Source organism: Pagrus major, chromosome 22 (assembly GCF_040436345.1).
Source record: "Pagrus major chromosome 22, Pma_NU_1.0".
NCBI classification, from domain to species: domain Eukaryota; kingdom Metazoa; phylum Chordata; class Actinopteri; order Spariformes; family Sparidae; genus Pagrus; species Pagrus major.
Window position 1 is genome coordinate 16579041 of NC_133236.1, and position 60948 is coordinate 16639988.

General features: G+C 39.2%; 2 protein-coding genes across 3 annotated transcripts; both read right to left on the reverse strand.

Moving 5' to 3' along the window:
* Positions 1 to 1842: 1842 nt before the first annotated feature.
* ppp2r5a (protein phosphatase 2, regulatory subunit B', alpha isoform) lies at positions 1843 to 50629 on the reverse strand. 2 transcript variants are annotated; one of them, XM_073492395.1, is made up of 13 exons: positions 49572 to 50629; positions 28004 to 28200; positions 17736 to 17837; positions 17522 to 17614; positions 11685 to 11815; positions 10880 to 10939; positions 10035 to 10143; positions 9616 to 9669; positions 9363 to 9413; positions 9153 to 9272; positions 8543 to 8670; positions 7303 to 7404; positions 1843 to 5454 (listed from the first exon to the last, which is right to left on the reverse strand). In XM_073492395.1, the coding sequence occupies exons 1-13, from the start codon at positions 49717 to 49719 to the stop codon at positions 5199 to 5201; spliced, it is 1551 nt and encodes a 516-aa protein (XP_073348496.1). In that variant the 5' UTR covers positions 49720 to 50629; the 3' UTR covers positions 1843 to 5198. The 2 variants fall into 2 exon arrangements, with proteins under 2 accessions (XP_073348496.1, XP_073348497.1); XM_073492396.1 differs by having other exon boundaries at positions 9616 to 9665; positions 10034 to 10143; positions 49572 to 50610.
* A 2305-nt stretch (positions 50630 to 52934) lies between these two features.
* On the reverse strand, positions 52935 to 60697 carry dtl (denticleless E3 ubiquitin protein ligase homolog (Drosophila)). Its single transcript, XM_073493109.1, has 15 exons — positions 60509 to 60697; positions 59306 to 59443; positions 59105 to 59197; positions 58968 to 59029; positions 58631 to 58751; positions 58290 to 58355; positions 58040 to 58155; positions 57570 to 57643; positions 57356 to 57462; positions 57163 to 57267; positions 56585 to 56697; positions 56378 to 56467; positions 56055 to 56178; positions 54653 to 55299; positions 52935 to 53804 (listed from the first exon to the last, which is right to left on the reverse strand). Exons 1-15 carry the CDS (start codon positions 60558 to 60560, stop codon positions 53739 to 53741), a joined length of 1974 nt encoding a protein of 657 aa, XP_073349210.1. The 5' UTR covers positions 60561 to 60697; the 3' UTR covers positions 52935 to 53738.
* Positions 60698 to 60948: the final 251 nt, after the last annotated feature.

Below are 60948 nucleotides of genomic sequence, written 5' to 3' on the forward strand. Positions count from 1 at the left end.
CCATGAGCAATGGTTCTGACACTGCCTCCAGGATATGGAAGCTGAAGACAATTTACGTTTCTTTACTCTTTATTGTTTCAAATAGACCTGTTCCCCACATGCTGACTCCTCATGGACTTGTCATGGAGAAGCACAGGGGGAGCAAATAATATTTACAATTGCTGTGTTCCAGCTTTTACTGCAAGGCAATAATACAAATTATTGAATCATTTCTAATCAACAGTTTTAATGATTGTCTAAAATGACATGTCGTGCCTGTTGAAATGTGCCTGTGACAATCCCATTTAAATTACATATCCTCTGACACAATTAATCAGTGGACACCAGTGCTGCACTCATTAGAAACTGTGGGCTTTATTGACTGCCTTACATGAACTGTAATTATGTTTCTGAATCAGTCAATAATTAAATATGATTGAATGACAAATAATTAATCATTCAGCCATAAATAGTGTGTCTGTTCTGTTTCAATAACAACTCTTGGCTGATTTTTCTCAAGAGAACTGATTACTGTTATTAATGATCATGTTGTGATCATTATTAAGTCACGCCATCCACTACCATACAAAGTTTTTCGGAAATAGGGTCCCAGGAGGGAAACCGGAAGGGACTTTGGCTCTCTCTTGCCAAAATTCTGCATTATCAGAAAATATTTAGCAGGGATCAGAGTATCCATATGCATTTTTTGATTTTTATGTTGTGAAATTTAACACAAACCTCTTGTGACCTCTTGTCCAGGTGTCAATGAGACTTTTTACATGTTTAAAGGGGCACTCTGTAGTTTTGGAGAAGAAACTCAAACTCAGAATTTTAATATTAAAAATCTGAATGAGGTAACAATACAAACTCAGAAATGTTTACTTTTTTCCATAACTGAATAACAAGCTGTTCTCAGAGGAAGAAGAAAGGTGGCAGTGTCCGCCACATATAAAGAAAGTAAAACAGTATGAAACTGTGTTGTCCTTTAAGGTCAGTTTGTTTATTCAGTTTATTCAGTCATGGAAACAAAGGGAGTTTGTTTATTTAGTTTGTTTAGGCATAAAAAAAACAAACAGTCAATGAAGATCTTTCTCTTCTCATTAAAGTTTCCTCCCCAAAACAACATAGTGCACCTTTAATATCAAAGGTAAAAGTAGGTTAAAGCAGGTCAGGCACATAAAACCTGTGTCCTGTTTTAATGTGGGAATGTTATATATTATACATTGGACACCAAACAACAAAATGCTGCTTACATATCGATAAACACATATAATACTAATGCATCAGTCTCCTGCGCCATTTTACCGCAGAGGTAGTGTTTTTTCTTTTGTTAACATTTAGATGATAATACTTAATAATAGCTCTTTCAGTAAGGATTTTAAAGGCAGGGCTTCTTCTTGTAATGGAGCATGTTAACATTATTATATAGGTACTTTTATTTAAGTAAACAATAAAAGTACCTCATCCACCACTGACTTGGTCAACAAAGGTCTCGTCCGGTTTTTGCTGATCAAAAAAAGCTTATTGATACGTTATGAAATTAGTATAAATATATTAGTGTAAGTATTCAAAGAAATGTAGTTGCTACATGAAGTGACCAACAATAATAACTATTCTTTGCTGAGGCCCAGGAGCTCCCCACTGATGACAGACAAGAGAAAAAAAAAACAACTTGCACCACCTGTTGACTTCCGTGATGAACTACAACTCAAGACACTCCAGAGAAGAAAGACGCGGATGTTTATGCGTTGAGTAGAAAGATAAAGTCGACTTTATTTGATGGTGAAACCTAAATAAGATCTGCGATTACAAAACAGGTTCCCCACACAGTTTTTTTTTTTCTTTGTTTTTTTTAACGTCACAGAGGTTGGAATGCAGTACTGACAGAAAGGCATCAGAAGAGACTGGACCTAAGAAATAGGAACTCAAACGTCAGAGGAAACACCATTCAATGTCTAAGAAGTTGTTTCTATGATCTGTGGCAGTCAGATTTAGTTTATGAAAACGTGTTTCAACTCCCAACGTCACAAACCAAACATGAGGCCATAATAACGTCTGGAGATGAAGGGAGTGGACAGGCATTGATGGTAAAGATTTCTTGTAAAAACAGTCTTCTGCTGTTAATTTTCTTAATATCATTACTTCACGATGAGCCGAATTTGGATATTAAAACTCACAATACGCAAAATCAGCCTCTTGTGCATAGTAGAACACCAGATAAGAAACCCATAATGCTCCTAAAGACTTCTCCTCCCTAGACCACAGAAACAATGTGCTGTACAGAACATCTTAAATTTGAGTGGCATTTCCCTTTAAGTAGCCTCCAAACTAACATATACACATACAGATACTCAACAAATATACACTCAAGCGCATCCTGCATCCCATCATAATCCATCTGCAAAATGAAACATTCAAAAATATTTGCCTTCTCAATACTGTGGAAAAATATAGAACTGTAGGTCTTAAATGTTTTCTTCTCTTAAATCTATGACTTTTAAAGGAATGGCTCAGCATTTTGGGAATCACTCTTATTGGCTTTCTTGTTGAGGGTTAGATGAGAAGTTAGATTCCACTCATGTCTGGACGGCGAATACGAAGCTACACCCCGCAGTCAGTTAGCTTAGCCCAGCGTAACGACTGGAAACAGAGAGGTGCAGCTAGCCTGGCTCTGTCCAAAGAAGGGATGCAATTCCTTCGTTGATGATTAATCTGTTGATTCTTGTTTTTCGATTTAGAGATTAGTTGTTTGGTCTAGAAAATGTTAGAAAAAAGTCAAATAACGTTGATCAGTGTTTCCCAAAGCACAAAATGGCATCCTCAAATGTCTTGTTTTGTAGAGGGAGATGATATATTCAGTTTACTGTCATAGAGGAGCAAAAAAAACCAGAAAATATTCACATTTAAGAAGCAGGAATCAGAGAACTTGGTCTTTTCATTTCCTTGAAGAATTACTAACATGATTTATCAATATCATTAATCGAGTTGGTGATTAATTTCATAGTTGTAGCAGCTCTAGTTCAAAGGTAAGAAAATCTAGCTACAAGCACCTCTTACGCTTACGTATTAACAGCCAAGTTTACAAAACACCAAGGAAGAAACAGTCCTGTACGTAATCTCCCCAAAAATTATGATTCAGACTGATGTTAAAGCAAAGCAGGGGGCTGCATTCACGAGGGTGTGTTGTTTAAGGTAAAATAGTTTTATCTTTGGTCATGATAAAGGCGAGGTAAACAGAAGAAATACAGTGTCCACATGACTCAGGATGGGAGGATAAAAGATTTTATGATGGGACGCGATGAAAATACTTAAAATAAGAATAAGTTGAATACGTTGATCCAGGTGAATTTCCATTATCGGGATAATTGTGAATCGGTACAGTCATACAGTAAATATCCTCATGAGTGACTTGAAACTGCTGTCTGGCTCGATAACATACAGTCATAAACTACATCGATTTCCTAATTTATTTTGAATTGCAACGAGTTGAATCGCGACAAGCATCCTTCTAGTCATTTCATCTGTGCAGGGTGACTGTATGATTTATGATTAGCATTTTAAAGATTGTTTGTTTTTCACTAAAAAGGATTTTTCTGTGATGAAATAAAAATATTGGTTTGTTAAGAGTTTAAAGGAACAGTTCACCCAAAAAAAGTAACATAAAATGATTCCCTACAGGTCGTGACATAATCCAAGTCTCCAGAAGACCAGAGATCCCAAATTTGATTCGAAAAGTTACGTACAGCCTCACTGCCAGGTTTGTGAAGCAAAGGGTGTGAATAACATCTTTTCAAATCAGTACGGGTTCAGCCGATTGAGCTGTATGGAGGCATTTATGTTTTTCAGTTGTTTTTTTAACATTTCCCCGTCTACTTCAGCTGTTTAGAATGCTGCAACGCCGTTTTGCTGTGAAGCTCCAGAAATGTTTCATGGACTACAAAACTTCACCCGACTTTTTGTCAGCATGAGGGTGAGCAGATTATGACTGATTTAAAATTTGGGGTGAAGTTATCCCCTGTAACCATATTTTGATGATCAGAGGGACAGAGGCGAATTACAATTATTTTTGCCAGAAAAATGTAACATGAAACTTTCATTCAGTTCCTTTTTATATGACCGGTTGTGTTGCTGTAAAGTTAAGCCCAGTTCAACATACATATAAATAAGAGAGATTAGGTTTTATAGACAGTTTTAGACCGAGCCAGGCGAGCCGTTTCCCCGTTTCCTGTCGTTAGGATAAGCTAAGATCACCATCTGCTAGCTGTAGCTTCATATTTACTGCACAGACAGGAAAGTGGAATCAAACTTCTCATCCAACTGTGAGCAAGAAAGCTGATGAACTTTTTCCAAAATGTCAAATTATTCCTTTATCTTGAATCAGGCTGAAAAACATTTAATTCTCTGAAAGCCCTGTTCTCAATACTTTAGTGTAAATAATCTTATAAATTCAGGTGTTGTGTTACAAGTATTAGCTTCACCCAGATAAAAATAATATTTGCCAACACCTGAAACACAAAAATAATCTCACAAATTTGACGGTGAAAAAGTTTTGACTTCATACTCCGACTTGGAGAGATATCACTCCATATCTGGGGTTATTTTTCTTCAGGATTGAACTTTTTTTTGGCCATGCAGCTCCCATCCTCTACCTCTACCTGTCCTCTAGCCCCTGATAACAGCCCCTTATTCTATACATTAAAGGACACTAAACGTCTAATTTTGGATCTGGTCCCATCTGCCCATAATACTCCCAAAGTTCCCTTCTTCCTTAAGGTTTGCACCCCTGTGTTGGCAGCAACAAGGAAAAGCACATTAAAAAATAGACATCTTTAAATAGCTATTCAGCTTGTCTAAGTGCAGCACAATCGGAAACATTAAATTCAAGTCATTATTATTTTCTCCCCTCCCGTGTATCATACAATGAATATAACAAAAAAAAAAGAATCATTTTCAGTTAAGAAACTAAATGTGAAAGGATACATCTTTGATCAGACAAATAAACAAGATACTGCAGCCACACTGTAACATCCAAAAATAGTCTTAAGTTGAAATATATATATTTGTTTTCTGCCAAAGAAATGCTGGCGTTCTAAGTCACTCTAAGTAGCTTTAATATACTGCTGAGGTGTAATTTGTGTTTTTCTGTCTCCGTTAATCGTCTCCTGACAGTCCTGAACACCACGTCAAACCGTCACGGAATAAAAAACTGACGTCCGCTGTCATTTGGCACATGTGGTGCTCTCGCTGGCCGTCTCACTGACGTCAGGATCGTTGTTGTCTGAGGTGACGGCAGCAGCATCAACACTCTTGTCCTGGGTGTCATTATTACTATTGTTGTTGTTGTTGTTGTTGTTGTTGTTGTTGTGGACACCCAGGAGGCCGTGGCTGTTGTTCTGGACCAGAGTGGTGTTGTTGAGCCTCAACTCTTCCAGATTCTTCCACAGCTCGTCCCTCTCCTGCTCCTTCTTCTTCTCCCTGTGAAAACAACATTTAAAGACTTCTAACCATCAATAAATATAAACAAGAAATTATGCAAAATATGTCCCAATTAAAAGGTGCACATGGCAGCTCCTGCTGAGTGAGTCTAAAATGTGGGACCAGATCCGAAATGAACCCCTGGAAACCGTCTCCAAACATGACGTGCAGGAATGAGTTCTATTATTTATTCAGAATCACATAATAGCAGCAGTTCACACAGTCATCCTTGGTTACAAACCTTTACTGAGTGATCCATCTTTTCAGCTTTTTACAGAATTAATTTAGAACAAAAAAACAGAACATTGGCCATTTTTCATTTGAGATAGATGAAAAAAAAAAAGAGGCATAAATCAATTTTTTTACGAAGGATGATCTAAAAGGGACCCCATCACATTCAGACCCGATGCACCAACTGGCAAGGAGGAAAAGATCTAGGGGTCAACCGATACGGCTTTTTTCGGTGCCAACACGATACCAAATATTAGTAATCAAGGAGACCAATAACCTGACAACTGAAACTGATATACATTTGCAGGAAAAAATTTAAATCTTAGTGTCAAGGTTGAAAACAACAAGTGATGGAATGTAACTAACACATTTTATCGACAATCACACACAAAGACACCTGACACCGATATTTAACAAAAAGCGCTGAATAATATATAATTGGTCAGGCCGATAATCAGTCTACACCTAAAAACTATATTCAGGATATTCCTTCAACAAAACTCAACTCATTTGCCTCAATAATGTTTAACAAAAAGCTAAATTAGTTTACAGGTGCAGGTGTAAATTTAGATCAACTGCTGAATCCCTCTAATCAACCACCTGTCTGCTGCTCTCATTTACAGAAACAACATCTGGTTTCTTGGCTTTAATGCTTAAAACCACAAGTATTCTCTCATAGTTAGAGCGTCTTATAGAAAGCACAACCTGTGAGTGTTTGCACATTCACAGATGATGATAACCACTTGATCTTCACTACATTTAACAGTACATAAAGTGATTTGTATACAGAGCCTCCATTCATAATATGTGCGTGTGTGTGATGTAAGCAGTGCATGACCCTTTTACAAAACTATAACTAGACTTCATTTTGATCTCAACTCCACACCTGTAAAGTTTCATGACTGCATCTTGCACAGTTGTGATGCTGTCAAGGGGACAAAATCTGCCCACAGACGTAGAAACAACTTGCACAAGACTCAAAACTGCTTATGTGGTAGTTCACACACACACACAATGACTCACAAAGTGAAAACAATACGGGCCTGCTGTCGTGGCTAGTAAAGAAAGGTCGAACCATCCTGCGGGATTAAACTGGATCTAGCTGCCACTTTATTCTAAATATCACAAGGATACAATTTATTATTACTGATTGCAGCTTTCTCTGGCCAGAGGTGTTCAGGAAACTGCTTGTAATGTCAGGTCCCTTTGGATGTTTTATTATTGTTCGTGTCTTATTCTGACTGTCAAAGAACCTTTTCTCTGTAATCTTCAGTAGCTTCAGGAAGTATTCTCTTCTCACACACTTTATTGTGTTATTGATTTAATACAAAATTGACTCAAATATATTTTGATGGCAATTAAATCCTCACATAATCGCCTATTATTGAACCACCATGTAGAAAACCTGCAGTACTTTGTATTCTGAGCAGCAGGGCAGAGAGACACTGCACTGATTCATTCTTTCAGGGAGAACTTAATATTTATTGATGGAGTGAACATGAATATCAGGGGCAATAACTGAAATTGGCCCAGTCGTTGACAAACACAGTGACATAAAAGAGTGTTTGATGTAATTTACAGTCCATGTTTCAGATTCTGGAAGCGTCTGTTACTCACCGTTGCCTGTCTGCTTTATAGGAGGAAGTCAGCTCATCGAACAGCGTGCTGTTCATCTCCATCAGCGTCTTCAGCACGTTGTAGACCAGAGCGACGATTGTCCTGCAACACAGCAGAGACACGCCGGCATCAGTAACTCAGCTAGGAAACATTCATGTGTTCAGAACAGTGGACATTTAAAGGGTCAGTTCACCTAATTTATCCCTGAATCAAAATCCATAAATCTATAATTTATAAAAGATATTTTCTAATTGAACCCACTGTCAACAGTTTTCATGGAGAATAATTCTAATCAGCATTCTGAGGGATATCCAGAGTAAAAAGATAATTGCGCTGATTTTATTTAATATATGCAGAGACGCAGTAGAAGGAGCTACACAAACTTTTGACTGAACTCAGGCTGTGGTGCTTATATTTTGTTTCTGCTTTAGTGTTATTGTTGTAAATGTATACTATATAACCGTACTGTGTCACTCTACCTTCTTTTATTAGTTTACTCATGTTTCTTGTTTGTAAAGCACTCAACAATGTTGAATGGTGCTATATAAATAAAAGTTGAGTTGAACTGAATTATTGTCAGTATTATATTTTTCACTCTTGTTTACTTTATTTATCCCAAGGTTTAAGGTTGAATTCCCTGGCAAACTGTAACATTACATGTTTTATTGCTGTGCTTGTGCGCCTCTCTTCTGATTGAAAAATACTTCTATACATACCGTGACTATTCACGCAAACTGTTGCTAATTAAGCTGAGAGATGCAGCACTGATCTTCAAATAACATATTAATTAATATTTACCCATGTATATAAAAATTATATACTAAAAAAACAGTGAGTGAGTAATGAAAAAAAACGTGTGTGCACAGCAATAAATGACTTGTGAGACTCATCATGGTGGCGTCTGTATGTCTGTCATTAATGTTTGCATGTAAACACAATCTATAGAAAAGCACATGACAGCAGCTTTAAACAGACGCAGCAGGTTTTCTGTGCATGGATGTTAATTCTTGAGGTTTGGGAACAATAAATACAATCCACACTCAACAGGTCCACTTGTGAATGAATCACAAATGTGGCTGAAAGTGTGAGTCATTAAGTGGACCTTTGAGCTCAGATTCTCTTCATACCATGACAGGTTTTCTGTGTAAATCACAGTTCTTAGCCGAGCACGTGTTTCTGTGTGTGAATGATTATTAAGTTAGTTGGACTGAAACAGCCCTCTCTCGACTGGAGTACTCACGGATTCCAGTGCTCTTTGGAGATTCTGTACAGGCTACCGAACATGATCGGGAGGATCTTGTCGATGTTCTCCTCAATGAGGCTGAGAATGTACTCGTTGTTCCAGAAGTAAAGCGCTCGCTCTGCTACCTGTGAAGACAGAGACGGCAAATACTGCAGTCAGAAACTCTTCATAAGGGCTGACTGAAAGGCGACTGCTTTGATTTTATACTGAGAAGTACTATACGGCTCTGTACTCAAGTAAACATATTTTCTATCACTGTCATTTTTTGTTTTTATGTCAGACTTTATAGTCTATGCAGCAGAATCCTCTACCTGATAAGAAAATGTATTTAAGGATTCACTGTGAGAAGCTGGGTCATTGTCATTCATTAAGGGTTCAAAACAAAACACATTTTCAAATGAATCTCTAATGCAGCTTGTTACCGAACAGAAAACAGCCTTCGTCCTTCACACTTATAACGTGCTAAATATCAAGTGAACACGTGGCTCTTTCCTTAAATGCCATGTCTAAATAAAGCTGTAATGAACATTTACTGAATAGTTACTTCAACAGTTTGCAGTCAAAATTCATGTCTGAACAGAGTTCTGTATATTTGTGTCACGTGTACCTGAAAGTGTGGATTGGCCACACATTTAGAGATCTGTTTGAACAATGGCTCCTGGATTTTCTTGAACTGCGTTGGCTCAATGACGTCCAGAATTTCCTCGACCTCACCCAGAAACATCACCTAATTAGAGAGGAGACACAGAGCAGGATGCAACATCAAGATCTGGTTGACCACAGTGATGAGTGTCAAGTGTATCTATAGATAGAATACCTCTTTCTGGCTGCAGGTTTTAGGCCAAAACTTCAGCAGCCCACGGATAACCTGCAAAAACAACAGAGAAGTTCATGAGAATTTCTCTTGAATGTCACAAGGAAAGAACAAAAATAACACAGCAACAGTCTGTTTGAGTGGGTGGCTGTTGGCACCCACTACAGATTTCTCTGCAGACTAAATTAGTGCTTGAGGCTTTGTGCTTCGAGTGGGAGGAATGACATAAAAAAAAAAAAAAAATTAAAAAATGTACCGGTTCAGTGAGTGTAGGATCCTTCTCCAGGAACTGGACCACACAGTACGCCAGCTGAGGGACACAAAAGAAGAACAGGAAATGCACCCAAAGATCGCATCGAACAGAACATTATCTGAAAAGATATCTATTTTTAAATTTGTGGTGAAAATCAATGATCAGTGTAATTACTCTTGGATTCCTGCAGTGGAAAATGAGAAATTTAAGATAAATCACAGTAATAATCATTGAATAGGTGCATTTCCAAGTCCACACCACCGGGAGGTGCAATATGAAAAGATTACATTATGACAGTGCTTAATCCTGGAGAGACAATCCTTAACAACAGCTTTTAATGATAGAAATCAAGCATATGCTGCCAAAATTGATCAAGTTATAACAAAATAATATTATTAGTAGTAAAGTCAGTTTCCCCCTACCTGTGCATGGAAAAGAGACAACGCTTTAGCTGTGTGTAACGGGATGAGCACCTTCATGAGGAACTGCTTGTGCTCTGACTTCAGAGGCAACGCAAACCCATTGATGATACTGTAAACAGAAAAACAACAGGAGACAGATTACTGTACGGAAATACAAAACAGCAGCACAAACTGAATACTACAACAAAATGAGAGCAGGGCACGGTTGTTAAGAGAAAGGCAGTGCAATGTCAGAACCAAGATGACGGAAGAGAAGAAGCCTGAGGGGTCTTTTAGTTCAGGACTGCAAGAGAGCACAAGTCCTCCACGTCATCGAACACACGCTAACATTCTCTACAAGCCTGTTCACAACCTGGACTATCAGCACTTAAGATACGACAAACCAGAGAGTTCTCTCAGAGAGCTCCTAACTTAGCCTCCAAACTTTTGGCAAGGAGTCTGAGCTTAGGAGTGATTTAGGAAACTTGATGAAGCAACTCTGAGGAAGAAAAGGACAGAAACTTCTATCTTAGTGAGCAGGCAGAGCTGACCCAGTTGCTAGGTGTGACACATTCTTTTAAGAGCTGTGATTGATATACTTACTTGCTTCCATGTATTAATCATGCTGGTAATTTTAGTAATTTTGTCCCCTGTGGACAAATTGGTAGTGTTTCCGCTGTCAAAACCACAAAATATAATGACAAAAATAAAACTATCTAAAGAAAAATCTCCCCCTGCTTCTTTTTCACTGACTAATGTCCTACTCACTGTAACTTTGCCTCGGAAAATGTAAACAAAGGCTCTTCTGGTCAACAGTGGATATTAACAGTGACTTTTGTGTCACATGACCAAATGTTATTACTCACCTTCCCAGGATTTCTAGCAGCTCAGCAACTCCGTTGAAGTGCTCAGTTTCATAGATGAACCTGCAACAGAAATAATGAAACACAGGAGTCCAAAAACCGTCAAAGATCTAAGAGCAGAGCTGATTCAAGCTGCTCCTAATAATGTGTTCCTTTCAAATATCATTGCTTCGTTTTTGGCATCCCATGATTGTCACACATGCCGACTACAAAACTTGAAGATTTCAGCCTTTATATGAAGTCTTTGTGCCCAAACAAGCCGTCAGTCTTTCAGAGTTTGGGCAGGAAACAGGGATCTTTATTCTTTATTTATTAAGAAGTCTAATTTAGATAGCAAAATAATAACAACTTGGAAAAATAAACGCATCTATCTGGAGACCATAAATCGACTGCTCTTATGTAACTTAATGATCCACATATCATTCATCTCCTCTGTTTGGTAACCCATCTAGCCGTGCAGCCTTGGTATGTACAGACAGATCCTGACAACTGTGGCACTATTTTTATTCTCAGTGACAGATGGTCAAAGTGGGTGCACCCGCTTTACCACCTTGCCGGTTGGAAACGACATCAAGTGCCCCCTGTTTCAATCATCTGCAGCCCATTGTCACGCAGCAACAGGAGGCAGAGAGAGTCAACACACTGCTGCTGAGAATATCTGATGCCTCCATCTGAACGTTTTTCTACTGCCTCTCAGTTTTGAGGGACTAGGAGGAATCTGTTTGTACAAACTTGCAGTAATGTAAGGATATGTAGAGATAACTATGTCTTAGATGGCTAAAACATCAAACGAGATGGAGTCACTCACCGCAAGAAAATGTTGTTAATCTGCTTCCTGATGAAGGCCCGCAACCCCAGGAACTTTCCATAAATCCGGTGCAGGATGGTCTTGAGGAAGTCCCTCTCCCTCGGGTCCTCGCTGTCAAACAGCTCCAGCAGCTGAAGGGACAGACAAAGGACGAGATGAACACACTGACTCAGTTGTCAATGAATCAATAACACAATACTATATTCTCCATACTGTAGGGCTACTTGTTTTGGCGTGACTAGATTCTCTTACACTGGACCTATAGTGTGATATGTGATGATGAGTTTTTTTGACCACTAAAGCATCTGGCTGAATGGTAAATCTTTGTAACATTGGAAGTACTTTTAATCAAATAAATACTTATCATTACATATACAAGGTTTTGGTGGCAACTGCTGGTTGGAGGTAGTGACTGATTAAGCTGTTAGTCTCTAGTTTTCCCTAAATAGATTACTGCGAAATGAATGGATGATGACTCGATCAATCAATCACCTGCTGGGCTGAAGACAGATTCTGCGTCTGTCCTCATTACTACTGTAGATGACTCATTCAATATGTAGCCTTTGTCATGCAATGTCCTGGACAATTTTCCCTGAGGCTTAATGAGCCTTCGCTATAAAACAGCACAGGTTACCCTGATTACGTGCTGTGATTTTATATCGTAAAATTAGTTTTCTCCAATAATCGCCCACCTCTAGTCTAACAAACTAGGGACAAATTTATTGTGCTCACTGTAAGGCTGTATTTTGTGCAAATAGGTATAAATATTCAAATCATATCATACCAGCTACAAGCATCTTATATAACAAATATACAGTATGTGCTGCTGAATGCTCAGTATTGTAAATAGATTTGAAATCTCTGGTGTTTAAAAGCTATTTAAAGCAACATATGATGAGTCATTGTTCAAATACTGCTGAGGGCAGCCGAGCCGATGCTTGAGTTCAAAAGAAGTGTTTTCAGGCTCAAATCATCTTCAAGAGTTTTATCTCTCACTAGAGCACCAACAGCACCTCTGTGACAGGTGACTATATTTAAACCTCGTGATCCAGGAAACGGTTGTATCATGGACACGTTCTCCTTCAGCGCCGCGCTGATACACATTCATTCAGCCACACATATTAAACACCGGTGCAACCGATCTCACTTTGTTGTAACTGAGCAGCACTAATGTGGCAAGTGGAGGTTTGCTCAAGGCATCACATGGATAGTTTAAGATGTTTCAAATATTGAATATATATCGAACCTGAAGTTGTTGCCTTCAATTTAGCCCTAACTACTTATCAGTACAACGTCCATACTGTACCAAGCAGTTAGTTGTATCTAGAAATGCCAAAGGTATACTTTGAAACAGTGTCATCATTCTGTAGTTAGTCCACCAGAGAGTAATGACACATTCATTTTTCAACTGTTGAATGGAATTGTATCGAAATTGTCTATTTATGTAATGGGTTGTGTAAAGAAAATAAGCACTTCAGTAATTAACACTGTAATATCAATCTAGGTATCAGCCTCAAAATTCATCAAAATCAGTTGGACAATAGTTATATCTTTTTCAGAGTGAGACTTCTCCTTGAGTAAGACAATTGTGTTTCTGGTTACAAAAAGGATTTTACTATTTAAGGAAAACGTCCATCTCCACAGGAATCATTTTCGTAATGTCGCAGACATTTAGAATAACAAACTGAGCCTGTGATTGGCAAAAACAACACTTTTAGTGGACGTAACTTAAACAGTCTGGACTGATTCCAAATCTTTGAAGTATGAATCATTTACACACCAAAACATGTAAATACTGGACCCAGGTTTAAAGATACAGATTTTCCCTTTAAGAAATGTCTTGATTTATATTTGATTCTGCCAACGTTTCACTCAGTGTTTTGGTAAAATCCTTACCAATCACACAGAAGAGATGGAACCTCGCTGAGGTTGATCAATGAAGGTGAAATGGGACATAGACATTTGATTCATTATGAAACAAAAGCTGCCAGAGTACAATTCAGATCTCCTGTGTGTGCCTGAGGAAATGTCAATATTCAATCACAACAGGCCACACTAGGATTTTCTCAGGAGCCTGAACATGACACATCCCAGAATAACCGAGGTAGCCCCTATATGATTTTCACCTTAAATCCTAAAAAAAAAATCAATTACCAGCCTACTTGTTATATCCATCTGTAGTTCGACACAAGGTACGATCATAGAGATGAATCGCTCACACAGATATTCATTCATTAATCAAGTCTGTCTTTTGTTCATGTCATAGTCGTGATAACAAGGTGATTCACTACGAAATCATATTAGTAAGCTAAACCTGTCTGTCCACCAAATATATCTGAGATTACATCAATGTGCAATGCCTGACTGCTCTGAAAAACTGCCTCATCAGCTCTGTAGTATGGATAGAGCAGGACGAAGCTACCACACACAGTTATTAGCAGAAGCAGGTAGCTGTCCTACTGCCTCTCACTACATAAAGTAAACACTGTGAGCAAAAACAGCAGAGTAGTTTAGTTACATCTAGACTGAGCCAGCAAACCAGCGTTCTGCATGCTAGGTTGGGAGTTTCCACAATGTTTCTGCTTTTTAGTTACTGTTCACACAAACATCAAACCGAGGACATAAATAACACAGAGACTGAACTTCAGGTAGGGATTTAAATGCAACCACAAGCCTTTGATAACTTCAACACTTACTGTTCAACCATAAACTAAGTAAAATCAGATCCCTCACAGCAACACAGACATACTCCATAAAATTCTACCAGTGATCCCTGGAGAAAAAAGAAAGAGACAAAGCCTAACCACGTGACTGCCCACATGTTCTGCTCTTAACTCCACATATGGTTGTTTTCCCATGTTGCAGGATGTTTTCAGCAGCAGCTGCTTTCTGCACTGGTCGATCTTAAGGCACCAGAGCAGCGCAGTTTTGTAACTAAAGTTATGTAACTAAAGAACAAAACATGCCATTAACTAGCAAATCCGAAGGGTCCAAAGAAGCTGCTTAAAATGACATGCCACCAAGACTACAATGTATAATGTTTTTTGCCGCTTCAGGATAGGGGTGCTCAATTATGGAAGCAATCATAAACATGATTATTTTGGTCAATACTTAATCACAATTTGACAAAGACAAAGTTGACACCGACATGTTTTTTCCACTGAGCTTTGGGGGGCCTGCAAGACAATAATACAAAAACAGAAACACCTTAAAAGGAGAAGTTCACCCTAAGTAATCCAAGTCTTCGTTATACTGGAATTTTGGGTAAACGTCCTTTAAATACATGTAAAAATGTCAAATATTACTGATGACTAAGATCACTCCAGGGGAATGTCTTTAAAGGTGCAATATGTAACAATTAGCCACCTGTTGAATAGATACTCAAAATAAATAAAGGGCTGCGTATCACTAGAGTAACTGCTACCTGCTGCTACAGTAACTATAGCTGTCGTTGCCTTGTTAGCTCCGTTAGCCGTGCAGCTAGCAGTCCAGACAGTCTGGAGAGATAGTGGGGTGTTGGTGTTTACACTGCTAGCAGATGAGTTTTCAACCAGGATGGGACAGGGCAGGCTGGTTAGCATGCTAACTTCAGTAGATATCCCTGCAATACAATACATAGACGTCATAACGGCACAACTGTTATGACGTCTACGCATTCACATTCTGTTGATAATTTCAGGTAATTTTTGAATGTTTTCAACTAAAATCCTTACATATTACACCTTTAAGTATGTACTTTATTTGAGGTGCAAAAGGCCTTGGGACAAAGGTTAAAAAAAAGTATGATACACCTAGCAAGGATTCCCCCTCAGTGTCTTTGTATTGATGCCCTGGTGCTTCATCCTTCTAAACCCTGCAACACAAAAATGTCAAAGTGCCCTTGAGCAAACCACCAAGCCTTGGCCTTCTCCAGGGAAGCTTCCCCTGGCTGCCTTCATGCTTCGACCTCTATGGTGAATATGTAGGTGAACATCTCTGAGGGATATCTGAAGACCTACTCCTATGCTCTGTGTATTATGATAACTCAAATTAACCAAACCACGGGCCTTCTTCCCCAGCTTTTATTGCACCCCGAAACCTCCACCTCGTTCTCTCTGCTCCAACCGCAGTCCTCTTCTATCAAACCTGAAGAGTAAACAGCACGCAGCTATTTAAAGCTCCCCCACGACACACTCACATCATGGAAAGTCGGTCCAGGCACCTCGGATGTGGCCCAGCCAACATTCCAGGCCCTGTGGTCCCCCCCCGTTAGCTGCTGCTTCACTCTGAGGCTTCACAAAAGAAATTAGGCATTCCTGCAGTAGGTGGGTACTGAGCCAGGAGAGATGTAGCTGAGCTACAGCATATTAATGGTTTGACTCATCCAACTAATCAGACTGAAGGGTTGCTGAACTCTTAAAAAGAATCACAATGTGCTGGTAATTACTGTTATGGTATTCGCCGCGGCATTTGTCCAACTATCTGTAACAGCTGGGAAGAACTGCAGTGATTAATCAATTAACAGCTTCAGTCATTTACAAAGCTAAATGGCAAAAACTCGAAAGGTTCCAGCTTCTTAAATGTGAGCTGGGTTGGTCTGGTTATTTGAAGACACCACGCTGAACTCTGACAGCCATTTTTCCTACTTTTCTGACATTTTATATTCTATCTGAACAGTTAATTGATTTAGAAAACTAGATTGGCACTCAGTAGAGCACCTCTGCCAAGGCTAAACACTCCCCTTTAATTTGATCAAGCTGAATACAATATTAAACCAGATAGCCATGTATCAATATTTTAAAACACCCATTAAAACAACCATAATTTAAGCTCACCATATCTCAGATCAAATTGTTACATTGTAAACGCTGCTGACGTTTTTTCATCAAGATCCATGCATTATTCCCTGGGAAACTGACAAAAATGCTCTTGTCTCACAATATTAAAGAAACTGAGAAAAAAATCCCTGGATTTTGTCCCTTTATCCAGATCCGCACAAAAAGTTAATGAGGTCTTCTTGTATTATTTTGTGTTGATTAAAAAGACAACAAAAACAGTTTACAAAAAATTTAATGGGGTCTATTCTGGCCCGAGACCCATCCTCCATCCAATTTTCGTGGAAATCTGTTTGATAGTTTTTGTATAATCCTGCTGACAAACCAGCCAACCAACAACAGATGCAGCATTAGAGCCATCATGACACTCCCAGCTGAAAAATCAGCTAACAGTCTTCTCTAACACCCAATTATGACACTGATTTTTTAAAAAAACCCAGAAACAATCAATTAATATTTATTGTTAATTGTCAATTTGTGATCCCTGCCCAGTCCCAATACACCCCTTGCCCCTACCATTAAGCCCTACACCTCCATTTTGCACCTTCACACCTAGTGTTGAGCTGTCCCAATTCTTGTTGGGATAGAGGGGATGGGCGAAGTGTCAGTGGCTCTCCAAACAGGTCTTTCAGAGGCACACGTCAGCCCAAAGCTTATGAGAAGTCTCTGTTTTCTGTGTTTCAATGCATTATGGTCCTTTGTTTTATAGAACGCATGAAGCAATCGCTACTAGTTTCCTAATGTCTGATTAGCTTACTTGCTAGCTTTGTGCATGAAAGTCCCATTGTTTGACGTATTGAAAGGATTGTTCAATTTCATAGAAGGAGACTTCAACCAGTACCCCTTGTAACTCTGTTTTGAGGGGTAAGAGGGCACTCGAAAACAAGGGTTAGGGGTAAAAACTGGAAACGGGATGGAGCCAATTTGTCTTCATTTTATAAAGGTGGTTAACTTTGAACCTGTTGACACATTCGCATTGTCATTATTACGTCATGCTAAACGTGAAAAAAAAAAGACTCCTACCTGCAGAACAAATTTCTGATCGATGTAGCGCTTTGCAATGCTGGGCTGGAAGTCTGGATTCTCTAGAAAACGCAGGAGAAACTCATAGACCAGCTGGAAGATAAACAGAAATTAAAAATTTAATGGACATATGAACCATGTAACTACTACAACACACAATGATGTAATTTAAAGGTTGATAAAGACAGAGACATTGAACGGATCAGATCCTTACTTGAATGTGAGGCCACGAGGCCTCTAGAGTGGGTTCGTCCTCCTCTGGGTCAAAATCAGGGTTGTCACTCGGAGGAAGAGTCCGGAATATATTGGTGCAGATCTGAAGGAAAGAGGAGGAGTCTTATTAATGGAAAAATTTAAAATATACAGGGATACAGCAGAACAATAAGTGATTTTTCATAGATAATCAACAGGTGAGCCTTAACTTTATCCTTGGGAGTGTTGGCAGTTCTTGAATAACTTTGATTTTGCATTTTATACACGTTAAAAATGTTTACCATGCCATACCATGTCTGGTATGTTTTTTTATTTTTATAATACAGAGACATATTGGGTAGGTTGGATAAAATAGAAATCTGTTAATGAAATAACATGCAATATTTGCTTAAAAAGGGGTACATCATCTTATTTCTGTGGCTGACTACTGTATTTCTTTGAAATTAGTAAGTTATTCCACCAAACTAAATCCACACTATACTAAATCCACACATCTAATAAAACAAGCTGCTTGTAGCTTTATTCAACAAGTGAACCTGTGATTTGTAGATTATTTCTTTTATTTTAACCATATACAGTATGTAGTCTACTGTGAATGGGTGGGACCGTGTGCTTATCATATTAAAACCCTTGCAATGAAATTGGTTAAAGTTTATTTGACTAAATGTCAAACAACTCAGACGAGGTCCACACACAATCTGGACACAAAGTCAAGTAACTGAGCTGGTGGTACAACCATAGAGAAGGCAAATACAAACACAAATAGAGTGGAAAGCAACTCTTACTGAGCTTGTTAAATTGAACAGAAGATGTTTAATAACGCTGCCAAAACACAGAGAGCTGGATAAAACCATTAGAGATCCAGCATCTGCCGCAATCCCCTATTAAAATTCTGCACTGGAGACAATCATTGTAGACAGGTCACTGCCACCTCTATCCCACCTTGTTATTTTTAGCTGCTGGGTAAATTTGAGAGTGACACACATAGCAGTGGGGAGCTGCAAAAGCTGGAATTATGTGGCTGGTTGCACACTATCATGCTGAAATGATAAAGACAACATCAAATTACTTATTGGCAGCTGGAAAATCCAAATGACACTAATGGGGGAGGAAGGTGCCAAAGGAATTTAAAACCTGACAGTGGCTCCAAAACTGACATGCTGCAAAACTCACGGAAGACCTTTGCAAGTGAGCATCACTTCTGAACAAGCTAGCAGAACTGCAATGGATGGAAATGGTAAAATCAGAGCATTAACATTGCGCTTATGAGTCATATTTCAAGATTGAAGAGTTTAGATCTAGAGGCCTCCAGTCAGTCCTCCCTTTCAGTATTAATCATCAAGGAAAAGTCTAGTTTCACACCACAAGTGTGCAACATGAGAAGGAGCACAAACTCATTCGAAGCAGTTAACTAGAGCCATTTTCACACATAAACTCCAGACAATGTCCAGAGAATCAGGCCCAGATATAGGTTTCCCTTTGACACACGAAGCAAACAACGGGAAATGTCTGGGTTAGACTTTACTTAGTTAGTTCTCACCTACTGTAAAAATACTCCATTTAGTTTAGGAGAGGGATGGCACCTGGGTAGAGCGTGCAGGAGGAGGACTCATTCCTTGAAGGTTAACTCCATCAATCGTACACATTGAAGTGTGTTTACAAATCTTGGGGAGATACTAAGTGTAAAAGGTTGTATTAAAACATTTTGTGGGTCCAGAGGAAGCCTTGTGTAGTTTGATAAATTGCATCCAGTGATGTCACACAGTGACCATGCTGCATTGTGGGTAATGTAGGGACCAGGACTTGAAAAGTGTGTGGAATAAAAAAGGTGTCATCTCTGGTGCCCTAATCAATTTTTGATCACTTGTTTTTGAACTGTCCTGTTAAGCTTCTTGTGACCCCCTAAGATTTGTGTTGAGACCCTTAGGTGGATTGCTGACTTGTACTGTCTTTATAACTTCTCCCTGCCGAACCCCGCTGGAAATGTTTTCCAAAAGTTAATTTCATTGAACTTTGGCCACAAAACCTGGCAGAAAATGATCTACTTCCCAAGAAAGCAGAAGCCTCTACATACATCGAAATAATGGCCTTGTTCTGCTATGTTAAACTTGCGCTGTAATAAAGTTCACACACATTCAGCAGGCACTTCATTTGGCACCTCTGGAAGTGTCTCCTCAGTGCCCGTTTTGCTTCCCCTGAGTGGCCTGAGTGGTTCAAGAATTTCTGCTTTAAAGTTGACAGATAATGTTCCTTTAAAATTGGATGAATGATTTAATATCATCATCCATTTACAGCAGATTTTTAAAGGATTTGTTTCAGCTGCAGCTCTCTCACAATACAAAGTCACTTTAATATTCTTGGAGTCATCCAGAGGTGATGACGTCACACATTCTGCTGTTGGAAAACCTGGTCAGCAACACTGCTTCGGTGACCATAGTATTCATATGATCTGGTTTTGCTTTTCACATGACCATGTTAGCCTGATCTTGTAATAAGCTGAGAGGAATGGTACGCGGCATGGTCTTGTGCTGCTGCAGCCCATCCCCTTCAAGGTTGAATGAGTTGTGCATTCAGAGATGCCCTTCAGCTCACCACTGTTGCACTGAGCTGTTATTTGTCTGCTTGTGTCCTTCCTGTTATTTTAGAGAAGTCTGTGAATGTACTGCAGCTGTTTCTGAGCTGCTGAAAACACCATCTGGAAATGACAATTACACATCCAAAATCTCATCCTTTTCTTTAGCCAAACAGTAACAGAACCTGTTGAGTCCCTGCATGATTTATACAGACAGTAATTCACTTCATTTTCTGCTGTTGTTTGCTTTAAGCAGCACTTTTGACAAGTCTGCAATAAAACTGCACATGTAAGCATTCACCACACACCCACAAATTCATCTGAAAGTTATTATAATTCAGCTTAACTATGCCTCTGTGACTGGACAGAAGTATTTCAGTGCCAGCAAAGAAGAAAAATGAACAGTCAGAATTACTTGTTTATTGATTCATCCCTTTAGTCTCCAAATTGTCAGGAAATACTGAAAAATGCCAATTATAGTTTTCTAAAGCTAAAGGTGATGCCTTCAAACTGCTTTCTTTTTCTTTGTTGTAATAGAAGACAAAGAAAACCAGGAAACATTCACATGTGCAAAGTTGGAAACAGTGATTTTCCTGCTCAAAAACCACTTATATGATTAATTGATAAACTTTAAAACTGTGAGAATGCACCACAGGTGAGACTGACCAGCCTTCTACACCACATTAAAGGCTTTCACATCATCATCTGCAGAGTGTAAAGGTGTATGCAGATGCTCATAATGAGGCAGATGAATAATAATCAGTGCGCCACCTCTACAAGCTCTCTGTGGCGTATTGCTTTGCTTTCCCTGGTGTGAGCCACATCATTGGCTGAGCTGGTATCAGATGACTCACAGAGTGGGTTGCCAGGCGAGACACTGCGCCTCAGTGTGATGCCCATTTTTCCAGAGGAGAGCTCTGAGGCCAAATGCTCACAAAGTCAAGTCAAATGTGGGGTTTATGACAGTGGGGCTCAAACAGGGGCAGAAAAAGAACCCGCATACAGCCTCATAAGGTGGAAGTACTATATATTTAACATGGCAGGACTGCCCTTCCAGCCCGTCTGCATTGAGGGTATTAAAAGGCCGTCCACACCAAGAACAATCGCTATAACAATAACTATAAAATTAACAATGTGAGCATCCACACTGATGAACATTAACGTTCTGTAAACAGTGGCACCAAGGACATGCTGCACACTCAAGCTGTGTCGGCAGCTTAGGAAAATGGATATTGATGACCTGTTACTGCTGTATGTTACACAGAGAAACAAACAAACAAAAACCTGGAGGTTAGGTTTTACTTCAAATATGAGAGCGCTTAGGAGAATCTAACACTGTTATAAGAGTTGTTGTCTTTTGAAGAAAAACTTGGTGGACGTCAGTAGAGACTAAACAAACTTTAGAGACCCAATCTGCAACAAAGACTGTTAGGTAAAATTAAGTTTTAAAGTTTTAAAATTTAATTGTATTGTATTTTGCAACCTAATATACATTTTGCAAGCATTCAATAAGCTGTATAAATAACCAAATAGACCATCTAAAATGATTCATCGAAGGGGGGAAAGAGCGAGATGGCACAACATGAAGCAAAGGGCCATGGGTCGGAATCGGAAAAAAAGGTGCTCCTCATAAGTCCAGAACGTGCCTGAAAATCATCACATTTTTAAGTTTTCTTAACATGAAAGTAATCCAGTGATAATTGTCTGTGCATCAATGAGAACATTCCATACAGGAACTGCTACTGCATGATTTGTCAATGGTGCCAGTTTACCTAAATGTAAACAAATACAGAAAAACAGGGTTCAAGTTGTAACCTACAGCTGACTCATGTCTCCATGGCAACACTGTGCTTTCTGCTTATATATGTCACATTTTAGGAACAGTGGTAAAAAAACAAAAAAAAACAAAAACATGATGCAATTGTCCTCCAAATAAAGTAAGACAAAGAATAACACTTGAAGTGACAAGAAAAACCATCAACATGTGGTGAATTGCATAATTCCTCCTCTCAGCATCCTGCATGCTTAATCACTTCACAATATTAAAAAAGAACTACAGTAGGACAAAACAAGATGAACAAGTGTGAGAAGATAACAAAGAAAGGAAATGTGTGACAAATGTTCATGCAAGGAAAAAGGAAACAGTGTTTCGTATGCGTGTGTGTGTGTGAAAGTAAGTAGGAGGATCCTAAAACGGTGACTGTGAGTGAAAACAGTGCAAGATTGCTGACTATAGGAGAGGCTGCAGCTCAGTATAGGGCCAAACTTAGGGTGACAGGAGCAGCAACCGACACCTAGTAACACAGGAGACTAGAGAGAGAGGAGGGCGGAGAGAGAGGAAAAGTGCAGCATGAGCAAAAATGACGAAAAAGGTGAGAACTTAAGATCAAAGATGCTCTTTTCACACTGACTCTGCTGGGTTTTCACTCATCTCTGGCACAGAAGGGAAGAATTCAATCAAATCTGTCTCGGAGAAGTGATTTTCTATAATATACTCATAACACTAATTATAGAGTTGGCAAAAGAGGCAAGACTCCTTTTACATTGATGAGAAACCGTGCTGTTTGTACTCCTAACAACCTCTGTGATCAAAGCGGTCCTCACTGCAGCAGAATAATGGGTAGCACTTTGAACACTCACCTCTTCATTATCATGTGATGCCAAGCATGGAGTATCCGGGAGAGCTATTATCAAGCCAGCTTTCTGAAAGTGCAGCTGCTATTTGTCTAACCTCATTCAGAAGCCTGTAGTACAGACACTTTAAAGTGACCTGGGTTTTCTCTTTAGCTCGAACCGTTTCCCTCCGTTCTGCCCTGAATTGATAGATGAGACAAAAGACAATACCTGTGCACCAGCCGGATTCGTGCATTTATTTTACTCCTGCCTTACAATCCTGGTAACCCAAAAGATCACTGATGTGCAGTGGACAAGCCACTCCATATTAAGTAGCTCATGATCCAGTGGATGACATGTTGCGCACACGGTTTTCTGCCACGTGAGGACTGAAACTGTGTAAAATCAGAATTTGAAATGCTTCAGATCAAAGCATATTTTACTCACACACAACAAAAATAATTGCAGATAATTCTTTCTTCTTGTTAGTGTGATTTATTTGTAGGACTTGAGTTTTGAGGACTAATGAGTTTTATTTTTAATAATTTGTAATACTTACTGCTGACAACAGAAGATTTTCTGCTCTGTTTACTATCTGTGTTTAATCGTGCTATGCCCCAAAACCCCATATATACATCCTGTATTCACCACAAGGTTTAATGTTTATATTTATACACTCTACAGCTCTACAGACAAGGAAATGCTGACATTAGGGACAAAGTATTACTATGATGGTAAAAACTAGGAAAGAATGGCATATACCTCTGCCAACAGTCCCCTTTTTTACTCACTCACAGATATCAGCCACCTAAACACAACAGATTTTTTTCAGCAAGATCCATGCACTATTCCTTGAAAAATTAACTTAAAAGCAGAAAAACTCCCTATCTCCCAGAGTTAAAGAAAGTGAGAAAACATTCCTGGATCTGTCCCTTTATCTGGATGCAAACCAATCAAGTTAATGTGGTCTATTCTGGGCTGAGACCCATCCTCCCTCCAAGTTTTTGTGTAATCCTGCTGAAAAACCAACCAACAAATCAGAGTAACCAATATTTTGGGTTCTCTTTTAAATGAGCTATTTTTGATTGCAAAGTTTGTTTGCTATATTTGTTTATAGACTTTTACAGCTTTACCAACTCCAGGCAAAGTTAGGTGGATAGCCTTTATTTATTTAAATTCTGGTGTTATTAGCAGCCATAACTGACAACAGCCATTACTCTAATTGCTTTAAGGGTGGGACCGGCACAATAACAAGGCATAGAATGTCTCTAATACATACTGTATCTTAAACACAGATGTTTCAGCAGTTTAAACATCGACCTCAAATGCAAGTTGTTGCTTGCTGTCAAATTTGCATGTAAAGGTGGCAAGGTCCGCCAAATATAAACAAAGTAAAACAGTATGAAATTGTGTTGTCCTTTAAGGTCAGTTTGTTTATTCAGTCATGAAAACAAAGACAGTTTGTTTAGGCATATAGAAAGTCAGTCAATGAAGATCTTTCTCCCTCGAATTGAAATTTCTTCCCCAAAACTAGATAGTGCACCTTTAAAACTGAAATGAAGTGGCGGTTTAATGCCATCATATAAACAAGTTCAATAACATTTTTTATTAAATTGAACACAACCTGACACCATCTGTCTTAAGCTGCAGATTTGTGGTACTGTGTGTTGCCACCCTACACCATCCAAACAACAATATGACTTCCTAGAGAAGTCGATTCTTCATTTGTTGAGCTGTTTCACAGCAATGAAACCAGTCATGTGACTGGCTGACAGATTATGCGTTAATCACTGCACCCTCCAATTTATATTCCACTTCACCGAGCCCTTTTGCACTTCATGGTGTGCACCTACACTTACTGAAAAAGCAGGAGGCACTGGTGACGCCTACATAGTCCGCGCACCCAAGACCTGTTGCTTTGCACTTGTCGTTGCACAAAAGTATAAACAAAACTTGTTTAAATTGCATTTATCCACAGTCATTTGTTGCAGGAACAAACTTTCAACAGCTTCCAACTTTCAAGGGACTGCCAAGCGCAAATTAGCTGCTTAAATGATGTCATTATGTTAATCTGTAAAACACCTTAGAAGACAAACCAGATCCTAAATCAATGGCTGCAAGGTACAACATGGATGAGTGCCTGCAGTCCATTAATAATCTGAAGACTCCTTGACTGAGCTGTGGAAGTGCTCATTCGTATCATGATAATCTACTGTGTGGAGTGAATCACTGCAGCACTGAATACAGTACTGACTGTTGTGTTCTAAATGTTGCACATGAGTCATTATAGTACCGTAGGAGGAAACTAGGCTGTGAGGGCACCTGCTCCATCGACACAAATCTATAGCATGTTGGCCAAAGATGCTTTGCAGGGAGTTAGTTCTGTAAGATTCCTGCAGCAGCCTATGTGTTCATTACTCAACCCTGACATTTGCTGAGTTGGCCCTACGCGGTTACTTTTCTAGTAAATGCACTCATGGAAGTACTGAGATCATAAGTCAACAAAATATAAGTTTACATCATTAAAGAACTAAAGTGTCATATTCACATGCAACTGACTTACTGATTAGTTACTATTCTGATCATTAGGTCCGATGCAAAGTGCAAAACATGTTTCCAGATATCTAAAAATTCATGACGAGAGAACTCTGATAACAATCACACCGAACAAGGATGACAGCCACAGCACAGATATTCATCACTTGCAAAGTTATGGTAACGCATCCTGCCACATAAATATGGTTGACTGACACAGACATAATGTGAGAAGACTCCTTTCTTTTAAATATTTATGTTGGTTGTTGGAATGGTGGTTCATACATCATTTCAGGAGAAACTATTTTGTATATTTGCTGTTTCTTTCATAAAGGAAACTGAGCAATTTTGTTCATAACAAAAATGGATGTGTGGAAGAGGATTTCACCTTCACAACCAAAATTGCCCCACAGAACGGCACTGCTACTTGGGGTTTGGAGGCAGCACTGAAACACGGAAACAAAAGGGAGTGTAATGATATAGGGTTTGTTTGACATAACTACAGGAAGTCTTGTTTTAACTGCGGTCAGCAGTCTACATCATACGTCAGTGGATTCGTTTAACACAGTGAATGAGAATAAAGTCGCAGTGGCTAGAATTATTTTAAAAACTGAGTAGGCGGGTGTCATCATACAAGCTTCAGACAGAAGCTACCACTAGTATACAAAATACAGTAAATAAAGCTGCGTTTCTACCAAGTACTTTCCGTATAGTACTCTTTGAATCCTACGTAACCCATGGTAACCCCAGACATGCTTTGTGTTTCCACGAGGGATTGACAGTATATTGTCCAGGCTCAATATCGGGGCTGATATTCAGCATTTTTCTGATTATCAGTGTTGGAGATTTTTCTGTCACATTGCCGATAAAATACACTAAATTAAAAATGTGCGACTTTGGCTCTGATACAACATCCTCTCACACAATGTCACACCCACAACAATATCTGATTGGTAACATCACAGTTAATAGCCTATAACCAGTAAATAATATAAATCTGTTAAGTAACTAGTAACTACATTTATCAAATAAATGTAGAGGAGAGGAAGTATAAAGTAGCAGAAAAAGGAAATACTCAAGTACCTCAAAATTGTACTAAAATACAGTACTTGAGTAAATTGTATTTTTGACACTAAGATTTTTCAATTTCACTGCAAATGAATATCGGTTTCAAATATTGGTCTCCTTAAATTTCTAATAATTGGGGCGCCCATTAGCTCAGTTGGTAGAGCGGGCATCCCATGTACAGAGGCTTTGTCCTCGCTGCAGCGACCCCGGGTTCAGGTCCGACTTGGGGCCCCTTGCTGTGTGTCACCCTCCCTCTCTCTCATCCTGTTTCCTGTCATCTCTGAAGTTGTCCTATCAATAAAGCCATATAAAAGGCCCCCCCAAAAAAAGTTTTTGAAATTTTTTTTTCTAATAATTGGTAGCGATATTGGCCCTGAAAAAGCAACATCTGTCGACCCATGGTTTCCACTGCAGACAGTACTCTTAAATGTAGACGCGGTGGTTGCTGGCTGGCTTATGGGGTAACCCCCTTTCACTTTTTCACGGGCTGAACTTTGTCTGTGTTTGTCCTCCTTGCATGTGAAAAAGAGCGGCTAGTTCCCTACGTTCAGCAAGCTTGTTAGCTTTTTTAGTCTAATAAATATATAAACAACTCTGTTAAACATGAGCAAAATAGTCTTATTGAACATACCTAGAACTGAAACAATCACCCGCGCCAGCAGTTACAGGTCACTGCTATGGGTGTGTGCTTTGTGCTAACTGGGTTAGCTGCTGAATGAGTCTGTTGCTGCTGCAGCAGCTCTGTTCTTTGGCTCAGGGAGCGCAGAGGCAGAGCCGACTGATCTACAGTGTTTTAACTCCACCTTTTAGTATCCGATCAGTGTGTTAGCCTCCTCAACAGAGGGGTAACAAAAAAACAGGACGGCACAGAACGGTTCTTCTGATACCATCCACTACTTTTGACAATGGAAGTGCAAAAAAAAAAAAAAAAAAAAATTGAACTGAAGTGAACCAGACTGCTTGGTGGGCTGAGAGACAGCACCTATTACAGTCTAAAACATGTTTTGAGTGAAAATTGACAAAATGGTGTCAACAAGTCTGCTCTTTGTATTTAGTGGGTGATGCAGAGAGTGAGAGAGAGAGAGCAAAGGAAACTAAAAAAAAAAAAAGCTAAAGAAAAATGCACTAAATAGATAAAACTTCAAACTAAACCAAGAATAGGGCTTTTCCTGTGTTTATGCTGTGGAACTGTGTGTAAATGGAACCAGTATAGTAAAGTGAGTGCTATGAAGGTGTTAACACGTGCTGCTGACATGACACACCCTGTCTAGACATGCAATCAGCCTGCATTTTTTAATCCTGCTCAAGTGCACAGGATGTTTCATAGTGACACAGAGAGGAGACCTCTTTGCTGTTAAATAAATAACGCTGGTAATAGTGATTAATTGCTGCTGTTGTCACTGTGGGTTTGCATGCAAAGTTAATTTTCTAATAAGAAATACAGAGAAAGAACTTGAAGCCCTGTGTTCGTGTTTCCTCACCATATCAGTAATCTCTGGGTATGCAGATTCCACCAGCACCCCTCTGTTGGTGGAGACATAGTCGACGAGCTCGTTAAGCGTGGCCCTCTTGATCTCCTTGCTCTTCAGGTCCGTCACCGAGTCAAAGAAGTCGAAGAGCATGCAGCACTGCTGGAGTTTCTGGGTGAACAGTTCCTGCTGCTCTGTCGAGGGGGCATCTGGAATGACACAAATGAGGGGAAATACACTGATTCACTGCTTATGTACACTAGAAAGCACAATCTAATGCTCCATGGAAACAGATTATGGCTGTGACAAGAGATGATGACAGCTGCAACTGTTCCCCAAGCTGGTTAGACTTGGCTGTGCAGAACAGTAGGAAATGCAATAGAACACATTGGCTTGAATTTTTTTGTTTTTGACATCCTCAACTCAAATAATCAATAAACAGGATTAAAGACACATCGAAACAAATTAAATTGCCAATAAATGTCCAAAAATGTTCCAATCTGCTAGTTTATGGCACACTGTTACATATCAAACTAAAAGCTGGACAAACAGGCCAACCAAGTACACGGATGTATTCTGCCACACAGAGGCAGCCCCGTCACTCTCGGCTTTGATTGTAAAGCCTTTTATGGATTAGACGGTGAGTGCGTTCGGGGTTATTAGAGCTGTCAAACTTGACCCCAGCTAAGCTATAAACAGCATTTGGCAGGTGTCCAGAAATGCAGTGACACACTGTACAGTGATGTTCTGTTCCAACAGAGCAGCAGCTCATCGCCGCAGACACAGGACTCTTTCTATAATGGCAACAGGAACCAGCACTGCAGGTCTGATTTACAACTACTATAGAACCAGATACCCTCCGAAGGTTTAAGGGTTACACAAATATAGATGCCAACGATGACACTTGTTGACACTGAGGTGCTAATAAATGTCTTTCTGTAGCATGAATGTCTACATTGGACATTTTTCTGTGTAAATGAAACTGAGGTTAATACATTTGAATTGTTTATTAGTGAATTAGCGTTAGTTCTGTTTCCCATCTATACAAGAACTTGAGTAACATACATGCTATTAAGCAGTTCTCAATACATTTACAATAAGGAATTGACCGATTATCGGAGCTGATATTCAGCTTTTTTCCGTATATCAGTATCTGTGTTTATTGTGTCCAATTGCTGTTAAAATAAATGAATTTAAAAACACAATACTTTGCAGCAATCTTTCGATGTCTGTTCTCTCCTCTCTGGGTTCTCACTCACTGTCCCGCCCACAACACTATCTGATTGGCTATCCATCACAAGTAATAGAAAAATTGATTTGTCGAACTACAGTAAAATTAACTGGGAACTATTTTGATAATTGGTTAATCGTTTGACTAATTTTTTCGAATTAAAAAACCAAAGCTGTTGGTTCTAGCTATTTAAATGTGCAAACTGTATTTTCTGTGATGGCCCCTTTTTCACTATCTTGACATGTTTTAGACAAACGGATCATTAAATTAATCCATAATTAAAACTAGCAAAGTGCATAACTCCGTCAAGGCCCAAAAGTCCCCTTTAATTCAAATAAGACAAATAAAACATATTAAAATCTGCTAGATGCAGACTTTTATTTGGATTTTATTTATTCTCCCACATAGTTACCAGCCACCTAAACACGTGTGATTTTTTTCCATCAAAATCCATGCATTGTCCCCTGAGAAATTGATGAAATGATAAAAAAAGTAATTTGGATCCGTCTTTTCATCCTGATCTGCATCAAAAGTTAATGGGGTCTATTCTAAAACCAATCCGCCATCAAAGTTTAGTAGAAATCTGCTTAGTAGTTTTTGTGTAAACCTGCTGACAGATCAACCAGCCAACAAACAAATAGACATGAGTGAAAACATAACCTCCTTGGCAGAGGTAAAAATCATTTGTTGCAGCCCTAAAACATACAACACACTTGTTTATTCACACTCCAGCACCGCAGAGAGTGTATTTTAACAGCAAAAGGAGAGGAGTCAGGATGAAAAGTGTCAAGAGTTTCTTCTTGAGTAATGTTATGTAACTGAAATGGCATTACCCATAAAATGGTGTGGAATGGGGGCAACACACAGTCAAGCCCAGACAAAAAAATTCACAATGTTTCACACCTACTGAAAATGTTCCGGTGGTGTTGACAGCTGACGAAGCTCTTACGTAACTGAACTCTATGGGTCAGACCACTGGCTGCTGCTATGAGTGAACTAAATATCACAGTGTAACTTGTTAACGCACTTCTCTGCCTTAATGCCAATTTTCTGAAGTATCAAATCTCAAAGGAATCTCCATTCAAAGGATGGACTGAATACCTGACTGGAACAAGTGAGGAAAAAGAACGAAGATGCCCCTGTGGCCTGATTGTGCTGTTGTTAACATGACACATGAGTAGCTCACATTTCCTCCCTCTAAGTGCATAAACTGGGGTATGGTAGACTTGTGTAACGCTGGGAGTCAGCACTTTGAGCCGATATACTGGACTCAAACATCCAGTGTGTTCTAGGTTTATATCAGAGGCAGTGAAAAGCATATTTTTCAGCCTCTAAGACAGATATAGCCACCTTAAAGAAACAGTTGGCCTTTTCAGGAAATGCATTCATTTGCTTTGTTGCTGAGAGCCAGATAAGAAGATCAATACCAGGGTGTTCCCTGCCTATCTGCCTTAAAGGTGTGCCACGTTTGTTAAAATTTCTGACAAAAATTGTGCCTTTCATCAGCAACTGCTCTGATTTGCTTATGACACAGTCACAATTTTTGCAAGGTCAAGGTAATCAATGAATTACTGTAGGGGCAAAAAAATATATATTTGTAATAAACTCTAGTTAGGTTTAAAGCTAGGTTTGGTAAGTGATTTTAGAATTATGTTTCATATTTGTAGAAAATCTCCTGAAATCCAGACAGCAATCAATTAATCAAATGCTCTGAGAAAAAAGAAAACAATCCGGTGCCTGTAGCTGTCGCAGGCCTCTAATAAGCCCATCCAATCATTTCAATTCAATCTAATCAACTGATTGTACGGCCAACTTGCTTGTCTACCAAGGAACCTGCCTATCTGTGTGACTCTACCAGTGCAATCACTGCACATGACCAGAGTATTCAAACAAGGATAGGCAGATATTTTGCCAAAGCTAAAAGCAAGCTAGTTGCAATAGAATGGAAGGGAAAGTGCAGCCAAGATCCCAACGCTAGCAGTGAGTAGTGACAAAAGCCAAGTTTGTCGTTTACACTGATTATGACAATGTTAGCTGTTTTCCGACATGTAAATGAGACGTAAGGTAACTGGTATGACAATGACAATGATGCACTGTGACTACAGTGCAAAGTCCCTGAGCCAAAGAACAGAGCTGCTGCAGCAGCAACAGACTCATTCAGCAACTAACCCAGTTAACACAAAGCACACACCCATAGCAGTGACCTGTAACTGGGTGATTGTTTCAGTTCTAGGTATGTTCAATAAGACTATTTTGCTCATGTTTAACAGAGTTGTTTATATATTTATTAGTATAAAAAAACTAACAAGCTTGCTGAATGTAGGGAACTAGCCGCTAAAATACATCTCCCTGTTGGCCTACCAAGAGCTACAGGGCAATACAAGGGAGGAGGTGGGATTTTTTTGGTTGAATACTTTGAAAATTTAGTTTATACAATCTTACCAGCCCCAGTTTATAGTTTAGAAAGCAAGCAAAATTCACTAAACTGAAGTTAGTTTTAGGTTGGATCCCTGACAGACATTCACTCTGGATTCAACAACACCTTCTTACTCAGTTTCACCCGTATAGTCTGTAAGTGGACGGTCAGCTCACCTCCAAGCCCTAGCACTAGGGACCATCAATAAATTACTGTTTAAATGCCGCAAAACCAAATGTTATTTTCAACACCTTCATGCTGACTAGACCATATTAAATTGGTTTCATGTGGCACACATTTTTTGATTGCTAATGTGTAATCAATTGATTTTACATAAACATATGAATAGAAAATAAATGCAGTTTATTCAATAGCTTCCATGTCATGTGACCCAGTAAACCAGTGTGAACCGTATTACTACCGTGGACAAATAGGACACACCTTTTCTTGTTGGATTTTAGTTCTTCTTCTATTTTGTTTGATGAAATTGTAACTTTTTTTTTTCCCCATTTAGTGTCTGTTTTCCTTATGTGAAGCTATTTTTGCCTCTCAGATACTGATGCATTAGTGCACCAATTCCTCTGGGTTCTGAGCAGGGAAGGAAAATATTTCCATTACAACTATGAAGCCATGTACGAACAAACAGAGAAGAAGAAAACATTTGAGAAATCAGATAGACATTCCAGATTAATCAAGCTGTCAAAGATCTACATGGATTCAGAGCTTCAGAGCAATAAATGGTCATGTTGATCTGAAGGATAAAACAGGACTCCTTCACTCCCACATGAAATATTTTATCTTGGCATCACAAAGCAGCCGACATTGGAAGTAAAATGAGGAAACACATTTAACAAAAGTGATTCTCTCTGCACTGCTGTATCTTACACAAAGCTCCAGGATTCACTTAAACTATTATCTGAATGTGATAACATGCAATTTTATAAACAAACACGAACATGAGTAAGTAAGTGGCAGGGTTAGAAGGACAAACAGATACAGCACAAGATGTATAATTATTCCTTGAGTGAGTAGGTTAGGAAATAACTCGTAAATGGTCTTATTTGTGTCTCTGGTGAACTCTGATGGCATTGTTGAGTATAAACCTCAACTGAAAAGGGCTCTGTAACTATGGGAGACCTGAATCACAGCTTTCAACATTTTTAACAGACCTTTTGAATATCTTAAAGATGATAGCATGACCTCAAATGACAGGATTTACAGGGAAACTTGAACAGTTTCTGTACAATTCTGTGAGTAGTCATCACCCACAAACGTCAACTATGTTACTATTTGTGGAATAAGATTCAAAAAGAACCCAACAGAGTATCAAAGTCCTAAAATATGCTGCAGCTTTTTCTGTTGTGCCAAACAGAAGAAACAACAGCTCATCTGCCCCATATTTAGCAACACCAGACTCTAAATGTTGCCGACCGCTGTCATGTAGAAACCAAACCTTGCACAAGCCATTGAGTGGGTTTCATTTTCTGGGTTTCATTTCATGTTGGTCATATTTTTCAGCCAACTATAAATGGGTGAATATCACAATGATGAGTCACTTATAAGACAAATGCTATGCTGGTATTTGTTAAGTAGCATACTTGCAGAACAAAGTGTGTTAGGCAGGGTGCACAATGTTGTTGTAATTTCCAAATCCTGTAATTGCATATACAGAAGATTTGCTGAAATGAAGTCTTGTTCATGTGTTTAAATAAAACATAGAGGAATGAATCTCTGTTAACTTAACTAAATTGCAGCAATGTTCGTGTTTGAACTTCAGTGTCATTACTTTCCATTTCCAATTAATATATCAATGATTTTTATAAAACTACAATGTTTGAGACGCTCAAATTAGTCAGTAGTTTTGCCTTAAGGATGCAGTGGTTTCTCAGAAACATGCACTGTATTATGCACAGCGAAGACCAGATTTGCTGGCAAAAACAGGAAATATGATCTCAGCTCTACAACCACAGCACTGACAAGAGAGTTTGAAGAAAAAGAGTCATCAACTGTTCATTAACGACACAAAGACGAGAGGCAAATTAAACCTGAATAAATGAGAGGAGAAGCATAACTGAGGGCCTCGATGGATGGGTCAATTAGTACAAAATGATGTGGATCTTATCCTATGGCCTTCACAGTCACCAGCTCTCAACCCAACTGAACACCTACAGGAGATTTTGAGCCAACAAGTTTGATAACACTCTACACACGCTACCATCAACACGAAACATGAAACCAACTCTTAAAAAGTATGTTCATCCCTCTAATAGAATCCTGGGATACAATACCTCACATCACATGACAGAGCAAACACATATTTTCATACATGTTGGCAAATGTGTTCAAATATAATTACAGATGTATCTATTGTGCAAACAGTATCTCTTTAAACCTTTTGCTGTAAGCCTAGCAATTCAGCTTTAATCCATCTTTTCTCTTTTGATTATTGTTGGAAACCAGGTGAAGGGTTTCCAGGAGGCTATGGTGAGAAAGCTAGAAGATTAGGTATTGTGCATTAAACTGCACAGATTTCTGTGATTGATGAGTTGAAGGTGCTCAATATTCCACGAGAGAAACACCTCCTGCAGCAGAGAGTACATAATTATGTGTATCAAGTGATTTATAAGGATGAAGGCTCTCATTGGTAGCCACAGTGAGAATTTCTATCAGGTGTTTGGGATGCTTGGACTATTTTATGCACCTTCATATGCACAGAAATTCAACAGCACAAATGGACAGGTGGCTCATGGATCTCTGAGACTGATGTGATTGCACAGGTGAGAATTATTACTGCCAATAGCCACCATTTCACAGTGGAATTTAATGTTTTATATAAGATAGGCAAGAGATGCAGCAAGGATATTGAAGAGGTTTTGTTTGAAAAAGTTATTTTTTCAGGAAAATTTGAGCCTGACTGATATATCCTTATATCAATGTCCGAAATGTGCCGCTATGATAACATGGTTTTCAGTGCACCAATGTCATTTTAGACTTAATAACTACATTTGAGGGATCATTGCAAATGTATCATTTCTGTGTATAAAAGAATATCTACATCAAATCAAAAATGTCAATATCTAAATGTTTTTACTAATATCGGTATCAGCCCAAAAAATCCAGGATCAGTCAGGCTCAACAAAAAATGGCCACAGGTGAGCTACTGTGACAATGTGTTTGAGGCCCAGGCCTGCAGGGAGACATTTCTGTAACTTGTGTTGAGTACAGACAAATGTATTTTACTAGAAATAATTTAGAAAGGTTAACCCATACAAATAAGGTCCTGCAGTTTAGAATTATGCCAATAAAACAAAATGCAACTCCCAGTAGACCTGAGAGAATATGAAACAAATTGCTGAAAGAATGGAACCAACACATTTCCTTGAGTCGATCATAATTCAAAGTCTGTACCAAACCAGGACTCCTTGATATTAGAAAAGAATTAAAGAAAGCGTACAAGGCTACTGTAGATACAAACTGCAACAAATACTATTACATTTGTATGTTCAAACCAGCAGCTATCTCTCACAGCATAACGTTAAAACTATAAATATCTGCGTCATCGTGGATAGCTGCAGTTATGCAACCCCTTTCCATTTAAGCCTGCCTTGTTTCACTGCCCCAATGACTGATTGTGCCCTGGATGAATAGTGTTCTGCTGCTTTCTACTGCAGCAGAGGGCAACGGTCCTGGAAAACAGAAATGCATCACTCACAGGGTACATTTGTGGCGATTGTGCAGTTTTTTCTTAACGCAAGCAGGATTACATGACTTGAGTCTAAATTTGCAGGTTCAAAATGTACAGATGAACCATTTTATAGATCATGTGCTGCATTATTGGGAGTAGACATTAAATTTACAAAAAGATATTTCCCAGAGCAATGACAATTTGATACTGTGCAGCTAGAGTTAAGTATCTGACCTCTATTTGCAATTTGATTAACACTGTTCAGCAGCAACAGCACTTGCCGCCTCTTTTCAATCTAAAATGTAGTTAAACAGAAACAAACTGTCTCAGTGCATAATCATCTTTCAATCTGCAAGGGATTCTATCAAATCACAGCATCAAGGCTCATCTGTGTGTTTCAGCCGATACTTTGACACAAACATAAGGATGGATTTGCAGTGTGAACACATAATGTTAGAAACACTGGGGGTTTTGACCTATTCAAGGTAATATAAAACAAACGTATTTATATGATACCTCAGAAATCCAAAGCTCACCACATAAAAACTGCTGTACACTAATCCCTGCCCTTTTGGTGCCCATCAACATTTCATAGAAATATCGCCAAGCAGAAAGAAACCAAAACAAACTGAGGGAAGGTATGCAGGTCAGGTGACCTCTGAACACACAGATTAGTCCTGCACAGTCTCAGATTGTACAATTCAGAGTTAAGTTCAATTTGTCTCCACTGCCACAAGTTTCCAGTCCTTTTACAACCTGCCCACTGCGACGATAAACACAGGTTAGGTTTTTGTATTGAATCAGTGCACTGAGTTGACTGCTATCAAATATGAGTTCATGATTAACATAAACATACTGGTGCACTGAGGTCGAACACACTTTGACTTGACCGTTTTAACTTCACAAATAGCTCAACCAATCAGAATTTCACCTTATTGTTTGTTAAGTGCACAATACGTAAATTCTGTCACCAGGAGTCTCTCTATCAAAACAAAACAAAACAAAGGCATTTGTCGAGTGTTGTGTGGGGGGAAGGCCGGCAAGTGACATAGCCGACCGTTTACTTGAGTAAAATTGTGGATTTCAGCAAAATATGTAACAAAGATCTAAAGTTATCTTTAACATTTAGATAAAGACCGTGGTTTAGTTTTAGGCCTATCCAACTAAAGACAGATTTATACTGTGTGCAGCCTTGACTGGTGCTATCAATAATTTGCTTCCTCCTTGACAGATTTTGAAACAATTATAGCATTCTGAAATAGGGAGGCCTAAGGGAAGTAAAAAGGACAAAAAACATGCATTACATTTCTACTGAATTAAAAGGGTTTTATATTTGGCTTTAACTTCTGGAACACCACCAATCATTTCTCTGTGGGAGCCGACAGCAAAAGACCTTGAGTGCTACATCTGGTCATCTACACCATCTGCACTGGTTGGAGTTTCATTCCTGCCTGTTAGACTGACATGTATTTCTTTACAACCACAATATGAGAAAGAAAATGAATGAATTGGTATTACTGGTATGACAACACTGAAGGACATGTGAAGTGCTTCAACATGTGCAGAACATGACTGGTAAAATAACAGGAGTGACAGTCTACTGTAGACATAATGTGACCATTAATGCATGACGGGCGTGGTGGCACGTAGGTCGTACTGCAGCTGCTGAACTGGTTGGGTAAGATGGTACCGCATGTATACTATAGGCTTTTGTTTGTGTGCACATTCAAATAATGATGGCACAATATGGCACAACGGCAACCAACAAGCAGCTTAATGAAACATTATTACTGTAAACTACAAACTGGAAATGTGAAAAAAGTAAAGAAATGTTCAGGGCAAAATAAAATGAATGCACATATTACAGATAATCTGTGAGTTAATATAAAGTTAGGTAATCAAAATGAAGAATCAGGTCTTCCACCAAGAAAAGACTTAAAAATAAAGACTAAAAATGCACCAGTTCAAAGATAGTTTAAAACACATTATATAATCTCAGCTGGTAAAATTAAAGAACGAACTGTATCTTCACCACAATCTACCATTTATTATTTCTTTACCAAGAGAGCAAAAAGTAAAGTCACAGCAGTTCTGCAATGATTTCAAGCTTCACACCGACAACGATATGTTTCAAAGCCTGTCATTACAGAAAATAAACACTTTTTTTTTTTTTTTTTTTAACACTGTTAGCTTTCCCTTTTAGGTTTGGGGTGTGTTTGTGTGTGTGTGAGTGTGTGTGGTCAACACATGTGGTTTTAGCTCGCCCTAAAACACTATTTGACCACATCCATAAAAGTGTTTCGATTACGAAAATATGCTTTCAAAGGTCTATCTGAAAATAGAATTACTCTCTGCAGTTCTATGCCTTTGCACACCTGTCAAGTTGCAGTTTACATCCATGTCGTTGCAGACTCATATACCATAATATATGTAGTGAAGACTTTGAAGGCATTTAATAAAAAGGTAATAAGTGTTGTTTGTGGCTAAATGGAAGTCATCATTATATTGACATGTGTGATTCCAGTGAGAAACCTGCTGACTTCAGTAAGTCAACTGATTGCTGAAAAGTAACAGCTATGGCTAATTGGTTTGTTTACCAGACTGTTAGCTTCAGTAGTGAACCAGCTAACATTCAGAGGTGTTCAAGATGTTTAACTAGACAGTGACAACTGAGTGGCAGACTGAAGAAAATCCTTAAGTACAAGAACTTCTTCCTTTGTCCAAGGATGATCAAAACATAAAATAAATTCTTGGAAATGAATCAAACTCCTTTGAGGTTAGTTCTATTTTGGACTTCATACTCTACTATGAAGAGTGTTCAACATGTCTCAGAGAAACTATTTGTGCCATTTTACTCACATTACCTCTACGAGTCACTCTGAAACTTGAGCATGTGTTACTATTGCTGAGAAAGATGAATGTCAGGCGATCTGGCCAAGTGAGGTCAAGGCTGAGCATGGAAAAAGGATGAACAAACCTGGTAGGCCGGATGCCCGGCACATTCCTATTTCTGCCTCGGATAGTGAATTTCAACACGTCAAGGACTGCTTTCACGTCACTGGCTCGTCAATCACAAACAGTTCCATAAGGGCACATTCACACTGTTCGTCTTTCCAAGCTGCCAGCATTGACTTTATTTAGACATGCAAAGATAAGTCGATTATTAAACTTAAACTTTATTTATTCATATAGCACCTTTCATACATATGAAATGCAACACAAAGTGCTTTACAGGTTAAAAGACCCGAACAGGTGTAATGTGCTCCTGCCTTCTGGTCCTTGTCAGCACACGTGCAGCTGAATTTTGAAGTAGCTGGAGTTTGGAAGTGCTCTTTATGGGAAGACCAGAAAGCAGGGCGTTGCAGTAATCTATGCGACATGAGATAAAAGCATGCATCAGCACCTCCGTGTTTGACCGAGAGAGAAACGGGCGGATTCTGGCTATGTTCTTGAGATGATAAAACCCTATCTTTGTAATATTTTTAATATGAGGAATAAAATCAAGCTCAGAATCAAAAATGACGCCCAGGTTATTGACACATTGTGAAGGTTTAAAGTCTTGTAGTTTTGGTAAAAGTTTCTCTCTCTTGACTTCAGGACCAATAATTAAAACTTCTGTTTTGTCCCGTTTGAGCTGCAGGAAATTCTCTGCCATCCATGATTTTATATCTAAAATGCAGTTAAGAAGACTGTCAACTGGCCTCGTGTCTTCAGGAGACACGGCGATATAGAGCTGTGTGTCATCAGCATAACTATGAAAATGTACGCCGTGGCTCCTGATGACGTTGCCAAGCGGAAGCATATATAGATTAAAAAGTATTGGGCCTAAAATTGAGCCTTGGGGGACCCCACAGTTTATTTCATAGGTTTTTGAGGAACATGCATCCATACTTACAAAAAATTGTCGGTCATGAAGGTAGGAGTTGAACCAGTTTAAAACAGTGCCAGAGAGGCCCACCAGGTTTTTGAGTCTGTTTATCAGGGTGTGGTGATCTACTGTATCAAAGGCAGCACTAAGATCCAGTAGCACCAGGACTGAAAGTTTCTGTGAGTCCATGTTACACCTGATGTCATTAACAATTTTCAACAGGGCTGTCTCGGTGCTGTGGTTCGTCCTAAAACCCGACTGATACTTCTCTAAAATATTGTTTCTATTTAAAAATTCATTGAGTTGGATAAAAAACAGTTTTTCTAAAATTTTGCTTAAAAAAGGTAAGTTAGATACAGGTCGGTAGTTGTTAAGAGTGTTGGGATCTAAGTTACTCTTCTTCAGAAAGGGCCTCACCACTGCTGTTTTGAAGGCAGTAGGGACCAGTCTGGAGAGAGCAATTCATAATGCTTAACAACTCATCCTCAAAAAATCCATAAAATGTCTTAAAAAGTGATGTGGGAATGGGATCTAAAAGGCAGGTTGTTGGGTTAACTTGGGAGAAAACTCTACCAAGCATCCCTGCATCAACCAGGACAAAACGCTCCAGTGTTTCCTCAGGTAAAAAGAACGGTTCAGAAGTGTCACACACTGTCTTCTGTAGGGATAAAAGATTGGATCTGATAAAACCGATCTTACTTCTGAAGTGGTCTGCAAAGTCCTCACATAGAGAGACTGTTGGGACACTAGAGGACTGTTTAAAATCAGGGTTGGTTAAAAGGTCAATAGTGGGAAAAAAGAATTTTGGGGTTGTTTTTGTGGTCTGTAATGAGTTTTGAAAAGTGGGATATTCTTGCCTGTTTGACAGTGTTATTGTAGGTTTTGAGTCGTTCACGGAGTATTTCAAGATGGATGGTCAACTTAGTGCTTCTCCATTTCCTTTCTGCACTCCTGCATTTTCTTTTCAGTTGTTTTATCTCATCATTTCTCCACGGGGGTATGAGTTTGTGTTTAACTGTTTTAGTTACTAGTGGAGCTACTGAGTCAAGGCTTGACTTCAGTTTACTGTTAAAATTGTCAACAATAAAATCACAGGGTGCAGGTACAGTGACAGCGGGGGAGTTGTGTATGTTCTCAATAAAATTTGCAGCCACTTCAGAAGTAAGATAGCGTTTCCTCACGGTTCTCACTGGGGCCTCCTCATGGCTAAAACTGGTGATATTAAAAAAGATGCAGTAGTGGTCGGATACAGCCAAGTCAACAACAGAGGACACACTGGTGGACAGGCCATGTGTTATGACCAGGTCCAGGGTGTGTCCTCTGTTGTGAGTGGGCTATGAAACATGTTGTTTAAAATCCAAGCAGTTAAGAAGGTTTAAAAAATCATTTGAGATGGAGTCCGACTTGTTATCAATGTGTAAGTTAAAATCACCAGTTAAAATGATTCTGTTGTATGCAGGGTGCACAAGTGATAGTAGGTCAGAGAATTCGCTGATAAAACCAGTGGAATGCCTTGGTGGCCTATAGATTGTGAGGCATAAAATAGGAGGTCTGCTAAAGATTATTGGGGAGATTATGGAAATAAAATTAATCTGCAACTATTCTGAATAGTTTTTCAAGCAAAAATGGCAAACATATGGATGGTTCCTGGCTCTCAAATGTAAGAATTATTAAAAAACTTACATGATAGTAAATTGAATACTTTTTTATTTTGGACTGTTGGGCGGACAAATTACAACATGAAATGACATCACCTTGTGCTTAAGACATTGTGATGGCCATTTACTACAGTTTACTCATGTCCTGTAGATAACAGATTAATCCAGAAAATATGGTTTTGAGCTATTGAGTAGTCAATAATGAAAATAAACAGTATAAATGCCACAGAGGACAGCACTATATGGATTCAGCACTATAATCCACTCTGGTGTAACAGATTTCAATGCTGCATCAGTGCAGTTAACTGCATTTGATGAATAAGAATACACTTCTATTTTTTTAAAGATAAAAACAAACTTGAATGCTAATAAAAGATTGGCGAAGAGATGAAGACAGCAAGCCCACATGATGAGGAAACATTGCTGCAAGTATAATACATGTATGAGAATAGCCTTCAATACGAGAAGTTCTAGCTGTGGTGGGAAACAAAACACCACAACTAAGACATTCTTGCTCGAGTCACTTATTAGTTGCTGTCCTTTTGAAAAGTCAGTGGTGGAAGGACATGACATAACTGTGCATCTATGTTGAAACAGGGAGGCCATCAAAACAGCTGTAAGAGATGGCTTTGAGGCAATGGTGGAAAAGCTGCATTTGCCAGCTGTTGTCTTGACAAAGTGGTTGCTGGAATGAAATTTGGAATAAGAATATATGTACAAAAATCAATGAAGTTTTGGACCGTTTCCGATTGAGTATATGTCAAAAAGGATTAGCAAACTATCACATTCTGTTTGATTTATGGTTTTGAGAATCAGGGTTGTAAACACACAAAGTCAGCCGTGTACTGTAAAAGCTCTTAACTTTCATGATGTTTGAAATTTTGCACCAACAACCACTGTGAAGAACAAAAGTTAAATGAGTACTATCCCAGATCTTTGTACTCCATTCACATTCAATTTATGAGGAGAAAATTATATTCTGTGGTTTAAATCTTTACCACCCGTTCCAGTATAAAAATGTATTATGCAGTGACACCCAGCCCTTGTTGCAGTTGGTCATTATGGCAGCACAGATTTACACAAGCCACATCTTCAGCCGCCAGCAGACTGCCGGCACAAAATAATTTCAAGGCAGCAATTTTGTACAAAAAGGTGGAAGGAAATTCTAACCTGCCAGAGGCCACAATTATGACACTGACAGCAACAGACACAAGAACACGAACACTTTGTCCCTTTTTTTCATGGAAAATTATTTATCGATTGGCCATCTGCTGGCAGACATGATGGAAACAGATTGTTTGGCACACACTTATCAATCAATAGGCCAATACAGTGGACATGTTTTCCATGAACAGCCGAGCCATTGCTAAAGGTTGCGGTAATCAAAACTGGCTAAAACTTGGGTGCTTAGGCTACAACCAACAATTACTTTCAATGTTTGTTTTTTTTTCCAATTAATATGTTGGGTTTATTTCTGATAAATCATTTAGACTGGAAAATGTCACAAAAATAGTGAAAATGTCACAATTCCACGAATCCAAAGTGATGTCTTAGATGATTTGCTTGACCGGATCAACAGTCCAAAAATCCAGAGATTCTCAAAAACAAAGAGAAGCAGCAGATCCTCACATTTCAGAAGCCAAAACCATTGAAAGTGGGGTTTTTAGCTTGAAAAAATTAACATGAACGATCAATTGAATATCTAGATGGTTGTCGATTTATTTTCAGTCCATTGGCGGATCAATGAATTAATTCTTTCAGCACTATCAGGTGCAAAATGGATGCGCAGTCAATGCCAGGACAAAGTGAAAGAAAAGCGAGGCCAAACATGCATACAGTAGTATGAACACAACTGAACTGAAATGAAAACATCCAGTATGTACAATGCCATTCAAGGCTCAAGCTATAGACGTTGAGAATCAGTCATGGAAATGTAAATCATTGCAGCTTCTGACTGATACTGTGACTATTCCATATGCAAACAATTGACAATCACCACTGCACCACCCAAATGTGAACGTAGATCTAGTTAGAAATGGCAACGCTCAAAATTTCACTGCAGTGACAGAAATATCAACCTAAATGAAGCAGTCTGAATTTGGAAAGTAAAACATTTCCCTGGCTGGCTCTCAAGGCTTCTGGCTGCCATGGCAACAATGTTGGTCTCTGAGTGACTCATCTTTTCAGTGTCTATCACACAACAGGAGCTATAAGCACTCCAACCTCTCCACTGCAGGAGGGAAGAAGCATCTTTGCAGTCTACAATCTTTTAGGACTTCAAACCTACTGGCTGCAGAGATTTCCAAGTCTGGTTACTCTAACAACCACAAATAAGGCTGATAAACTGATTATTGTAACTTAGTTTAAGTAGGTCAGGTAAGCATGTGCTCTCACTTGAGAAACCATGTTAAGATTCTTGGTTTAAACTCACAAAAAGGGCTATTGTTGCATGTTAACATTTTAATCCTATCACTTTGGCTTTAAGGAAACTGTGTAAACAAACTCAGACTATGCCATGAGCTGATGCACAATACCACCATTATTTTGTTTCCATGTACCCCAAGCACTACAAATACTGCACTCGTGCTCTGTTAGAGATGGTTCAAGTTGCCAGCAGGAAGCAAGTTCGTTTTAAAGCGGACATTTATATTACATCTAAACTGTTTCAACAAAATCAACACCTTAACATGCCGCAAGTATGGACAGCCATGCCTGTGCATGTAGCTAACCACAGACATTACTGTTTTTGAATCATGAGTCATACAATTGTGTGCTAATAGACAACAGATTGCAATTCAGTCACTTTAAGCAAGTTTCGACAATTGTTACTGGTCCTGCAAACATGCTCAAGGTAAGGCACAAATGTGGGCTTCACAGTAAGCAGAAATACAAATGTATTATTTATGGATTCCTATTTATGAATACAGGGAAAAATACACTTTCTTACACAAGGACAGGAAGTCCTGAAAGTGCTCAGAAAAAAAGGAAAGTCTGAAATCCATTGTTCTATGACAACTGAGAAAGCTCCCTCAGTTGATGCAGATGATGATGTGCAATAAAAAGTCCTAACACAAGCAAGTTAGTCGACCTTGAAAAAAAGATTGTTGTCAACTTTACTATGTAAATATGTTTGTGTGTGTAGGTGGGAACATTGACATTGAATCACAATATTCAACAGACAAATTCATCCAAAACAAAAATTGAATACATAGAAGAAATCACATTCCTTTGTTACACCTGTGTCCGACTTTTACAACAAGGCGTAAGGAACCTGACACAGACAGCAAGCTATCTTAACAAAGTACTAGGAGTGAGCATACGTTAGCAATGATCAAGACAAATGAACTTCTAGGTCCTTATACACAACTGGGCTTCACAAGAAAATATCAAGTCCATGCGTCATGTTATTCTCCAACTTCAGAGTCATTACAGCTAAAGTATTGATAGAGCTACCTTCAGTGTTAGCCAAAGGTTTGTTGGCCGCAGTGGAGGATTATTAGCAATTGGGATGCACGATATAAATATTGGGCTGATAAATGATTGGCCAGATATTGTGAAATGTATTAGGTATTGGTGAAATGATTACAGATAAATTGAGACAATAATAGAAAGCCACATTGCTTTCATTGAGAAGTCTTGCATCTCTGCGCTCTGATACCATAGGTGATGGCATGCTTCTTTACAGTTGGTCTGTGATCTGCCAATAAACAGAGAAACAGAGAAGAACAACCACAGCACGCAATATATGTTCTGCAAGGGTTTAGAGGGGAGGGGGAAAAGTGTACTTAGTGTTATCAAATTATCCATCTCACTACATCTCGGCCTCTTAAATTCAGGTGTTCATAATCTACAGGTTATCAACTTCTCTTTAATACAAAAATGTTAGAGTATCTGTTATCGTAACGGTATTGGCCATGAGGAGCAGGTAATTATCGGTTATCAGTATCAGCTGGAAAAAATCCATATAGGGCATCCCTAATTAGCACGCAGCTAAAGTTTCTCATTCTTGTCTTATATAATGGCATTGTAACATTTGCTTATTATTATAATACCTGCATCTCATAGCTATGATTCAAACTGTCTCTCCATTCATAGGGGCATCAGTTTTCTTCTCTTCCGCCTGATTAGTAGAAGCTCCCTTGTAATGTTCTCAAACTGACTCACTGACACAAATGTCCCAAAAGCAGCACGAGTCTAACTTTTAGTGAGTGGGTAGCCCTCTGGTGCCTCCATGTACATCACGTGCCAATTGATCCTCAGCAGTAAACACCTTACAGCTCTGCCAATAATTAATTACAACACTCCAACACATTTCCTAGAAATTAAAAACTGGTTTTACAAGCTCTTTAAAAAGGTTGCTTTCTACATGACACTGATATAATTAACATTCTGCCTGAATTATAGTCAAATACTATAATGCAATGCCCCCTTGTAATAAATGAGGACAATACACAAAAGATGACGGATAAATCCATGATAGGCAGAATCAATGATCAAGTTAATAATCTGCACCCCCCTTTCAAATAAAGACAATTGATAATAACTGAAATACAGATTTTCTTAACTCTATGCCAGCTGTAGTCACCATGACAAGGCACAAATCAACCTCAAGCTTTTAGTGGAAGAAACTCGGATCATTTGGCTGTCACTTTCACACTCGTCAACAAGACAGTTGCTGCCATGCTGTTTCATGTCAATTTTGGGTGTTGTTTTGGTGCAATGCTCTTGTTCAGAAAATCATGCCAAGTGTTTCAAACAGCTGGGGAACTGCCTCTTTTAACCGTCTGCCCTCTGAATGCATCATAGAATATTCAAAATAGAAAATAAGACACTACTTTTCCTACGATCGTTTAAATTGTACGGTAGCAGTGATTGTTGATGCCAACTCATCTGAGAGAAGTTGCATCATGTTGTAAAGTTCCAACTACTTGACCAGGCAAGTCTACCTGACTTCAACTGTGCTCGCTCTCCGCTAACATTGACACCAGTGATAAGCTGTTGAGGCTTGTCTGCATAAGGGTGAGAAAATGAATCATCAGATTTTATGACATTTTGATTTTTCAAAAATGAAAAATAAAGTAGCCAGTTGATATTAGCGATGGCTGCACAGAGGCAATATGTCAAATTATATTTTTTTTCAGGATTTAATTGATTAAGGATTTCTAATTTGATATTATATTGTCTCTATATGACAGTTATTGTTTATTCTAGTGTTACAGGTTATGTTTCATCGCTGATGTACTGTAGCTTAGCAGACAAGGTTCAACCACAACCCCAATGTTAATTTTACTTTGCATTTCCATACGTCTATATTATGCTAGCTTAATGTAAACAATCCAAGATGCATGGTGCGTTACAGTGAAATAACTTGTGAAAACATGTTTAAGTCAACAGTTGAAATGCACGTGTCAGTGTGAATGGAACTTAAACACACAGTCGTACGAAGGCTCAGCTCTGTCTGACTTAGCTGCAGGCTACAGGAAGATGGCCGACGGTTATCCAGTCAGGAACATGCTTAGATTTTTCAAGTTAGCACAGTTTTTGAAAGAAAAATATTGTGTGAAGAAGAAAAATTGTTTCTTTTTGTATGACATTTAATTTGGTCCAAGTGGGTCCACTTTTGTTTTGGATTCTTTACAAGGGCATAAAGCTGCCAGTTCTAACCAACTGCTGCCAAGTACCATGAGCATGGTAACTAACAAGCATCACAACAGATCATTGTATCTATGAAAAATACCATTTGAGCTCATATCATGGTGTGTTCAACATGCAAGTATAAAAAGTATAAATCAATGACTCTTCACCAGAGAAGAAAACTTCCAACTGGTAGAAACCACTGCAAGGGTTGCGAGACTTAACAATTCTCAGTCCACATGAATATCAAATTGTCATGTGTGATTGACAAATAAATACTAAGTTCAGGACTTAGGAAGAGCACTGTTACACTTGACAGGTAGGGAACAGACTCCATGATGAGGTCAAATGCCAAACCTTAGCAGACCCCCACCCCACGTTTACCTCCACCTACAACAGAGCACTGCATCAACTGACAACAGACTCTCCGAAGTTTGATAATGGCCACCCATATTATCCCACACAGTGTCATGTTTCACTTGAAGCATTTTTTGCTGTCCTGTATTCTCCACTGCAGTTCTAAAACTCTATAAACGATAAGAACACACACACTACTTCAGGGTGCGGATGAACTCTTGACAGACAAGCTGCAAAAACAAATTATCTGGTACTCAACAGGTAGTTCTAATTCCCCAGGTGCAGCATTGTGATACCTTTCAGTGGCTTGTGACCATTTCTGGGATGATTTGGACAGTGTATGAGAATGAGTAAGTGTGTGAGTAAAGCCAGCGGCGTGCTTCTTATTTTAGGTGTTCCAGCAATCGTGCCTCTGGCACAGCACTTGAGCTACAATTCAGCATGTTTGTACTGGAAAGGGCTTTCTAACATCACAAAATGTAAACTTGTCAAGGTGTAGAGAGGACATCATTACTGTGCCTTTCTTTTTTTCAAATGCTGTTTTCACTTCATATTGCACTGATACTGTACTAGGGATGCACACTAAATATGGGCCTGATATTGGGAAATTCATATTATTGGCTTTATATCAGTATCTGTGAAATTATAGCCGATAAATGTAGCCAGTAATAGCTATAAGCAGAATCTTCTAAATGCTATTCTAAAGTTGGTTTGCAATCTGTCAAACACAAAGACGACGAAGAAGAAGTGCAGCACACTGTTGTCAGCACAGCTGGAATTTGTAATACCGTACATGTGTCGCAAGGGTATAGAGAGGAGGAACAAGCGTCTGAGTTTTAAAACAACAAATTAGAGCTGTGTATGCTGACTTTCAAATCATCTATTTTTGCTCACCAGGTCTTTGTCTTTCTTACTCTCAGCTTTAAAGCAGCACTATGTAACTTTTAAAGAAATTCCGGTTAACGGTTCGGGTCCGACACCAAAGTGCAGATTTGGTATTTGACGATCTGGGCATGAGACTGGTGTATGCTGCCAATTGCCAAATGTTAGCTTGAATCAACTGCAGACCCCTGTGACCCTGCAAAAGATAAGTGGGTTACAGATGATGGATAGATGGACTGACTGACTCAACAATCAACTATCTTTCTGTAGAAAGTTCAATAGTGTTGATTTAAATATAAAAATGTGAAATTATTGGTTATGTCATTGGCATTGGCCATGAGAAGCAGGTAATTATTGGTTATCTGATAGGCTGAAAAAATCCATATTGTGCATCCCTGTACTGTATATTTGTATTATTCTTTATATCTGTACTGACACGGTATATTTGCAGGATGTGAATTGTCTTCTGTATATATTTGAGCCTGACTGATATATCAGTCAGCCGAAATTATCAGCTGATATCGTCCTTTGACAGATATATCAGTATCGGCACATATGTTGCCCAATATGCGCTGATATGAAACTCTTTTTTGGGAGAGTATGATGCAGAAAAAGAAGCTTGTGATAATTTATAGTTATTAAATCCCCAGCAAATTTACTGTTTTAGTTCACTAATGTAATTTTGGACAATAAAGTTTATTGTGATAACCGTAAATCACCCTGACTCAGTTGCATATTTTTAACGAAAGTGTTGATAACCAACTTTGGGGGATCATTGAAATTAATGCTATGGAAACGGCGGGGTACGAAGATGCAGCAACCAGTAGGTCCTCCAAATTCTGCTACATTTGCAGAATTGTTTTTTAAACTGTGATTTATCTATCTACCTATAACTTGGGATCAAGCTGTTGCACTCGACGGGCGGACCTTGTTCTGAGCCGACAGAGGACTATAGCGGAACAAGGACAGGTGGACTCTGTGTTTTTAACAAAGATGCTTAGTGCTCACACACAGTCAAAGTTGATGCACAGTGTCTTCCAGATGTCAAACTTTTAATGCGGACCACATTATGCGGACCACATTATCATCACCATCTTGCTGGAGATTCAAAAGATGCACTGCATGTTTATGCATATGTGTATATTAATAACTATCTAATAACTGTATTCTCTCATTTCTGTAGCATGAAGGCATTTACAAACTTTCATGTAGTCATACATGCTTGTTCTGTATAATGTATCATTGCAAAAAATCTCAGCCAAAACATCGATGTCAGAATCTTCCTTCCTAATATCAGTATTGGCCCCAAAAATCAAGTATTGGTTGGGCCCTAGTATATATATCTTTTGTTTTAAATATATGTTTGACTAATATCTTGTGTTTCATTGTACAAAGCCATTCAGAGTGGACAGCAAATGAGAATTTAATTGTACAGGGAGAGACTTTAGTTTATTGTACATATGAAAATAAAAGCTGTGACTTTTTTGGACTTGCCTTTGGACATACAAGTCTCAACCAGCATCAACATACTGAAATAAGAACACAAAACTAATGTGATGCACTTTGGCAGGCAGTCAGCGTAGTTTATGGTCCAAATGCCCTGTGGTCAAAGCAGTAAATAACAAAGAAGGAAATATTTGGAGATGTTTCCACAACTTTTGCACCATTATGTTCATCTACCCAGCAGGGTTCAACACACAGCACAATACAGTGTGTGAAAATGTGCAAATTTCCATTGTATTAGGCATGCTGAGTGTGACTGCTGCGCATACAGCAGTGGACATAACGTGTACACCCTGGTGTTGACAGCCTATTTTAAGCGGCAGACCCTTTCATCCTCTTACCGTACCTTTGAGCTGCGGCAGCGGTGAAAGCTCAACTGGAGCGCTCTGAGTGCGGTACTGAGACGAGCCCTGGGATTTTCTCTGTTTCTGGGCCTTCCTCACGGACTTTCGCGTAAACCCGTCCACTTTCTCGGATGCGGAGATGGCCGACATTTTGATGCATAAACTGGCGAACACTTGAGACAAGCTATCCCCTCGGTCAAATGAAAGGTTTCCTCTTCTGCATCAGCACAAAAACATGGAGCCAACTGCACGACTTGTAGCTCGTCTCCTGTCCAAGTCTTGTGTTATTCTGTATGATCCAACATGGTCGCTCGGTATTGGGGTTAGACTGTGTCCAAAGGCTGCATCATTAGGACGACTAGTTATTCGGGACAATCTTCAAAACACGATACAGAAAGACAAACTGAGACTCATGACATTGCCCGTAGTATAACCTGAACTTACTAACAAAAGAACATGATAACTCGGATTTATAAATTTCGTTTTTTACTTCCTCGTCGTGTTTGCAAAAGGTCTACCTGTTGCAAAACGTATGAAAGACATTGCCATTAAAAAGTAAGTTGTAAAGTTCTGCCAGTAGCAAACTACTGTTTTGTGTTGGGCTGCCAGCTAACGCAGCTAGCTAGCTTGCTAAAATTAGCTAGCGTTAATGTAGCAGTTATGCCTCTACGACAACGGTATGCACCGCCGTTGAGGAGAAAAAAGTTAGAAAAGATAGTTGCCACGTTAAATTCATGTAGTTCTTCTTATAGACACCAAGTCCAAGTCTTCAACCGCTGGTTTTAATCCAAGTTAGACTTCTGCTGAGTGTTTTCCGAACAACTGTCCACGATCGATGAAGTTCAATTTCGCTCGACGACTCATTTAGCACTTAAAAGTTAGCCTCGTCGACATTCGAGTGACTTTGTTTTATCTACATCCTTCGGTGAATACAGAGCGGTAGTTTCGTTTCCAATGCCTCTAAAAACACCGAGTGGTCTTGAATCGGACAATTTACTAGATGTCGTGCTGAGCAGACAGCCGTAAAAACACTCCCCGTACAGCCGCTCCTTCGCTGTCTGCTCGGCTTGACTGTTCCGTGGACTGCAGAGCCTGACAGGTGTACGTCACTGAGGGACGTCTCTATCGGCCAATCAGAAGCGGAGAATCAAAAAGCTGGAAACTTTATAAGCCAATCACGTCGCGCAGATTGCTGTCCCTGACCATGTGACATGTGAAAACAAATACGTGACGTTGTACAGTAGAATGAGGAGTGGCAGCAGTAGTAGTTCATTTAGCCCCAAACATCATTAACTAAACATGGTTAATGTTAATTACTGTATAGATAAAGCAGTACTTTGATTTTATTAACATAAAATTAGACCTTAACCGGACATATATTTTGCTTATTTCTATTATGTGCATGCTACCAGGGGATGTAAAACGTCCATGTTTCATTTTATTAGAGGGAAAGAATCAGACATTTCAAAGTAAAATCAAATCATGAGACAGGGTGTGGTTATTAAGTACTGCACATTTATCCCTTTAAATCAGCCCTGACCCTAACCCTATCAAATATGTATATACATGTATATGTACATAACTAAATATAAACACAGAATGTAACAGAAATTAAGTATAATAGAGACAATTTTGTACAATAGCATAAGTATAAACAGAATATTACATTATTAATAATAAAAAGCTGAGTTAAAACAAGAAGGCAGAACACAAAATGTAAAAGCACAATAAGTAAATTTGAGTCATTACAAGTTAAAGGAATAAAAGCCATAAAACAGCCAAGATCACAGAAAAAGAAAGAGAGGGAAAGACATGCAAAAATAGAGACAGATAAAAGAATAAAATCAATATAGGACCATAAGAGCACGGCATCACAACAGATAAAAAGATTAAGAGCAGTAAAAAGAATAAAGGATAATAAATAGATTAACAATAAACAAATGAAAACGGTAAAGGACGGTAAGAAAAAGCAGACTAAGATAATTAGACTAAGAGCAGTAAAGGGAATACGAAGATAGAAAAATGAAAAATGGGTTTATAAAGTGGATTTTAAGAAGTGATTTAAATGTAATAAATGGTATAGCGTCTAAAATGTAGGTTGCTGAAGGTGCAGCAGCAGTAATGACAGTCTGCCTTCTTGTTTTAAATTCACCTCAGAATAGGCTTCCTTGTGCTTGACTTGACTGTTGAGTGTTTATTCTGTAATATTGTCATCTTGAGTTTCCTGCTTTTGCTTGTTTGTCAAAGCGCTTGTAAACTCTGTTTTTAAAGGTGCTATATAAATAAAGTTTATTATTATATTGTTTATACTTATTGCTATTATACAAAATCCTCTGTCAGTTTGTCTTATGTACATATATATTTATATAGAAATATGCACCTTATTCCTGCTGTTTCATACCTGTTCCCTTTAAACTTTTTTATTGCTTTATACCTCATTGCTTACTTTTACTCTTATTTCTTTATACATTATATTACTTTTTTACTATTTATGTAGTGGTGTCTTTCAGCCAAAGAATTTCACGAGTGTACAACCAAAGTGACAACAAAATCCTGATTCTTGAATCTACATTACATTATTGGTCCCCAACCTCGGGGTCAGGACCCCAGTGAGGGGACATGAGGCTTAACTGAATAGAAAAAACAAGGAAGGCACATTTAACTTGCAGACTTTCCTCTAATCTTTTCTTTTAAATTACTGAATTATTATTAGCATAATTAGCATTTCATAAGGACTCATAAGAACAATATTACCTATTAATTAATGTTTGTTACAAGGACTTTATTTAAAGTGTTACCAATTATTTTAAAGGGGCTCTATATATATATATATATATATATATATATATATATATATATATATATATATATATATATTATATATATATATATATATATATATATATATTTAGCAATATACATGTATTAATCACTTTTTTATTGGCCATATGTGAGCGGATAGTAATGTGATATGAAAAATTAGACCTTCCTCGTCTCTCTCGGTTGCCTATACAAGCCTGAAGGCAATTTAAGTGGTTTAATTCTGCTGGACTGTGGGTTTACTTTGTGAAGGACTCTGGTCGGATTTTCTGCAACAGTTCAAAAGGATGTGACTTTATGCCTCATCTCAGTGTCCCTCTGCTCCGCTAACAGCAAGCAACAGTAGCTAACGCTTAGAAATGGGGTCTGCTAACATAAACTAACGGCCAATTTCCAGCACATCACAGAAGTTCCACAGAACTCCTTTAACTCTCCGTAACTATACCCCTAAAAACATGCAATAAAACCATAAAAGAAGAAAAAGATTATGTGTAGCCTGCGAGGACAGGTCACAAGGAAACAAAACTGGTAACTACTGCAGGAAATGATCAAAGTGATGATTTTACTGTCACGCATGTCTCACCATCATGCACTCTTAATCTCACAAACACATTTCACTGATAATATGCAACCAACAGTATTCCACACACTCTGAAAACAATTTTCAATTTAATAAATCTGACCACAGCAAAATTGTGTCAGTTAAATACAAAGGAACCAACCAACAATCATCGGTTATTTTGTACATATAAACAGCTTGAACATTTGTTCAAGAAAAAAAATTACATTTGCAGAATCAAAACCCATACATGAAAAAACTCACAAAGACAAAGCAATACATCTTAGTGAAGTTCATAAAACTGTTCAAGATGTGAATCAATAAATGTTAATTTCTTTTAGCAGTATTTAAAATGTCCACACCTGCAGACAAAGCGCTCTCTGCACTTGGCGACTAACACAGTGTTGACCTCCTGAACAACAACTATTGAGCGTTCTCCTGTAAAACACTAAAGCATCCCTAAGAGCTGTCAGGTTTGAGTGAAATGAAAAATCTACTCAGCAACCTGCAATCGTTTTTTTCAACCAGAGAATTCTGCACAGCTCCAGAAAATTGTGTAGGAGGCAACTGCAAAACCTATGACCCAATTAAATTAAAACAGCCTCTCGGGGATGTGAAAACTGCAGCATCAAATATTCAGAACTGTGTTTTTTTCAATCTTTATGCCTTCTGGGTTCATCTGGACATAGATCAGTGTTCTTAGAGGCTTCTTGTCAGTGGGTTCAGGTTAAAAATACTCTAAATAAAACATTTTAAACAGAAGCACAGAGCATCTGACTGGCAGGAGCATTCACTCCAGAGGCCTTCTTGAGAAATACGTAGAGATTTTCTTCATGGCATGTGGTGAGCGGATGGTCTGCAAAACAAAAAGAACAAAAAGGTCAACTATAATATTAGATAGAAAACATTCCCATGCATATGAAAATTTGCACTGCATACGGAGGGAAAGACCAAAATCACCGCTAAAGCCAGTGTATTTCTATTGTAATGCAGTTATTCTTTCCCAAAGTGGAGGAGTGAGCTTGTATTTCTAGGCTGACAACATTCCAAGTAAGTGGAAGTCAGTGAAGGCGTTAATGGTGCACAGCCAAAAGAAATGACAAATTATTTGTGTGTCCATGAAGAAATTCTTCTAGTCCGAAATAAGTGCAGTGGTTCACTCTGCCTTAAGGAAATAACTGGAACGTGCCATTATTCACTTTCTTGAGAGTTACACGAGAAGATCAATACCACTCTCATGTCTATATAGTAAATATGAAGCTCCCACCAGCAGATGGTTAGCTTAGCTTCATACAAAGACAGAAACAGGAGTAAGTCTGGTTAAGTCCTAAAACGGGATATAATGACATATAATGTGTTAATAAGTGAAGCTTTAGGATGTGCTGGTGAACAGCAGATATTGTTAACTCAGGATAGCCATTTTCCCACACTTCTAGTCATTGTGCTAAGCTAACTGACTGCAAGGACTTTTTCTGGGCAAGTTTTTTGTCTTTATGGGATAGTTGATAGTACAGAGGCAGACAGGAAACGCGCGAAGAGAGTGAGAGGGGCGTGTCATGGAACGATGCAGTTATGTGGTCATGTTATGCTAGCAGAGGCTTCATATCTACCTTACAGGCATGAAAGCTGCATTGATCTTACATTTAAATGTGCAGTTAGCATTAATACTACTGAGAGAAGGGTAGTGAAGATTTTTGTGCTTACCGGTGAAGCTGGTGTCTTGCCTTCTTGTTTTTTTGAGCCACTGGGGCTTCTGGGTGCACTGGGGCTTCCTTGACCTTTCCTCATCTTTTGGCTCATCGCTGACAGCCAGTCAGCTGCTCTGGGGGAACAGTTCTCCTTGCCGCTCTGTCTCGATGATGCTTGCTTGTCCTCCGTGTGGCAACCTGTTTGTACCTGGCTCTCCTGAGCGGGGCTGCAGATTCCAGACAGGGCTCGGCTTCTCTTGGCTGCAGGGTAGAGTTCATTAACACAGTCCAACTCTTCTACACCCTCACAGCTCGGGGATACATTGTTGCCAGTCTCCAGCCTGCGTTTGGCACGTCGTTCTGTGGGAGAGGCGCTGCCCGCAGGGCTCTGGGGACACGGGCTCAGCACCCGACGGAGCGGAAGGCTGACCTGACCGGGAGATCCACGGCCCGGAGATAACCACTCTTTGATAGAAGTTGGTGTTCTCTGGCGAGCAGCAGCAGCCTTAGCGTCCTGAGAAGGTTTGGGTGATGTGGTGCTGGAGGGCAGAGGCAAGGCGGCGCCACTGGGAGCGCAGGCTGCAAGCTGTGGTGACGTAAGGCCGGCATGACTGTCCATCCTCTGGGTCTTGGCAGGGGTTGTTTCAGCTCTGCTCGGGGGCCCTTAAGAAAGCAAAAGTCCTTGTTAGTTCAGATGTGACACCATGAATACTTTGAGTGACACATTTTGCATTCAAGGGCAGGACAGCAGGGATTTATGACTTGCACATTTCTCATACAAGTTAAAAGTTAGCCTTGTCGACATTCGAGTGACTTTGTTTTCATTTGGGTTTCTGAAGGGTTCAACAAGACTTTTTAAGACCAGCATGAATCCAGTCTAAGACCTATATCACATCCATACTAAAACCTCAACTATCAGCACTTGGTGATGCAGCCAATGTGAATACAGAACAATTTTGGGTGATTGCAGGCATTTGCTGATGGCTCTTTACAGCAGCTTTATGTTTTTTATATGTTTTTTATGCTTTATGCCTTTATACCCTAATTTGAGCATTTTCTTGCACAAGTTGCAGCCGGCTTAAACTTCGTTAATTAAAAAAAAGAGAGAAAAAAAAGGTGCAATGTGTAAGAATTAGCCACCTGTCAAATTCATACGCCAAACAAATAGGGAGCAGCATATCACCAGAGTAACCGCAAACTGCTGCTTACTATAGCTGCCACTAGCTTACAGACACAACTTTAACTTATTACTTCTATAAGTAGCTATTTTTTTGATGAGGAAATGCCATCTTAGCTCTCACACCACGTCACAACCCACTAGCTAAGTGTCCTCGGATAGATTAGTGATTATTGGTTCAATATTGGTGTAAATTGTTTATATTGTTACAAAGCAGTTAATGGTGGTTGTAAATGCTTACTTAAGGGAGACTTCGAGCGTGCCCAGCCCACAAGGTTGGCCTGTCCTACTGAAGCCTGCGCTCCGTCCATTTCCCGACGAAGCCTCCAGATCCGCACAGTGTGGTCATCAGAACAGGAAGCAATCTGCCAACAGAGCAGTGGGGATTTACCAGAGCCTATTAAAACAGCTCAGCTTCACAGCAGGGAAACAGAAAAACCTCTGAATCAATCGGTTTTGCAAATAATAAAACAGGATGGAGATTACCATAGCTGTGATGGATTACTAAAGGAGTCTTTGAAAAATTAATACTGGACAAAGAAACATGAAGGTTTGTCACCTCACCTTAGTGAAATCTGTTGGGCACCAGGCGACGGACGTCACCTCCTCGCTGTGGCCTTGGAGCATCATGGGAGGATGGTTCGGGTCAGAGATCTGAAATGTAACAATTCGGTTTAAAAATGCTAAAATACACCATCATAATCAGGCTGAAACAATACAAGCACACACAAAGAATAATTCTAATATGTCACATTAAAACAGACACCACACCTTCCAGATGTATGTGTGATTGTCACTGGAACCGCTGGCCAAGAACTGGTCGTCTGGGCTAATAGTGGACTTCACATAAAACGAGGAGTTCTGGTGGCCACTGAAAACTTCAACTGTGGAGAACATTAAACAGCAACGTTAGAATCACTGAATGAAATTTCAGTGCAGAAAGATTGAGCCTGAAACAGAGTAATACAAACAGACGACATGAGTCTTAAAAGGAAGTGTTTCGGGCTGTAACTAATGGACCAGACGACTAAACTGTCCTTTAGTTCTTGTGCACTAAGTGGTCTAATCAATACTCCAGTGACTGTTCAAAATTGCTACCTAGTCTGCAATGCATGAGTCTTAACCAGCTGATTCAGAGCTGATTAGCAGTCAAATTAGGGGTTTACATTCAGGAAAGAAACAAGATAGTAGAATCTCTGCATCACTACATTTCCTCTGTCAACCCTCACACATGACAGTGTAGCTCCATCTAGTGATAAGCAATGGCAATGTATTTGTGATGAACTGGCAAAAAGGCTATTTTGGCACAGATACACAATAAGCACAGTCAGAGCGTGGTCCTCGTTTACCTGGAGTCGTTTTGATTCCGCTGAGATTGAACATGTAGATATTATCATCAGTGCAGTTACAGAAAACGTTGGATCTCGTGGAGTCCAGAACGAGACCGGAATAACCTGCAACACATGCAAAACACCTGTCAGCTTCTTGTGGTTGTTTGCATGTTTCAGTAAAAATGATGTCAGGTATTGCAAAAAAACTAACCCAGTCGCATGCGCATGCATGACCCCGGGTACAGGTACGTCTGCAGAGGAACAGGATCTTGACGGTGTGCTGTGTAGTTCTTTCTTAGGTCCCACATCTTGATTACACTGGTTGAGAGGAATTAAATAGAAAAATGAATTTCATCATTTTTGCTTTGAGAGTCTTTGAATACAGGCTTGCTGCCTGTTAGAAACAAGTAACAGGAGTTTCTTACCCATCGACAGCCCCAGAGGAGATGAGGGTGTGCTGATCCTGAAACAAAACCACCGTGACGCTCTGCTGGGTGTCCTGCAAGAAAGAACAGGTGCTCAAAGATCTGCCTACACAGCAAAGGATTGAAGTGTTTTCAGTCTCTGTTTTCACAATACAATATGGTGGCCACTACCAGTTTGCAAACTTTGTCTATTGGAGCTAAATAGTACACTAGAATATGTTTAAATAGTTTATCAGCGCTGCCTAGTTTTGACAGTTTAATCCAACAGAGAGAGAGAGAGAGAGAGAGAGTGGGGCGGCTCTCTCTCGATATAACAATATTCTTTGTATCTGGAAGTACAATCTGTAGTTAATATAACAGCCCTAAAATCTGGGTGCAGGCAACATGGAGAGAAGTTTACCAACAGTGTTGTGAGAAAAAGCTGGTTGAAAATTGGCTAAGTTTCTGTCAGCTGTCAGCAAGAAACTCACCACACTGGGAGCCATGCCTCGTGCGCTGCCCCGCCTCTTCTTTGTCTTGGTGAGGGGGTTCGTCTCGGCTTTGTTGTGAGCGCCGCTGATCTGTTTCACCTGTCTGTAGAAACCGTCTGAGAGGAAGACAGAAACTTGATCACAAACACTGCCAAACGTGAAATACCCCGAGTGATCTATCTGCATTTGCCCCATAAATTCAGCCTAAAATCTCATAAAGACTGGGTCTGACAAATTTTCTGACTGATACCTTTTTTGCTGCAGCGGGTGTCCCAGACCATAATGTTTCCATCTCTGGCTCCAGTACAGAACACAGCTGTTCAATAGAGGACAAAGCATCGTCAAAACCAAAGGTATTTCATCTAAATTAAAAATTCTGTTTCTCGTGTCATGTATGCACCTACTTGATATTAAATACTAAAAAATTGAAATCAGCTTGTTTTCTCTTCCCGGCATACAGTGTGTATTACTGGTTATTAATGCCACAATAACATGTGAGTGCTTAAATAAACACTGATGAATAACAGGCTGCCCCACCAAGATGCACCATCAACAGTGGGCTTTATTGTTAGAAATATCCCTCTGGTATACCTTTCTCCTGCGGTGTGAACGCAACAGACTTGAGGCTGCAGAGGTGGCCCTTGAAGCTGCCTAAAAGCTCCCCTGACTTCACATCCCACAGCCTGGCCATCTGATCCCCGGCAGCAGTCACCTACAGATGATACATGACCATTAAAAATCAGTCAAAGAAGGCTTGGTTTGTAAGAAAAGGAGTTTTCACTGAGCTTCAAGTGTAGTGACATGAAGAAGGGTAGATAATGAGGAAATACAACAAGCCAGTAAACAGAGAACAAAAATAAATGATTTCAGAAGAACCAAATATGAAGTGTATAAATGTGGATTAATGAAATTAATCTTATGTACTTACTATCTGTGGCTCCCCTGGTACCCAGGCTAAGTCAAAGACAGCATTCTCATGAGCGAGCCACTCTGCAAACATACAAACACAATGAGCCACTGTCCTGATCATGGACAGAACTGCTGTGAAAAAGTCTCTCCGCATACCTTTAAGAAGTGGCCTTTCGCGGCTCTCTGTGTCGTAGATCCGAACAATGCCTTCTTCATTAGCTGCTGCAAGGATGTTCTGCGGCTCCCCAGCTGAAGAGAAGAGCGGCTGCACCGGTTAGACAGATAAACTGCAACAGCTCCCAGCTCTGTTGTGTATCATCTGATGAGAATATGGTATATACTGTGCAGGTGTGTTACCAGAGGAGAAAGCCAGTCCAAACGGAGGCACTGAGTCGCCCAGGTTGCCGTAGGAGATGTGTTCGTCATGTCGGACACACTGGTAGCCCTCCAGCAGAGACGTCAGAGGGTACCTGAGCCAGGGATCTGCAGGGAGGGCTGGGAAGATCAGAGATAGCATTTCAGTTTTGTGATTTTACTCCACTGCAGTCAGAGGTCACTTAAGCATAAATTTGAGGTACTTGACAGGATTAACTCCACTTTCTGCTACTTAGTACTTCCACTCGGCTACATTTTGGAGGCAAATATGGTACTTTTAACTCACTATATTAATTTAATAACTTTAGTTACTAGTTACTTTTCAGACTGCATGCTGCATCAGATTAAAAATGACTTTTTTAAATCAACAATCAGATTAAAAAAAACCAAACAGATTCCAATAATCAGAAACGTGCTGAATATCCAATCAGCGCATAGTATACAACACATGCATACATGGAAATACATGTATAATTTACTTTGACTTGTACTTTTGATATTTAAGTATATTCAATTTCAGATATTTTAAGACTTTTACTCAAGTACTATTTGTATGGGTGACTTTCACTTTAACCAAAGCAATATTTTAACATGATATCTTTACTTTTACTCAAGTATAACTTTTGGGAACTTTATACAACACTGCATATTTTCACCGAATTTCAATGTCCAGATTACTGATTACAAACGTATTTGTGCTTGGTTTGTTTTTCCAACTGTTTTTTTTACTTTAGCCTGATATATGCGTGGTAGTGGAGCACTGGTTGATGCATTAAACATTTAATTTTTTGCACATTATCTTGACTACTTCTGTCATATGTTGATCCACACTGTAAAAAATAAATTATTATCTTCTATGGGAGTCTTACGTCGGTTTTACTGCTGATAAAGCAAACGTGGAGGAGCACGTTACGCATGAAAAACGTAAAATAAAGTTCATTTGAGCTCATTTGAAAAGTTAAATTCTGCTGCCATGCCAACAGCCAGATCTCACGACCAAAGATCAAACTGTAAACTGTAGCATGGTGATTTTATCTACAACCCCAGATATAAAAACAACATTTTAAGGTAAAGTCACCCTTGATGTTAAGCTATCTTAAGTTTCCCAGTTGCACAATAAACCACAGGGCGCAACCAGTAACAGAAAACCCCCACCAATATCCACAAACACACTGATTCTCTTACCATTCTGCCTTCGTCTGCCCACTCCTCTGTCAACGATTGAGCGGAAAAGCATCCCTACACTTCAGTAGAAGACGATCTGGACTAGTTTGTAAAACACTGAGAAGTTGGTCCGATCGTTAGCTCGCGAGCTTTATCCGTGATGAAGCTGCTTCTCTTTCCCGCGAACAGATCGTCCGAACTCGAGCACTGAATCACCCGCTAAACTTGCGTTACACGCTGCCATTGGTTGAAAACAAACAGCCACTTCCGCAATATCATCGACGTCACATCCGCTTTCTTTCTGCCGTCAAAATAAATTACCATCAATTGATCAAACTAATAATTGGATGAGGAAAGGAGGAAATTTATAAAGCACTTTAGTTCTCGTCCTCTCACAAGTGTTTGTTTTGCTCATTATTACCTTACCTTACTTGTATGTTTGACCTTCATTGTGCATGATT

What these genes read in the sequence shown, in the direction of transcription:
- dtl (XM_073493109.1), bottom strand. Translation starts at nt 60,560, where the DNA reads ATGCTTTTCCGCTCAATCGTTGACAGAGGAGTGGGCAGACGAAGGCAG. An exon ending in GAGGCATGGCTCCCAGTGTG is followed by an intron (nt 57,644 to 58,039) that starts GTGAGTTTCTTG and finishes TCTTTCTTGCAG; the next exon opens with GACACCCAGCAGAGCGTCAC. An exon ending in ATGCATGCGCATGCGACTGG is followed by an intron (nt 57,268 to 57,355) that starts GTTAGTTTTTTT and finishes CATGTGTTGCAG; the next exon opens with GTTATTCCGGTCTCGTTCTG.
- ppp2r5a (XM_073492395.1), bottom strand. Translation starts at nt 49,719, where the DNA reads ATGTCGGCCATCTCCGCATCCGAGAAAGTGGACGGGTTTACGCGAAAG. An exon ending in ATCAGAAATTTGTTCTGCAG is followed by an intron (nt 11,816 to 17,521) that starts GTAGGAGTCTTT and finishes CTGTCCCTTCAG; the next exon opens with CTGCTGGAGCTGTTTGACAG. An exon ending in ATTAACAACATTTTCTTGCG is followed by an intron (nt 10,940 to 11,684) that starts GTGAGTGACTCC and finishes TTTCTGTTGCAG; the next exon opens with GTTCATCTATGAAACTGAGC.